The sequence below is a fragment of the Carcharodon carcharias genome, unplaced genomic scaffold (genome assembly GCF_017639515.1).
Source record: "Carcharodon carcharias isolate sCarCar2 unplaced genomic scaffold, sCarCar2.pri scaffold_953_ctg1, whole genome shotgun sequence".
Classification (NCBI taxonomy): Eukaryota; Metazoa; Chordata; class Chondrichthyes; order Lamniformes; family Lamnidae; genus Carcharodon; species Carcharodon carcharias.
In genome coordinates this window covers 1-68,811 of record NW_024471175.1, presented here as the reverse complement: position 1 = coordinate 68,811, position 68,811 = coordinate 1, and the positions used below count along the sequence as shown (strand labels likewise).

General features: G+C 56.3%; 4 protein-coding genes and 1 long non-coding RNA gene across 5 annotated transcripts; 2 read left to right on the top strand and 3 right to left on the bottom strand.

Annotated features, from left to right (window-relative positions):
- Positions 1 to 4,340: 4,340 nt before the first annotated feature.
- LOC121275226 (rootletin-like) lies at positions 4,341 to 8,755 on the top strand. Its single transcript, XM_041182648.1, has 3 exons — positions 4,341 to 4,468; positions 6,017 to 6,196; positions 8,386 to 8,755. Exons 1-3 carry the CDS (start codon positions 4,358 to 4,360, stop codon positions 8,674 to 8,676), a joined length of 582 nt encoding a protein of 193 aa, XP_041038582.1. The 5' UTR covers positions 4,341 to 4,357; the 3' UTR covers positions 8,677 to 8,755.
- A 6,704-nt stretch (positions 8,756 to 15,459) lies between these two features.
- Positions 15,460 to 17,770, bottom strand: LOC121275223 (microfibrillar-associated protein 2-like; the record flags this gene model as incomplete). The annotated part of the gene is made up of 4 exons (XM_041182646.1): positions 15,460 to 15,601; positions 15,819 to 15,892; positions 16,097 to 16,184; positions 17,734 to 17,770. Coding segments are annotated over 4 exons (294 nt in total), but the record flags the coding sequence as incomplete, so codon positions are not given.
- Positions 17,771 to 35,839: 18,069 nt separating this feature from the next.
- On the bottom strand, positions 35,840 to 38,630 carry LOC121275228 (microfibrillar-associated protein 2-like; the record flags this gene model as incomplete). The annotated part of the gene is made up of 4 exons (XM_041182649.1): positions 35,840 to 36,311; positions 36,665 to 36,738; positions 36,943 to 37,030; positions 38,594 to 38,630. Coding segments are annotated over 4 exons (294 nt in total), but the record flags the coding sequence as incomplete, so codon positions are not given.
- Positions 38,631 to 40,625: 1,995 nt separating this feature from the next.
- LOC121275225 lies at positions 40,626 to 50,465 on the top strand. The gene is made up of 3 exons (XR_005942372.1): positions 40,626 to 40,763; positions 48,349 to 48,480; positions 50,353 to 50,465. It is a non-coding gene; the product is annotated as an uncharacterized LOC121275225 (long non-coding RNA).
- An 8,196-nt stretch (positions 50,466 to 58,661) lies between these two features.
- Positions 58,662 to 59,644, bottom strand: LOC121275224 (microfibrillar-associated protein 2-like). Its single transcript, XM_041182647.1, has 3 exons — positions 59,454 to 59,644; positions 59,176 to 59,249; positions 58,662 to 58,819 (listed from the first exon to the last, which is right to left on the bottom strand). The coding sequence occupies exons 1-3, from the start codon at positions 59,642 to 59,644 to the stop codon at positions 58,725 to 58,727; spliced, it is 360 nt and encodes a 119-aa protein (XP_041038581.1). The 3' UTR covers positions 58,662 to 58,724.
- Positions 59,645 to 68,811: the final 9,167 nt, after the last annotated feature.

Below are 68,811 nucleotides of genomic sequence, written 5' to 3'. Positions count from 1 at the left end.
TTAGGCCTCACTGGGAGTGAGGATGCTTTGACGATGCTAGCCCTCACTGAGAGAAAGGATGAATTGGCTGATTAATATCTCACTGGGAGTGAGGATGAGTCGGTGGTACTAGACCGCACTGGGAGTAGGGATGAGTTGACGATGCAAAGCCTCACTGAGAGTAAGGATGAGTTGGCACTGCCAGGCTGCACTGGGAGTAGGGATGAGTTGGTGATAGTAGGCCTCACTGGGAGTGAGGAAGTTTGGCAATACTAGGCCCCACCTGGAATAAGGATGAGTTGGCAATACTCTGCCTCACTGGTAGTAAGGATGAGTTGGTGATGGTAGGCTTCACTGGGAGTGAGGATGATTGACGATGGTAGGCCTCACTGGTAGTAGGGATGAGTTGGTGATAGTGGGCTTCACTGGGAAGTGAGGATGATTGACAATGCTAGGCCTCACTGGGAGTAAGGATGAGTTGGTGATGCTAGGCCTCACTGGGAGTAGGGATGAGTTGGTGATAGAACACCTCATTGGGAGTTAGGATGATTAGCAATGCTAGGCCTCACTGGGTGTAAGGATGAGTTGGTGATAGTGGGCCTCACTGGGAGTGAGGATGATTGTCAACACTAGGCCGCACTGGGAGAAGGGATGAGTTAGCAATTACTGGGCCTCACCGGAAGTAACGATGAGTTGGCAATACTAGGCCTCACTGGAGTAGGGATCAGTTGGCAATACTAGGCCAAACGGGGAGTAGGGATGAGTTGACGGTGCCAGGCTTCATTGCGGGAGTAGGATCGAGTTGGCGATGCGAGGCCTCACCGGGAGTAAGGATGATTTGGTGATAGTAGGCCTCACTGGGATTAAGGATGATTGGCGATGCGAGGCCTCACTGGGAGTTAGGATGAGTTGGTGATAGTAGGGCTTTACTGGGAGTGAGGATGAGTTGGTGATAGTAGGCTTTACTGGGAGTGAGGATGAGATGGTGATAGTAGGCCTCACTGGGAGTGAGGATGATTGGCGACGCTAAGCCTCACTGGGAGTAAGGATGATTTGGTGATAGTAGGCCTCATTGGGAGTGAGGATGATTGGCAAACCTCGGTACACTGGGAGTAAGGATCGGTTGGCCAATTTAGGCCTCACCGGAAGTGAGGATGCTTTGACAATGCTAGGCCTCACTGAGAGAAAGGATGAATTGGCTGATTATCGTCTCACCGGGAGTGAGGAGGATTGGCAATGCTAGGCCTCACTGGGAGTAAGGATCAGTTGGCAATACTAGGCCTCACTGGGAGTAGAGATGAGTTGGCAATACTAGGCCTCACGGGGAGTAGGGATGAGTTGACGATGCAAGGCCTCATTGCGAGAGTAGGCTCAAGTTGGTGATGCGAGGCCTCACCGGGAGTAAGGATGAGTTGGTGATAGTAGGCCTCACTGGGAGTAAGGATGATTGGCGATGCTAGGCCTCACTGGGAGTAAGGATGAGTTGGTGATAGTAGGCCACACTGGGATTGAGGATGATTGGCGATGCTAGGCCTCACTGGGAGTAAGTATGAGTTGGTCATAGTAGGCCTCACTGGGATTGAGGCTGATTGGCAAATCTCAGTACAGTGGGAGTAAGGATCAGTTGGCCTATTTAGGCCACAGCGGGAGTGAGGATGCTTTGACAATGCTAGGCCTCACTGGGGGAAAGGTTGAATTGGGCTGATTAATGTCTCACTGGTAGTGAGGATGATTGACTATGCTAAGCCTCACTGAGAGTAAGGATGTGTTGGTGGTGCTAGACTGCACTGGGAGTAGGGATGAGTTGCTGATAGTAGACCTCACTGGGAGTGAGGATGATTGGCGATGCGAGGCCTCACCGGGAGTAAGGCTGAGTTGGCAATACTAGGCCTCAGTGGGAATGAGGATGATTGGCGATGCAAGGCCTCACTGGGAGTAAGGATGAGTTGGTGATAGTAGGTCTCACTGGGAATGAGGATGCTTTGGCGATGCCAGGTCCGACAGGGAGTTAGGATGAGTTGGTGATAGTAGGCTTCACTGGGAGTTAGGATGATTAGCGATGCGAGGCCTCACTGGGAGTAAGGATGAGTTGGCAATACTAGGCCTCACCAGAAGTAAGGATGAGTTGGAAACACTAGGCCTCACTGGGAGTAAGGATGAGTTGGCAGTGCTAGACTGCACTGGGCGTAGGGATGAGTTGGTGATAGTAGGCCTCACTGGGAGTGAGAATGAGTGGTGATAGTAGGTCTCACTGGGAGTAAGAATGAGTTGGCGGTGCTAGGCCACACTGGGAGTAGGGATGAGTTGGCAATACTAGGCCTCACGGGGAGTAGGGATGAGTTGATGTGCCAGGCTGCACCAGGAGTAGGGACGAGTTGATCATGCAAGGCCTCATTGCGGGAGTAGGGTCGAGTTGGTGATACAAGGCCTCACCGGGAGTAAAGATGAGTTGGCAATACTAGGCCTCATTGGGAGTGAGGATGATTGGCGATGCTAGGCCTCACTGGGAGTAAGGATGAGTTGGTCATAGTAGGCCTCATTGGGATTGAGGCTGATTGGCAAATCTCTGTACACTGGGAGTAAGGATCAGTTGGCCAATTTAGGCCACAGCGGGAGTGAGGATGCTTTGACAATGCTAGGCCTCACTGGGGGAAAGGATGAGTTGGCTGATTAATGTCTCACTGGGAGTGAGGATGATTGACTATGCTAAGCCTCACTGAGAGTAAGGATGTGTTGGTGGTGCTAGACTGCACTGGGAGTAGGGATGAGTTGGTGATAGTAGACCTCACTGGGAGTGAGGATGATTGGCGATGCAAGGCCTCACTGGGAGTAAGGATGAGTTGGTGATAGTAGGTCTCACTGGGAATGAGGAAGATTGGCGATACGAGGCCTCACTGGGAGTAAGGATGAGTTGGTGATAGTAGTCATCAATGGAGTGAGGATGCTTTGACGATGCCAGGTCCGACTGGGAGTTAGGATGAGTTGGTGATAGTAGGCCTCACTGGGAGTTAGGATGATTAGCGATGCGAGGCCTCACTGGCAGTAAGGATGAGTTGGCAATACTAGGCCTCACCAGAAGTAAGGATGAGTTGGAAACACTAGGCCTCACTGGGAGTAATGATGAGTTGGCGGTTCTAGGCCACACTGCGAGTAGGGATGAGTTGGCAATACTAGGCATCACGGGGAGTAGGGATGAGTTGATGTGCCAGGCTGCACCGGGAGTAGGGACAAGTTGACAATGCAAGGCCTCATTGCGGGAGTAGGGTCGAGTTGGTGATACAAGGCCTCAACGGGAGTGAGGATGAGTTGGCAATACTAGGCCTCATTGGGAGTGAGGATGATTGGCGATGCTAGGCCTCACTGGGAGTAAGGATGACTTAGTGATAGTAGGCCTCACTGGGACTGAAGATGATTGGCGACACTCGATAACACTGTGAGTAAGGATGAGTTGGTGATAGTAGCCCTCATTGGGAGTGAGGATGATTGGCAAATCTCTGTACACTGGGAGTAAGGATCTGTTGGCCAATTTAGGCCTCACTGGGAGTGAGGATGCTTTGACGATGCTAGCCCTCACTGAGAGAAAGGATGAATTGGCTGATTAATGTCTCACTGGGAGTGAGGATGATTGTCTATGCTAAGCCTCACTGAGAGTAAGGATGAGATGTTGATGGAATGTCTCACTGGGAGTAAGGATGAGATGTTGATAGTCGGCCTCACTGGGAGTAAGGAAAAATTGACAATACTAGGCCTCATTGGCGCCAAGGATGAGTGAGCAATACTAGGCACTGAGACTGGGGATGAGTCGACGATGCAAGGCCTCACTGAGAGTAAGGATGAGTTGCTGGTGCTAGGCCACACTGGGAGTAGGGATAAGTTGACGATGCTAGGCCTAACTGGGAGTAAGGATGAGCTGGCAATACTAGGCCTCACTGGGAGTAGGGATGAGTTGGCAGTGCTAGGATGCACCGGGAGTAAGGACAAGTTGGCAATACTAGGCTTAACTGGGACTGCGGATGAGTTGATGATGCAAGGCCTCACTGGGAGTAGGGATGAGTTGACGATGCAAGGCCTCACTGGGAGTAGGGATGAGTTGGCAGTGCTAGGCCTCACTGGGAGTAGGGATGTGTTGGCACTACTAGGCCTCATTGCGAGAGTAGAGGCCTGAATGAGGAGAAGGGACAGAGGGACAGAGGGAATGAGGGACGCGGGGAGGTGGGGGGGTGGGGGTGAGGTTTGCGGGGAGGGGATGGGGGGGTCGGGCATGACTGCGGAGGGCAAGACGGCACCCCAGGGATCCCCAGTTAACTGTTTATCCACCTACCCTCCTCCCCACCCCGCCCCCTGTGTCCCTTGGCAGGCCGAGAGCGAGAAGCTGCGGATGGAGGGAGAGACGCGCCACCTCTCCATCGAGCAGCAGCGTCTCAATGAGACTGTGTCAGCCACCGAGAAGGAGCTGGGTTCCACCAAGCACAAACTCCAGGAGCTGCAGGTGAGAAGAGGGTTGGACAGGACATCGAGCCTCCAACTCAATTTCATTTTCAAATTCACTCCCGGGATGTGGGGGTCACTCGCCGGGCCCAGCATTTATTGCCCGTCCCTAAGTGCCCCCTTGAGAAGGGGGTGGGGGTAGAGCCACATTTTTGAGCTGCTGCAGTCCCGGTGTGGTGTAGGTACACCCACGGCGCTGTTAGGGAGGGAGTTCCAGGATTTTGTCCGTGTGGCGTAGGTACACACACGGCGCTGTTAGGGAGGGAGTTCCAGGATTTTGACCCGTGTGGTGTAGGTACACCCACGGCGCTGTTAGGGAGGGAGTTCCAGGATTTTGACCCAGCGACAGAGAAGGAGCGGCCGATATATTCCCAAGTCGGGATGGTGAGGGGCTCGGAGGGGAACTTCCAGGTGGTGGGCGTTCCCCATGTGTCTGCTGCCCTCGTCCTTCTAGAAGGGAGTGGGTCGTGGGTTTGGGCGGCGCTGTCGAAGGAGCCTTGGCGAGTTGCTGCAGTGCATCTTGTAGATGGTACACACGCTGCTGCCCCTGTGCGTCGGTGGGTGGAGGGAGTGAATGTTTGTGGATGGGGTGCCGATCGAACTGTGGGGAGGGGGTGCTGCTTTGTCCTGGACGGTGTCGAGCTTCTCGAGGGTTGTGGGAGCTGCAACTCATCCAGGTAAGTGGGGAGTGTCCCATCCACACTCCTGACTTGTGCCTTGTAGATGGTGGACAGGATTTTGGGCGGGGGGGGAGTCAGGAGGTGAGTTACTCTCCGCAGGATTCCCAGCCTCTGACCTGCTCTTGTAGCCACAGTATTTATCTGTCTGGGTACCAGTTCAGTTTCTGGTCAATGGTAACCCCCAGGATGTTGGTAAATACATCAACACGATTCTCCCTCAGCCTCCACTCCCTGTGGGATCGAGTTCCACATTCTCCCCACTCTCTGGATGAAGCAGTTTCTCCTGAATTCCCCATCGGATACATTTCTGACGATCGTATATTGACCCGAGCTCTGGTCTCTCCGGCGAGTGGGAACATCTCTTCGTCGATGTTATCAAGACCCCTTTCATCATCGAGCAGAGCTTGATCTGGTCACCCTTCAGCCTTTTCTTATTGAGAGAAAAGAGTCCCAGCCTGTTCAGTCTGTCCCAGTAGTTCAAACCCTCCCAAACCAAAACTGTGCACGGTGCTCCGAGTGTGGTCTAACCGAGGTGGGGAGATACGGAGACCGGAACTGTGCACGGTGCTCCCAGTGTGGTCTAACCGAGGTGGGGGGTACAGTGGCCGGAACTGTGCATGGTGCTCCAAGTGTGGTCTAACCGAGAGGGGGATACGGAGACCGGAACTATGCACGGTGCTCCCAGTATGGTCTAACCGAGGGGGTGATATGGAGACCAGATCTGTGCACGGTGCTCCGAGTGTGGTCTAACCGAGGGGGGGATACGGAGAGCGGAACTGTGCACGGTGCTCCGAGTGTGGTCGAACCGAGGGGACATGTTGACTTAAAGAACCTTTTGTCCAGTGTATCTCTCTGCCACCTCTCTCCAGACTCAACTGGCTGAGATAAAGAGCTGCCACAATCGCGAGATTGCTAAAGTCACATCCAGAGGACAAACTGAACTGAAGGGGGAAGTCGACCACTTACGCCTTTCCAACAGACAGCTTGAGACGACACTGGAGTCGAGAGAGAGAGCCCACCGACAAAGAGTGAAGGGGCTGGAGGAGCAGGTGAGTCAGCACGAGCAAGGGTCAGTGCTGAGGGAGTGCCGCACTGTCAGAGGGTCAGTGCTGAGGGAGTGCCGCACTGTCGGAGGGTCAGTACTGAGGGAGAGCCGCACTGTCAGAGTGTCAGTGGTGAGGGAGTGCTGCACTGTCGGAGGGTCAGTGCTAAGGGAGAGCCGCACTGTCGGAGGATCAGTACTGAGTGAGAGCCGCACTGTCGGAGGGTCAGTGCTGAGGGAGTGCTGCACTGTCGGAGGGTCTGTGCCGAGGGAGAGCCGCACTGTCGGAGGGTCAGTACTGAGGGAGAGCCGCATTGTGGGAGGGTCAGTGCTGAGGGAGAGCCGCACTGTTGGAGGGTCAGTACTGAGGGAGAGCCGCACTGTCGGAGGGTCAGGACTGAGGGAGTGCCGCACTGTCGGAGGGTCAGTGCTGAGGGAGAGCCTCACTGTTGGAGGGTCAGTACTGAGGGAGAGCCGCACTGTCGGAGGGTCAGTGCAGAGGGAGAGCCGCACTGTCGGAGGGTCAGTACTGAGGGAGAGCCGCACTGTCGGAGGGTCAGTGCTGAGGTAGAGCCGCACTGTCGGTGGGTCAGTACTGAGGGAGAGCCGCACTGTCAGAGGGTCAGTGCTGAGGGAGAGCTGCACTGTCGGAGGGTCAGTATTGAGGGAGAGCCGCACTGTCGGAGGGTCAGTACTGAGGGAGAGCCTCACTGTCGGAGGGTCAGGACTGAGGTAGAGCCTCACTGTCGGAGGGTCAGTGCTGAGGGAGAGCCTCACTGTCAGAGGGTCAGTGCTGAGGGAGAGCCGCACTGTCGGAGGGTCAGTACTGAGGGAGAGCCGCACTGTCGACGGGGTCAGTACTGAGGGAGTGCCGCACTGTTGGAGGGTCAGTACTGAGGGAGTGCCACACTGTCAGAGGGTCAGTGCTGAGGGAGAGCCGCACTGTCGGAGGGTCAGTACTGAGGGAGAGCCGCACTGTCGGAGGGTCAGTGCTGAGGGAGAGCCGCACTCTCGGAGGGTCAGGGCAGAGGGAGAGCCGCACGGTCAGAGGGTCAGTACTGATGGAGGGTCAGTGCTGAGGGAGAGCCGCACTGTCGGAGGGTCAGTGCTGAGGGAGAGCCGCACTGTCGGAGGGTCAGTGCTGAGGGAGAGCCGCACTGTCGGAGGGTCAGTACTGAGGGAGAGCCGCACTGTCGGAGGGTCAGTACTGAGGGAGAGCCGCACTGTTGGAGGGTCAGTGCTGAGGGAGAGCCGCACTGTTGGAGGGTCAGTGCTGAGGGAGAGCCGCACTGTCGGAGGGTCAGTACTGAGGGAGAGCCGCACTGTCGGAGGGTCAGTACTGAGGGAGTGCTGCACTGTGGGAGGGTCAGTACTGAGGGAGAGCCACACTGTCGGAGGGTCAGTACTGAGGGCGAGCCGCACTGTCGGAGGGTCAGTGCTGAGGGAGAGCCGCACTGTGGGAGGGTCAGTGCTGAGGGAGTGCCGCACTGTCGGAGGGTCAGTGCTGAGGGAGAGCCGCACTGTCGGAGGGTCAGTGCTGAGGGAGAGCCGCACTGTCGGAGGGTCAGTACTGAGGGAGAGCCGCACTGTCGGAGGGTCAGTACTGAGGGAGAGCCGCACTGTCGGAGGGTCAGTACTGAGGGAGAGCCGCACTGTCGGAGGGTCAGTACTGAGGGAGAGCCGCAGTCGGAGGGTCAGTGCTGAGGGAGAGCCGCACTGTGGGAGGGTCAGTACTGAGGGAGAGCCGCACTGTCGGAGGGTCAGTACTGAGGGAGAGCCGCACTGTCGGAGGGTCAGTGCTGAGGGAGAGCCGCACTGTCGGAGGGTCAGTGTTGAGGGAGAGCCGCACTGTCGGAGGGTCAGTACTGAGGGAGAGCCGCACTGTCGGAGGGTCAGTGCTGAGGGAGAGCCGCACTGTCGGAGGGTCAGTGTTGAGGGAGAGCCGCACTGTCGGAGGGTCAGTACTGAGGGAGAGCCGCACTGTCGGAGGGTCAGTGCTGAGGGAGTGCCGCACTGTCGGAGGGTCAGTGCTGAGGGAGAGCCGCACTGTCGGAGGGTCAGTGCTGAGGGAGAGCCGCACTGTCGGAGGGTCAGTGCTGAGGGAGAGCCGCACTGTCGGAGGGTCAGTACTGAGGGAGTGCCGCACTGTCTGTTGCCTTCACTGTCTCTCTCTCTCTCTCTCTCTCTCTGGCCCAGGTCTCTCTCCTGAAGACCCAGCTCAGCGTCGAGCTCCAGCACAAGCAGCAGTACATCCGCCTGTCGTCCCGGACTAACCACCAGCTCTCCGGCCTGCGCCGGAACCTGACCGACTCCCTCAACGCCGTGTCCCGTGACCCCGAGCTGTCCGTCCTGGCCTCGGAGACCCGGCGTCTGGACCGCTCGCTCACCCGCAGCCTGCGCTCCTCCCCGGCCTGTCCCTCTGCTCCCTCGCCCGTCCGCAGTCCGTCTCTCAGCCCACACCGTCCCCCGCCGGGAGCTGAACTCTGACCCCCCACCTCCCACCTCCCACCGGCTCGGGGAGGGTCTGGACACTCCGGCCGCCTTTTCCCGGGGGTTTGGGTGGCGTGGGGGGGGCTGGACCCTGAAGTCGGGTTTACTGTAGCTGGCGGAGGGCGAATAGGATTCGTCTGTTCACCGATGAAGGATTGAAGCCTCTACACGTCTGTCTGTGTCTCTCTCTCCGTCTGTGTCTGTGTCTCTCTCTCTGTCTGTGTCTGTGTCTCTCTCCCAGTCTGTGTCTCTCTCTGTGTCTGTGTCTCTCTCTCTCCGTCTGTGTCTGTGTGTCTCTCTCTCCGTCTGTGTCTCTCCCTCCGTCTGTGTCTCTCTCTCTGTCTGTGTCTCTCTCTCCGTCTGTGTCTGTGTCTCTCTCTCCGTCTGTGTCTGTGTTTCTCTCTCCGTCTGTGTCTCACTCTGTGTCTGTGTCTCTCTCTGTGTCTGTTTCTCTCTCCCAGTCTGTGTCTCTCTCTTTGTCTGTGTCTCTCTCTCTCCGTCTGTGTCTGTGTCTCTCTCTCCGTCTGTGTCTCTCTCTCTGTCTGTGTCTCTCTCTCTCCGTCTGTGTCTGTGTCTGTCTCTCCGTCTGTGTCTGTGTCTCTCTCTCCATCTGTGTCTGTCTCTCCGTCTTTGTCTGTGTCTCTCTCTCTGTCTGTGTTTCTCTCCGTCTGTGTCTGTGTCTCTCTCTCCGTCTGTGTCTGTGTCTCTCTCTCCGTCTGTGTCTGTGTCTCTCTCTCCATCTGTGTCTCTCTCTCCGTCTGTCTGTGTCTCTCTCTCTGTCTGTGTCTCTCTCTCTCCGTCTGTGTCTGTGTCTCTCTCTCCGTCTGTGTCTCTCTCTCCGTCTGTGTCTCTGTCTGTGTCTTTCTCTGTGTCTCTCTCTCTGTCTGTGTCTCTCTGTCTGTGTCTCTCTCTGTCTGTGTTTGTGTCTCTCTCTCCGTCTGTGTCTGTGTCTGTGTCTCTCTCTCTGTCTCTCTCTCTCTGTGTCTCTCTGTGTCTCTCTGTCTCTCTCTGTGTCTCTGACACTCTCTCTCTCTCTGTCTCTGTTTCTCTCTCTGTGTGTCTCTCTCTGTCTGTGTCTCTCTCTCTCTCCGTCTCTCTCTGTCTCTGTCTGTCTGTCTCCCTCTATCTCTCTCCCTCTGTCTCTCTCCCTCCGTCTCTGTCCCTCCATCTCTGTCCCTCCATCTCTGTCCCTCCATCTCTGTCCCTCCATCTCTGTCCCTCCATCTCTGTCCCCTCCATCTCTCTCTCTCTGTCTTTCTCTCTCTGTCTTTCTCTCTCTGTCTCTCTGTCTCTCCCTCTCTCTGTCTCTCTCTCTGTCTCTCTTTCTCTGTCTCTCTCTCTCTGTCTATCTCTCTGTCTCTCTCTCTCTGTCTCTCCCTCTCTCTGTCTCTCACTCTCTCTGTCTCTCCCTCTCTGTCTCTCCCTCTCTGTCTCTCTCTACCTCTCTCTCTGTCTATATCTCTCTCTCCCTCTCTCCCCCTCTCGCCCTCTCCGTCTCCCACTCTCTATATACCTGTCTCTTCCTGTGTGTCTCTCTCCCTCCATCTCTCTCTCTCTCCGTCTCTCTCTCTCCCTCCGTCTGTCTGTCTCTCTCTCCCTCTGTCTGTCTCTCTCTCTCTCTCCCTCCGTCTCTCTCTCTCTCTCTCCCTCTGCCCGTCTCCCTCTCTCCACCTCTCTCTCCCTCTGTCTCTCCCTCTGTCTCTCTCTCTGTCTCTCTCTCTGTCTCTCTCTCTGTCTCTCTCTCTGTCTCTCTCTCTGCCTCTCTCTCTGCCTCTCTCTCTGCCTCTCTCTCTGCCTCTCTCTGCCTCTCTCTCTGCCTCTCTCTCTGTCTCTCTCTCTGCCTCTCTCTCTGCCTCTCTCTCTCTGTCTCTCTCTCTCTGTCTCTCTCTGTCTCTCTCTCTCTCTGTGTCTCTGACTCTCTGTGTCTCTGACTCTCTCTCTCTGTCTCTCTCTCTCTCTGTCTCTCTCTCTCTCTGTCTCTCTCTCTCTCTGTCTCTCTCTCTCTCTGTCTCTCTCTCTCTGTCTCTCTCTCTCTCTGTCTCTCTCTCTCTGTCTCTCTGCCTCCATCTCTCTGTGTCTCTCTCCCTCTGTCTCTCTCCCTCTCTCTCTCTCCCTCCGTCTCTCTCACTCTCTCTCCGTTATGAAGGTGTTTATCCGCGGTAAAGTCTATTTTTTTTGCGATTATGTACAAAGATGTTCTCGGTTCGAGAGTCCTGCACATTAACCGATCTCCGGCCTGTGCAAGGCCTGGGGGGGGTGCTGGTGGTGGGGTGGGTGGGGTGGATACAGGGGGTGCAGCTGAAGGCGGCCGGCGACACTGGCTCCATCCCTCCGTCAGGGGAAGGGGGGTTGAGGGTGGGATCCTGGTCTCCCATTGCCCACGCTACTCCACCACCCCTCCCCAATTGAAGAGTGCCATTGGTGAGGCGGAACGAGGTGGGGTGGGGTGTGGGGGGGGGAGTGAAAGGGGGTAGTATTCCATTCCCGGGAAGCGGGGTGCGAGTCGCCCTCCAATCTCGGGGAGAGCCGGCGAGTCCCCCTCGCACCCGCCCTCCCCTCGCCCCAAATCGGGTCTCACTTCCGCTCTTTGTGCTCTCATGTTGTAAGGAAAGCCCTCCAATGTCACTAACCTTGTGTTTTTTTTTACAATTATATATATATATATATAAACACTCGATATTTTTTCACGCACGCGTCACCCGATTAAAATGTATTGACCGAAGGGAGAAAGTTCCGGCTAATTTCTTTTTTTTTTTGCTTCGAAGGTCTTTGGCTGCAGAAACTCCGGCAAGTTTGGTGGTGGAGTTGGTGGGGGGTTGGGGGGGGGAGATGCGGTTCCCGGACTCGGAAGCAAGGGCTGGTTCCCGGCCGGGACGTTCCGGATCGCCGGGGGGGGTGGGGAAGAGGATGAGGAGGGGGTGGAAAGGGTCAGCGTCTGACTCCCCCCAACCCCCACCAACACACCCCCTCCCCCTCCCCCCCAACACCCCCTCCCCCCCTCCGCACACACCTCACCCGTCGGCCCCCGCCGGAGGGCGGGAGAGAGAGAAAGAGAGAAAGAAAAGGGGAGGAGAGAGTCTCAAGCCAGAACGTCGTGTGTTTATTTTTTTATTGTTCAGTAAAACGTGGTCCCCGCAGATGAGGGGGGGGGAGGGGAGGAGGGGGAGGTGGGGGGAGGGGGAGAGGGAGGTGGGGGGAGGGGCAGGAGGGGGGAGGTGGGGGGAGGGGAGGAGGGGGGAGGGGGAGATGGGGTGAGGGGGAGTGGGAGGCGGGGGAGGGGCAGGAGGGGGAGGGGCAGGAGGGGGGAGAGGCAGGAGGGGGAGGGGCAGGAGGGGGGAGAGGCAGGAGGGGGGAGAGGGAGGTGGGGGAGGGGCAGGAGGGGGGAGAGGGAGGTGGGGGGAGGGGGAGAGGGAGGTGGGGGGAGGGGGAGAGGGAGATGGTGGGAGGGGGAGAGGGAGGTGGGGGGAGGGGGAGAGGGAGGTGGGGGGAGGGGGAGAGGGAGGTGGGGGGAGGGGGAGAGGGAGGTGGGGGGAGGGGGAGAGGGAGGTGGGGGGAGGGGCAGGAGGGGGGAGATTGAGGTGGGGGGAGGGGGAGAGGGAGGTGGGGAGAGGGGGTGTTGGGTGGGGGAGGGGCAGGAGGGGGGAGATTGAGGTGGGGGGAGGGGGTGTTGGGTTGGGGGGAGGGGCGGGAGGGGGGAGAGGGAGGTTGGGGGGGAGGGGGTGTTGGGTTGGGGGGAGGGGGTGTTGGGTTGGGGGGGAGGGGGTGTTGGGTTGGGGGGAGTGGGTGTTGGGTTGGGGGGAGGGGTGGGAGGGGGGAGAGGGAGGTTGGGGGGGAGGGGGTGTTGGGTTGGGGGGGAGGGGGTGTTGGGTTGGGGGGGAGGGGGTGTTGGGTTGGGGGGGAGGGGGTGATGGGTTGGGGGTAGGGGCGGGAGGGGGGAGAGGGAGGTTGGGGGGGAGGGGGTGTTGGGTGGGGGTGGTGAGGGGGGGACACAGTGCGGCGGCTATGCGAGGGGATTAACAGCGCGGGTTAAATGTCAACACCAGCGAGCGTGAGCGAGGGAGAACGGGGGGATGGGCGGGGGTCGGGGGGTGGGGGAGGGAGGGAGGGACGGAGGGAGGATGTTGGTACAACAGGAGGGAGGGGGGTGGTGGGGGGCCGGTGGAACACCCTCCCCGTCCCTCCGAGGGTCGTCTCTCCCTCTCTCTCTCTCCCTCTCTCCCTCCCGCCTCTGCCCGAGCGGGAAGGGAATGTGGGGTGGGGGGGGAATCGAATCCGTTGCCTCTTCCTCTGCTGCTGGGGCCTCGATGGGTTGTTTTTGAGGGGAGGGGGGTCCAAGCAGTGGGGGATGCGTGGGTTTTGGGGGGTGGGGGATGTGGGACTGTTCCTGTGGATTTGGCGTTGGGGGGTACGTGTGTGGGGGGGCAGGGGAGTGGTCTGCGGGACCCGTGGCACCCACTTCCTGTCACGCGTACGCCCTGTCGCGCCCACTTCCTGTCACATGTACACCCTGTCGCGCCCACTTCCTGTCACATGCACTTCCTGTCAAGCCCAGTTCCTGTCACATGCACTTCCTGTCACGCCCACTTCCGGCAGCGTGCACACGTCACACCCACTTCCTGTCGCGCATAGGCCCTGTCACGCCCACTTCCTGTCACATGCACTTCCTGTCACGCCCAGTTCCTGTCACGTGCACTTCCTGTCATGCCTAGTTCCTTTCACTTGCACTTCCTGTCGCACCCACTTCCTGTCATGCCCAGTTCCTGTCACTTGCACTTCCTGTCGCGCCCACTTCCTGTCACATGCACTTCCTGTCAAGCCCAGTTCCTGTCACATGCACTTCCTGTCACGCCCACTTTGTGTAGCGTGCACACATGTCACACCCACTTCCTCTCGCGCATACGCCCTGTCAAGCCCACTTCCTGTCACATGCACTTCCTGTCACGCCCAGTTCCTGTCACGTGCACTTCCTGTCATGCCTAGTTCCTTTCACTTGCACTTCCTGTCGCACCCACTTCCTGTCATGCCCAGTTCCTGTCACTTGCACTTCCTGTCGCGCCCAGTTCCTGTCACATGCACTTCCTGTCATTCCCAATTCCTGTCACATGCACTTCCTGTCGCGCCCACTTCCTGTCACAAGCACTTCCTGTCACGCCCAGTTCCTGTCACATGCACATCCTGTCGCGCCCACTTCCTGTCACAAGCACTTCCTGTCACGCCCACTTCCTGTCGTGTGTAACCCCTGTCACGCCCACTTCCTGTCACGCGTCTCCGATTCGCTTCCCCGGCCCCTCCCCCACAGGCCCAAACCCCCCACCCCCGCACGTGATGGGCGGCTCCAAAATGCCGTCACCTCCCCCTTCACCCCCACCACGTGTCCCCTGACTGGACCCGGGCGGTGCCAATGAGCGGGTCTGCCAGGTCCCACAATTAACAAAATCTCCCCCCAAAAACGCCCCCCTCCCCTCCCCCCCACCCCCCGCTTTACAGTGTCCAGTGGGGTCAGGGGTCGGGTTAAGACGGCCAAGCTGACTAAACCGCGTTCAACCCCATCGATCAGTCCACAGTGGTTCGCCAAACAAAGACTCAGACGCCAATGTTGAGGCCACAATTCTACAGGCAGGGAGATAGACGCCAATGTTGAGGCCACAATTCTACAGGCAGGGAGATAGACGCCAATGTTGAGGCCACAATTCTACAGGCAGGGAGATAGACGCCAATGTTGAGACCTAATTCTACAGGCAGGGAGATAGACGCCAATGTTGAGACCCAATTCTACAGGCAGGGAGATAGACGCCAATGTTGAAGCCCCAATTCTAAAAGCAGGGAAACAGACACCAATTTTAAGGCCCAATTCAATGGGCAGGGAGATAGGTGCCAATGTCGAGGCCCCAATTCTACAGGCAGGGAGATAGACGCCAATGTTGAGCCCCAATTCTACGGGCAGGGAGATAGACGTCAATTTTAAGGCCCCAATTCAATGGGCAGGGAGATAGATGCCAATGTTCAGGTCCAATTCTATGGGCAAGGAGATAGACGCCAATGTTAAGGCCAAATTCTACGGGCAGGGAGATAGACGCCAATGTTGAGGCCCCAATTCTACAGGCAGGGAGACAGACACCAATTTTAAAGACCCAATTCTATGGGCAAGGAGATAGACGCCAATATTGAGGTCAAGTTGGGGGTCCAATTCTGGTCAGACCTGTCGGTCGGGGACCTATCGGAGCGGGCGGGGGTTTGTTGGGGGGGGGGTGTAGTGGGGGTGTTGGGTTAGGGGAGGTTGGGTTGGGTGGAGGGGGGGAGGGGGAGAAGGGGGAAGTCCCTGCCTCGTCTGCCAACCCCACCCACAGCCTTGACCGGACGTGGGTCTCTGGGTCTTTCCAACCTTGTGTGGGGGGTGGGGGGTGGGGGGAGCTAAACAGAGTGAGGCGGGCGGGGGTAGGGGGTAGGTGGGGGGGAAGGGGTAGCACCATGTCTTGGCCTCGTCCCCGGAGCAGGGAGAGGTGGATGGGGGGGAGGGGAAGGGGGAGTGGCGCCGGGAGTGGGAGATGGGGAGACGGGGGGTGGGGGGGGGAGTCAGTGATGTCAGTGGGGGTTGGGGAGTGGAGGAAAGAGTCGGGAGGTACAGAGATTCCCCCCCTCCAACAACAAATCGGCCCCGTTACTGCAGCTCCCGGACCAACACTGTCACATCCACCCCCGCACCACTCCCCAGCCCTCCCACTCCCCCCATCCCACACACCCACCCAGCCGTGCCACACCCACTACCCCAGCCTCCACCTCCCTCCCCCACATCACAGCCTGTCCACCCCCCCAGGCGTCGTCAGCGCTCAAGGAACAAGATCCTTGCAACGAATTCGCTGTCGGACCCCATTGTTCCTGCGATAGCGCCGAGGCCATCCAAACTGAGTCCGACAGAGGTCCGCTGTGGGGGCAGAGAGAAAGAGTAAGACACGGTTAGATACGGAGTAAATACCCCCCCCTCTACACCCTCCCCCATCAAACACTCCCAGGACAGGTACAGCACGGGGTTAGATACAGAGTAAATTTCCCTCTACACCATCCCCATCAAACACTCCCAGGACAGGTACAGCATGGGGTTAGATACAGAGTAAAGTGACAGATGGGGCGAGCAGTCTTACCTTTAATCTTCTCTTCCTCCTGGCAGACCGTCCGCATGCAGATCTCCTTGTTGACCACGTACATCCTCCGCAGACTGAGGAGGGTAACAGGGGTGACAGGTTGACAAACATCCGTTCTTACGGAGCCCAGCCAGGGAGGGAGGGGTGGGTAGGAGGGGGCAAGGCTGCCTCGGTAGAGCAGAGAGCTCCCCCCTCCCTCCGGCCCCTCTCCCACTCCCGGCGTCGCCCGTTAACCACGCTACCCCACCACCCCCTGCCCCGAGCACCACCTCCCTTACCTGTAGAAACACAGACTGTGGACGCACTGCTTCAGTGGATGGTAGACCGAATACAGGCGGGTACACGGGTACCGTTCCTCCCGGCACTCTGTAACAGGGAGGGGCGAGAGGGTCACACAATCCTTCCCACTCAGCAACAGGCCACTCAGCCCCATTCCCGTGTCTACCAGCGGCCCCCCACCCGGTGAGGCATTCTCCTCATGCCATTTACCCCCCCCAACAAACCCCACCCCCCCACCGACCGACCTTCTCACCCACTCCACACACATTCCTCCTTCTCCGATAACAATCTAGTTCCCCCTCGATTGAACCTGCCCCACACCCTCGGGCAGCTCATTCCAGACTCCGAGTGCATCTTCTGGATGGGAGGGGGTCGTGGGTTTGGGCGGCGCTGTCGAAGGAGCCTTGGCGAGTTGCTGCAGTGCATCTTGTAGATGGTACACACGCTGCTGCCCCTGTGCGTCGGTGGGTGGAGGGAGTGAATGTTTGTGGATGGGGTGCCAATTGAGCGGGGGGAGGGGGCTGCTTTGTCCTGGACGGTGTCGAGCTTCTCGAGTGTTGTGGGAGCTGCAACTCATCCAGGCAAGTGGGGAGTGTCCCATCCACACTCCTGACTTGTGCCTTGTAGATGGTGGACAGGGTTTGGGGGGGGGAGTCAGGAGGTGAGTTACTCTCCGCAGGATTCCCAGCCTCTGACCTGCTCTTGTAGCCACAGTATTTATCTGTCTGGGTCCCAGTTCAGTTTCTGGTCAATGGTAACCTCCAGGATGTTGATAGTCGTGGGGATTCAGTGATGGTGATGCCATTGAACATCAAGGGGGCGATGGTTGGATTCTCTCTTGTTGGAGATGGTCATTGCCTGGTACTTGTGTGGTGTGAATGTTACTCTCCACTTGTCAGCCCTGAGCCTGGATATTGTCCAGGTCTTGCTGCATTTGGACCCGGGGCTGCTTCAGTATCTGAGGAGTCGGGAATGGAGCTGAACATTGTGCGACCATCAGCGAACACCCCCCACTCCTGACCTTACGATGGAAGGAAGGTCATTGAGGAAGCAGCTGAAGATGGTTGGACCGAGGACACTAACCCTGAGGGATTCCTGCAGTGATGTCCTGGAGCTGAGATGACTGACCATCGACAACCACAACCATCTCCCTTTGTGCTAGGAATGACCCCCCTTTTAGAATTGTACCCTTTATTTTCTATTGCCCCCTCTGTATTCCTCTGACCAAAACCAATCACTTCCCACTCCCCTGCGTTAAACTTTATCTCGCGCTGTGATATCTTTGCGAGGGGGGGGCGCATCACAGACAGTGCGCCGGCACATCACGAGGCAAGCACCAAATGAAACTGGTTTATCCAGGTTTGGCAATATCTACACACACACACACACACACACAAGGGGCCGCACAAAGTGGGGGGAGATCAGGCTCCCCCCAACGTTCACATCCCAGCTCCACCCACAACTTGGGGAGAGATGAGGTCATTTCTCGTTCGGTTTGCGTCTCCGCTTGAACTGCTGCCTGCCAATGCCGAATAGTCGCCCCCCCCCCTGCACCCCCCCCACCACCCCGAACGTGCTGGGAATGTCACCGGGGGGCGAGGATGGGCACGCGTCTGGACTCGAGAGGAGGGCTCACCTGCGGGGAAGTTGAAGAAGTCGGTTGGCTGGGGCACTGAGGGAGAGAGAGAGAAGAATTAGAATACGTGACGGACAGATCCCACCACGCGGCTCCCCATTCGCCGGTGCATCCCCACCCCCCCCCACCCCCACAGCCCTCGGCCCCCTTTCCTCCAACAGCGAGCAGGGAAGGAGAGAGACCGTTCGGCCCCTCGGCCACCTGCCAGCGTCTGTGCTGCTGGCCATGTCCTTCCTGTTCCCTCCCCCTCTCCCATTTTCATTCAGCTCCGGCCACCAATGCCCCCCCCACACCCCCACACCCACCCGCTGACAAATGACCCGCTCGTTGGGTGTGGGAGGCGCTGGTGTGGAGTCACGTGTAGGCCGGAACCAGGGCGAGGAGGGCAGGTTTCCGTCCCTGGAGGGGGCATCGGCGACACAGATGGGGATCAGTGAACCAGATGTGAATCAGTGAACCAGATGGGGATCAGTGAACCAGATGGGGATCAGTGAACCAGATGGGGATCAGGGAACCAGATGGGGATCAGTGAACCAGATGGGATTCAGTGAACCAGATGGGCATCATTGAACCAGATGGGGATCAGTGAACCAGATGGGGATCAGTGAACCAGATGGGGTTCAGTGAACCAGATAGGGATCAGTGAACTAGATGGGGATCAGTGAACCAGATGGGATTCAGTGAACCAGATGGGCATCATTGAACCAGATGGGGATTAGGCAACCAGATAGGGCATTGGCAAACCAGATGGGGATCAGTGAACCAGATGGGCATCAGTGAACCAGATGGGGCATCAGTGAACCAGATGGAGATCAGTGAACCAGATGGGGATCAGTGTGCAGTTGGGGCATCAGTGAACCAGATGGGGATCAGTGAACCAGATAGCGATCAGTGAACCGGATGGGATTCAGTGAACCAGATGGGCATCAGTGAACCAGAAGGGAATCATCAAACCAGATGGGGATTAGTGAACCAGATGGGCATCAGCGAACCAGATGAGAATCAGTGAACCTGATGGGAATCAGGGAACCAGATGGGGGAATCAATGAACCAGATGGGGATCAGTGAACCAGATGGGAATCAGTGAACCAGATGGGAATCAGTGAACCAGATGGGGATCATTGAACCAGATTGGGATCAGCGAACCAGATGGGAATCAGTGAACCAGGCGAGCATCAGCGAACCAGATGGTGTTCAGTGAACCAGATGGGAATCAGTGAACCAGATGGGGATCATTGAACCAGATTGGGATCAGCGAACCAGATGGGAATCAGTGAACCAGGCGAGCATCAGCGAACCAGATGGGGATCAGTGAACCAGATGGAGATCAGTGAACCAGATGGGGTTCAATGAACCAGATGGGGTCCACCCTGGGTCTCTTGGTGACGGGCCCAGCGGTAATCTCACTAGGGTCATCGCCACCTCCCCCAAACGACGTGATTCCACCCCCACCCCCCCCCCCACTCAGCCCCCAATCCCGTGGGAGTGAGTCCCACATTCACCCCGCTCTCCGCGGCTGCAGACGTTTCTCCTGAATCCACCCACCGCTGGATTTATCACTGACAGTCTCACATTGACGGGACTCCCCCAACTCCTAGTTCTGGGCCCTCTACACATACCCACCCACCTCCCCAACCCCCGGACTCACCACCCCACCCCCCTGCCTACCGCACTCCCAGCCCCCCCGCACTCCCACCCCCCCTTCCAGCCAATAATTTGCCTTTCAGAATCCGATTGTCTTCCATCAAGACAGCGGCTAACTCAAAAAAGCAGGAAAGATACGGTAGACGGGGGAATCGATAATGAATCATAAAATGGCGGGCAGACTCGGTAGTGATTGTGCAGAGAGAGAGAGACAGAGACACACAGAGAGAGAGAAAGACAGAGAGAGAGACAGAGACAGAGAGAGACAGAGAGAGAGAGAGAGAGACAGAAACAGAGAGAGAGAGACAGAGATAGAGAGACAGAAACAGAGAGAGAGAGACAGAGAGAGAGAGAGAGAGAGAGAATCCGAGCAGGCGATGTCACTGGAAACTGAGAGACGTCTGGTCCAGGAGCGTCTGAGCAGTCTGCAGCGGGCTGTCACCCAGCTGGAGAGCGAGAAGCTGGAGGCTGAGCGAGCCGCGACCCGCGTGGAAAGGGACCGCACGGCGGCGAAGAGGGCCTTAGAGAAGGTAGGCACCACCTGGGAGTGAGGCTGACTTGACGCTGCTGGGCCTCACTGGGACTAAGGATGAGTTGGCCAAGTTTGCCTTCACTGGGAGTGAGGATGAGTTGGTGATAGTAGGTCTCACTGGGAATGAGGATGAGTTGGTGATAGTAGGCCTCACTGAGAGTGAGGATGAGTTAGCCAAGTTAGGACTCACTGGGAGTGAGGATGATTGGCGACGCTAAGCCTCACTGGGAGTAAGGATGATTTGGTGATAGTAGGCCTCATTGGGAGTGAGGATGATTGGCAAACCTCGGTACACTGGGAGTAAGGATCGGTTGGCCAATTTAGGCCTCACCGGAAGTGAGGATGCTTTGACAATGCTAGGCCTCACTGAGAGAAAGGATGAATTGGCTGATTATCATCTCACCGGGAGTGAGGAGGATGGCAATGCTAGGCCTCACTGGGAGTAAGGATCAGTTGGCAATTCTAGGCCTCACGGGGAGTAGGGATGAGTTGATAGTGCTAGGCTACACCGGGAGTAAGGATGAGTTGGTGATAGTAGGCCTCACTGGGATTAAGGATGAGATGGTGATAGTAGGCTTCACTGGGAGTGGGGATGAGAAGGTGATAGTAGGCCTCACTGGGAGTGAGGATGATTGGCGACGCTAAGCCTCACTGGGAGTAAGGATGATTTGGTGATAGTAGGCCTCATTGGGAGTGAGGATGATTGGCAAACCTCGGTACACTGGGAGTAAGGATCGGTTGGCAAATTTAGGCCTCACCGGGAATGAGGATGCTTTGACAATGCTAGGCCTCACTGAGAGAAAGGATGAATTGGCTGATTATCATCTCACTGGTAGTGAGGAGGATTGGCAATGATAGGCCTCACTGGGAGTAAGGATCAGTTGGCAATACTAGGCCTCACTGGGAAAAGGGATGAGTTGGCAATACTAGGCCTCACGGGGAGTAGGGATGAGTTGCCGATGCAAGGCCTCATTGCAGGAGTAGGCTCAAGTTGGCGATGCGAGGCCTCACCGGGAGTAAGGATGAGTTGGTGATAGTAGGCCTCACAGGGAGTAAGGATGATTGGCGATGCTAGGCCTCATTGCAGGAGTAGGCTCAAGTTGGCGCTGCTAGGCCTCACTGGGAGTAAGGATGATTGGCGATGCTAGGCCTCACTGGGAGTAAGGATGAGTTGGTGATAGTAGGCCTCACTGGGATTGAGGATGATTGGCGATGATAGGCCTCACTGGGAGTAAGGATGAGTTGGTCATAGTAGGCCTCACTGGGATTGAGGCTGATTGGCAAATCTCGGTACAGTGGGAGTAAGGATCAGTTGGCCAATTTAGGCCACAGCGGGAGTGAGGATGCTTTGACAATGCTAGGCCTCACTGGGGGAAAGGTTGAATTGGCTGATTAATGTCTCACTGGTAGTGAGGATGATTGACGATGCTAAGCCTCACTGAGAGTAAGGATGTGTTGGTGGTGCTAGACTGCACTGGGAGTAGGGATGTGTTGCTGATAGTAGACCTCACTGGGAGTGAGGATGATTGGCGATGCGAGGCCTCACCGGGAGTAAGGTTGAGTTGGCAATACTAGGCCTAACTAGGAATGAGGATGATTGGCGATGCAAGGCCTCACTGGGAGTAAGGTTGAGTTGGTGATAGTAGGTCTCACTGGGAATGAGGAAGATTGGTGATACGAGGCCTCACTGGGAGTAAGGATGAGTTGGTGATAGTAGGCCTCACTGGGAGTGAGGATGCTTTGGCGATGCCAGGTCTGACAGGGAGTTAGGATGAGTTGGTGATAGTAGGCCTCACTGGGAGTTAGGATGATTAGCGATGCGAGGCCTCACTGGGAGTAAGGATGAGTTGGCAATACTAGGCCTCACCGGAAGTAAGGATGAGTTGGAAACACTAGGCCTCACTGGGAGTAAGGATGAGTTGGCAGTGCTAGACTGCACTGGGCGTAGGATGTGTTGGTGATAGTAGGCCTCACTGGGAGTGAGAATGAGTTGGTGATAATAGGTCTCACTGGGAGTAAGAATGGGTTGGCGGTGCTAGGCCACACTGGGAGTAGGGATGAGTTGGCAATACTAGGCCTCACGGGGAGTAGGGATGAGTTGATGTGCCAGGCTGCACCAGGAGTAGGGACGAGTTGATGATGCAAGGCCTCATTGCGGGAGTAGGGTCGAGTTGGTGATACAAGGCCTCACCGGGAGTAAGGATGAGTTGGCAATATTAGGCCTCATTGGGAGTGAGGATGATTGGCAAATCTCTGTACACTGGGAGTAAGGATCAGTTGGCCAATTTAGGCCACAGCGGGAGTGAGGATGCTTTGACAATGCTAGGCCTCACTGGGGGAAAGGATGAATTGGCTGATTAATGTCTCTCTGGGAGTGAGGATGATTGACTATGCTAAGCCTCACTGAGAGTAAGGATGTGTTGGTGGTGCTGGACTGCACTGGGAGTAGGGATGAGTTGGTGATAGTAGACCTCACTGGGAGTGAGGATGATTGGCGATGCAAGGCCTCACTGGGAGTAAGGATGAGTTGGTGATAGTAGGTCTCACTGGGAATGAGGCAGATTGGCGATACGAGGCCTCAATGGGAGTAAGGATGAGTTGGTGAGAGTAGGCCTCACTGGGCGTGAGGATGATTAGCGATGCGAGGCCTCACTGGGAGTAAGGATGAGTTGGCAATACTAGGCCTCACCAGAAGTAAGGATGAGTTGGAAACACTAATCCTCACTGGGAGTAAGGATGAGTTGGCAGTGCTAGACTGCACTGGGCGTAGGGATGAGTTGGTGATAGTAGGCCTCATGGGAGTGAGAATGAGTTGGTGATAGTAGGTCTCACTGGGAGTAAGGATGAGTTGGCGGTGCTAGGCCACACTGGGAGTAGGGATGAGTTGGCAATACTAGGCATCACGGGGAGTAGGGATGAGTTGATGTGCCAGGCTGCACCGGGAGTAAGGACAAGTTGACAATGCAAGGCCTCATTGCGGGAGTAGGGTCGAGTTGGTGATACAAGGCCTCAACGGGAGTGAGGATGAGTTGGCAATACTAGGCATCATTGGGAGTGAGGATGATTGGCGATGCTAGGCCTCACTGGGAGTAAGGATGACTTAGTGATAGTAGGCCTCACTGGGGCTGAAGATGATTGGCGACACTCAATAACACTGTGAGTAAGGATGAGTTGGTGATAGTAGCCCTCATTGGGAGTGAGGATGATTGGCAAATCTCTGTACACTGGGAGTAAGGATCTGTTGGCCAATTTAGGCCTCACTGGGAGTGAGGATGCTTTGACGATGCTAGCCCTCACTGAGAGAAAGGATGAATTGGCTGATTAATATCTCACTGGGAGTGAGGATGAGTCGGTGGTACTAGACCGCACTGGGAGTAGGGATGAGTTGACGATGCAAAGCCTCACTGAGAGTAAGGATGAGTTGGCACTGCCAGGCTGCACTGGGAGTAGGGATGAGTTGGTGATAGTAGGCCTCACTGGGAGTGAGGAAGTTTGGCAATACTAGGCCCCACCTGGAATAAGGATGAGTTGGCAATACTCTGCCTCACTGGTAGTAAGGATGAGTTGGTGATGGTAGGCTTCACTGGGAGTGAGGATGATTGACGATGGTAGGCCTCACTGGTAGTAGGGATGAGTTGGTGATAGTGGGCTTCACTGGGAGTGAGGATGATTGGCAATGCTAGGCCTCACTGGGAGTAAGGATGAGTTGGTGATGCTAGGCCTCACTGGGAGTAGGGATGAGTTGGTGATAGAACACCTCATTGGGAGTTAGGATGATTAGCAATGCTAGGCCTCACTGGGTGTAAGGATGAGTTGGTGATAGTGGGCCTCACTGGGAGTGAGGATGATTGTCAACACTAGGCCGCACTGGGAGAAGGGATGAGTTAGCAATACTGGGCCTCACCGGAAGTAACGATGAGTTGGCAATACTAGGCCTCACTGGGAGTAGGGATCAGTTGGCAATACTAGGCCAAACGGGGAGTAGGGATGAGTTGACGGTGCCAGGCTTCATTGCGGGAGTAGGATCGAGTTGGCGATGCGAGGCCTCACCGGGAGTAAGGATGATTTGGTGATAGTAGGCCTCACTGGGATTAAGGATGATTGGCGATGCGAGGCCTCACTGGGAGTGAGGATGAGTTGGTGATAGTAGGCTTTACTGGGAGTGAGGATGAGATGGTGATAGTAGGCTTCACTGGGAGTGGGGATGAGAAGGTGATAGTGGGCCTCACTGGGAGTGAGGATGATTGGCGACGCTAAGCCTCACTGGGAGTAAGGATGATTTGGTGATAGTAGGCCTCATTGGGAGTGAGAATGATTGGCAAACCTCGGTACACTGGGATTAAGGATCGGTTGGCCAATTTAGGCCTCACTGGAAGTGAGGATGCTTTGACAATGCTAGGCCTCACTGAGAGAAAGGATGAATTGGCTGATTATCGTCTCACCGGGAGTGAGGAGGATTGGCAATGCTAGGCCTCACTGGGAGTAAGGATCAGTTGGCAATACTAGGCCTCACTGGGAGTAGGGATGAGTTGGCAATACTAGGCCTCACGGGGAGTAGGGATGAGTTGACGATGCAAGGCCTCATTGCGAGAGTAGGCTCAAGTTGGCGATGCGAGGCCTCACCGGGAGTAAGGATGAGTTGGTGATAGTAGGCCTCACTGGGAGTAAGGATGATTGGCGATGCTAGGCCTCACTGGGAGTAAGGATGAGTTGGTGATAGTAGGCCACACTGGGATTGAGGATGATTGGCGATGCTAGGCCTCACTGGGAGTAAGTATGAGTTGGTCATAGTAGGCCTCACTGGGATTGAGGCTGATTGGCAAATCTCAGTACAGTGGGAGTAAGGATCAGTTGGCCTATTTAGGCCACAGCGGGAGTGAGGATGCTTTGACAATGCTAGGCCTCACTGGGGGAAAGGTTGAATTGGCTGATTAATGTCTCACTGGTAGTGAGGATGATTGACTATGCTAAGCCTCACTGAGAGTAAGGATGTGTTGGTGGTGCTAGACTGCACTGGGAGTAGGGATGAGTTGCTGATAGTAGACCTCACTGGGAGTGAGGATGATTGGCGATGCGAGGCCTCACCGGGAGTAAGGCTGAGTTGGCAATACTAGGCCTCAGTGGGAATGAGGATGATTGGCGATGCAAGGCCTCACTGGGAGTAAGGATGAGTTGGTGATAGTAGGTCTCACTGGGAATGAGGATGCTTTGGCGATGCCAGGTCCGACAGGGAGTTAGGATGAGTTGGTGATAGTAGGCTTCACTGGGAGTTAGGATGATTAGCGATGCGAGGCCTCACTGGGAGTAAGGATGAGTTGGCAATACTAGGCCTCACCGGAAGTAAGGATGAGTTGGAAACACTAGGCCTCACTGGGAGTAAGGATGAGTTGGCAGTGCTAGACTGCACTGGGCGTAGGGATGAGTTGGTGATAGTAGGCCTCACTGGGAGTGAGAATGAGTTGGTGATAGTAGGTCTCACTGGGAGTAAGAATGAGTTGGCGGTGCTAGGCCACACTGGGAGTAGGGATGAGTTGGCAATACTAGGCCTCACGGGGAGTAGGGATGAGTTGATGTGCCAGGCTGCACCAGGAGTAGGGACGAGTTGATCATGCAAGGCCTCATTGCGGGAGTAGGGTCGAGTTGGTGATACAAGGCCTCACCGGGAGTAAAGATGAGTTGGCAATACTAGGCCTCATTGGGAGTGAGGATGATTGGCGATGCTAGGCCTCACTGGGAGTAAGGATGAGTTGGTCATAGTAGGCCTCATTGGGATTGAGGCTGATTGGCAAATCTCTGTACACTGGGAGTAAGGATCAGTTGGCCAATTTAGGCCACAGCGGGAGTGAGGATGCTTTGACAATGCTAGGCCTCACTGGGGGAAAGGATGAATTGGCTGATTAATGTCTCACTGGGAGTGAGGATGATTGACTATGCTAAGCCTCACTGAGAGTAAGGATGTGTTGGTGGTGCTAGACTGCACTGGGAGTAGGGATGAGTTGGTGATAGTAGACCTCACTGGGAGTGAGGATGATTGGCGATGCAAGGCCTCACTGGGAGTAAGGATGAGTTGGTGATAGTAGGTCTCACTGGGAATGAGGAAGATTGGCGATACGAGGCCTCACTGGGAGTAAGGATGAGTTGGTGATAGTAGTCATCAATGGAGTGAGGATGCTTTGACGATGCCAGGTCCGACTGGGAGTTAGGATGAGTTGGTGATAGTAGGCCTCACTGGGAGTTAGGATGATTAGCGATGCGAGGCCTCACTGGCAGTAAGGATGAGTTGGCAATACTAGGCCTCACCAGAAGTAAGGATGAGTTGGAAACACTAGGCCTCACTGGGAGTAATGATGAGTTGGCGGTTCTAGGCCACACTGCGAGTAGGGATGAGTTGGCAATACTAGGCATCACGGGGAGTAGGGATGAGTTGATGTGCCAGGCTGCACCGGGAGTAGGGACAAGTTGACAATGCAAGGCCTCATTGCGGGAGTAGGGTCGAGTTGGTGATACAAGGCCTCAACGGGAGTGAGGATGAGTTGGCAATACTAGGCCTCATTGGGAGTGAGGATGATTGGCGATGCTAGGCCTCACTGGGAGTAAGGATGACTTAGTGATAGTAGGCCTCACTGGGACTGAAGATGATTGGCGACACTCGATAACACTGTGAGTAAGGATGAGTTGGTGATAGTAGCCCTCATTGGGAGTGAGGATGATTGGCAAATCTCTGTACACTGGGAGTAAGGATCTGTTGGCCAATTTAGGCCTCACTGGGAGTGAGGATGCTTTGACGATGCTAGCCCTCACTGAGAGAAAGGATGAATTGGCTGATTAATGTCTCACTGGGAGTGAGGATGATTGTCTATGCTAAGCCTCACTGAGAGTAAGGATGAGATGTTGATGGAATGTCTCACTGGGAGTAAGGATGAGATGTTGATAGTCGGCCTCACTGGGAGTAAGGAAAAATTGACAATACTAGGCCTCATTGGTGCCAAGGATGAGTGAGCAATACTAGGCACTGAGACTGGGGATGAGTCGACGATGCAAGGCCTCACTGAGAGTAAGGATGAGTTGCTGGTGCTAGGCCACACTGGGAGTAGGGATAAGTTGACGATGCTAGGCCTAACTGGGAGTAAGGATGAGTTGGCAATACTAGGCCTCACTGGGAGTAGGGATGAGTTGGCAGTGCTAGGATGCACCGGGAGTAAGGACAAGTTGGCAATACTAGGCCTAACTGGGACTGCGGATGAGTTGATGATGCAAGGCCTCACTGGGAGTAGGGATGAGTTGACGATGCAAGGCCTCACTGGGAGTAGGGATGAGTTGGCAGTGCTAGGCCTCACTGGGAGTAGGGATGTGTTGGCACTACTAGGCCTCATTGCGAGAGTAGAGGCCTGAATGAGGAGAAGGGACAGAGGGACAGAGGGAATGAGGGACGCGGGGAGGTGGGGGTGAGGTTTGCGGGGAGGGGATAGGGGGGTCAAGCATGACTGCGGAGGGCAAGACGGCGCCCCAGAGAGCCCCAGTTAACTGTTTATCCACCCACCCTCCTCCCCACCCCGCCCCCTGTGTCCCTTGGCAGGCCGAGAGCGAGAAGCTGCGGATGGAGGGAGAGACGCGCCACCTCTCCATCGAGCGGCAGCATCTCAAAGAGACTGTGTCAGCCACCGAGAAGGAGCTGGGTTCCACCAAGCACAAACTCCAGGAGCTGCAGGTGAGAAGAGGGTTGGACAGGACATCGAGCCTCCAACTCAATTTCATTTTCAAATTCACTCCCGGGATGTGGGGGTCACTCGCCGGGCCCAGCATTAATTGCCCGTCCCTAAGTGCCCCCTTGAGAAGGGGGTGGGGGTAGAGCCGCCTTCTTGAGCCGCTGCAGTCCCGGTGTGGTGTAGGTACACCCATGGCGCTGTTAGGGAGGGAGTTCCAGGATTTTGACCCGTGTGGTGTAGGTACACCCACGGCGCTGTTAGGGAGGGAGTTCCAGGATTTTGACCCAGCGACAGTGAAGGAACGGCCGATATATTCCCAAGTCGGGATGGTGAGGGGCTCGGAGGGGAACTTCCAGGTGGTGGGCGTTCCCCATGTGTCTGCTGCCCTCGTCCTTCTAGATGGGAGTGGGTCGTGGGTTTGGGCGGCGCTGTCGAAGGAGCCTTGGCGAGTTGCTGCAGTGCATCTTGTAGATGGTACACACGCTGCTGCCCCTGTGCGTCGGTGGTGGAGGGAGTGAATGTTTGTGGATGGGGTGCCGATCGAGCGGGGAGGGGGCTGCTTTGTCCTGGACGGTGTCGAGCTTCTCGAGGGTTGTGGGAGCTGCAACTCATCCAGGTAAGTGGGGAGTGTCCCATCCACACTCCTGACTTGTGCCTTGTAGATGGTGGACAGGCTTTTGGTGGGGGGGGAAGCAGGAGGTGAGTTACTCTCCGCAGGATTCCCAGCCTCTGACCTGCTCTTGTAGCCACAGTATTTATCTAGCTGGGTCCCAGTTCAGTTTCTGGTCAATGGTAACCCCCAGGATGTTGGTAAATACATCAACACGATTCTCCCTCAGCCTCCACTCCCTGTGGGATCGAGTTCCACATTCTCCCCACTCTCTGGATGAAGCAGTTTCTCCTGAATTCCCCATCGGATACATTTCTGACGATCGTATATTGACCCGAGTTCTGGTCTCTCCGGCGAGTGGGAACATCTCTTCGTCGATGTTATCAAGTCCCCTTTCATCATCGAGCAGAGCTTGATCTGGTCACCCTTCAGCCTTTTCTTACTGAGAGGAAAGAGTCCCAGCCTGTTCAGTCTGTCCCAATAGTTCAAATCCTCCCAAACCGGAACTGTGCACGGTGCTCCGAGCGTGGTCTAACCGAGGGGGGGATACGGAGACCGGAACTGTGCACGGTGCTCCCAGTGTGGTCTAACCGAGGGGGGGATACGGAGACCGGAACTGTGCACGGTTCTCCGAGCGTGGTCTAACCGAGGGGGGGATACGGAGACCGGAACTGTGCACGGTGCTCCCAGTGTGGTCTAACCGAGGGGGGGAGATACGGAGACCGGAACTGTGCACGGTGCTCCCAGTATGGTCTAACCGAGGGGGGATACAGAGACCGGAACTGTGCACGGTGCTCCCAGTGTGGTCTAACCGAGGGGGGGATACAGAGACCGGAACTGTGCACGGTGCTCCCAGTGTGGTCTAACCGAGGGGGGGATACGGAGACCGGAACTGTGCACGGTTCTCCGAGTGTGGTCTAACCGAGGGGGGATACGGAGACAGGAACTGTGCACAGTGCTCTGAGTGTGGTCTAACGGAGGGGGGGATACAGAGACCGGAACTGTACACGGTGCTCAGAGTGTAATCTAAGCGAGGGGGGATACGGAGACCGGAACTGTGCACGGTGCTCCGAGTGTGGTCTAACCGAGGGGACATGTTGATTTAAAGAACCTTTTGTCCAGTGTATCTCTCTGCCACCTCTCTCCAGACTCAACTGGCTGAGATAAAGAGCTGCCACAATCGCGAGATTGCTAAAGTCACATCCAGAGGACAAACTGAACTGAAGGGGGAAGTCGACCACTTACGCCTTTCCAACAGACAGCTTGAGATGACACTGGAGTCGAGAGAGAGAGCCCACCGACAAAGAGTGAAGGGGCTGGAGGAGCAGGTGAGTCAGCACGAGCAAGGGTCAGTACTGAGGGAGTGCCGCACTGTCGGAGGGTCAGCGCTGAGGTAGAGCCGCACTGTCGGTGGGTCAGTACTGAGGGAGAGCGGCACTGTCGGAGGGTCAGTACTGAGGGAGAGCAGCGCTGTCGGAGAGTCAGTACTGAGGGAGAGCCGCACTGTCAGAGTGTCAGTGGTGAGGGAGTGCCGCACTGTCGGAGGGTCAGTGCTGAGGTAGAGCCGCACTGTCGGTGGGTCAGTACTGAGGGAGAGCCGCACTGTCAGAGGGTCAGTACTGAGGGAGAGCAGCACTGTCGGAGAGTCATTACTGAGGGAGAGCAGCACTGTCGGAGGGTCAGTGCTGAGGGAGAGCCGCACTGTCGGAGGGTCAGTGCTGAGGGAGAGCCGCACTGTGGGAGTGTCAGTGCTGAGGGAGAGCCGCACTGTCGGAGGGTCAGTGCTGAGGGAGAGCCGCACTGTCGGAGGGTCAGTGCTGAGGGAGAGCCGCACTGTGGGAGGATCAGTGCTGAGGGAGTGCCGCACTGTCGGAGGGTCAGTGCTGAGGGAGTGCCGCACTGTCGGAGGGTCAGTACTGAGGGAGAGCCGCACTGTCGGAGGGTCAGTACTGAGGGAGAGCCGCACTGTCGGAGGGTCAGTGCTGAGGGAGTGCCGCACTGTCTGTTGCCTTCACTGTCTCTCTCTCTCTCTCTCTCTCTCTCTGGCCCAGGTCTCTCTCCTGAAGACCCAGCTCAGCGTCGAGCTCCAGCACAAGCAGCAGTACATCCGCCTGTCGTCCCGGACTAACCACCAGCTCTCCGGCCTGCGCCGGAACCTGACCGACTCCCTCAACGCCGTGTCCCGTGACCCCGAGCTGTCCGTCCTGGCCTCGGAGACCCGGCGTCTGGACCGCTCGCTCACCCGCAGCCTGCGCTCCTCCCCGGCCTGTCCCTCTGCTCCCTCGCCCGTCCGCAGTCCGTCTCTCAGCCCACACCGTCCCCCGCCGGGAGCTGAACTCTGACCCCCCACCTCCCACCTCCCACCGGCTCGGGGAGGGTCTGGACACTCCGGCCGCCTTTTCCCGGGGGTTTGGGTGGCGGGGGAGGGCTGGACCCTGAAGTCGGGTTTACTGGAGCTGGCGGAGGGCGAATAGGATTCGTCTGTTCACCGATGAAGGATTGAAGCCTCTACACGTCTGTCTGTGTCTCTCTCTCCGTCTGTGTCTCTCTCTCCGTCTGTGTCTGTGTCTCTCTCTCCGTCTGTGTCTGTGTCTCTCTCCCAGTCTGTGTCTCTCTCTGTGTCTGTGTCTCTCCCTCCGTCTGTGTCTCTCTCTCCGTCTGTGTCTCTCTCTCCGTCTGTGTCTGTGTCTCTCTCTCCGTCTGTGTCTCACTCTGTGTCTGTGTCTCTCTCTGTGTCTGTGTCTCTCTCCCAGTCTGTATCTCTCTCTGTGTCTGTGTCTCTCTCTCTCCGTCTGTGTCTGTGTCTCTCTCTCCGTCTGTGTCTGTATCTCTCTCTCTGTCTGTGTCTCTCTCCATCTGTGTCTGTGTCTCTCTCTCCGTCTGTGTCTGTGTCTCTCTCTCCATCTGTGTCTGTCTCTCCGTCTGTGTCTGTGTCTCTCTGTCTGTGTCTCTCTCTCTGTCTGTGTCTCTCTCTCCGTCTGTGTCTGTGTCTCTCTCTCCATCTGTGTCTCTCGCTCCATCTGTGTCTCTCTCTCCGTCTGTGTCTGTGTCTCTCTCTCTGTCTGTGTCTCTCTCTGTCTGTGTCTGTGTCTCTCTCTCCGTCTGTGTCTCTCTCTCTGTCTGTGTCTCTGCCTGTGTCTCTCTGTGTCTCTCTCTCTGTCTGTGTCTCTCTCTCTCTCCGTCTCTCTCTGTCTCTGTCTCTCTGTCTCTGTCTCTCTGTCACTGTCTCTCTGTCTCCCTCTGTCTCTCTCCCTCCGTCTCTCTCCCTCCGTCTCTCTCTCTCTGTCTCTCTCTCTCTGTCTCTCTCTCTGTCTCTCTCCCTCTCTGTCTCCTGCTCTCTCTGTCTCTCTCTCTGTCTCTCTTTCTCTGTCTCTCTCTATCTCTCTCTCTCTGTCTATCTCTCTCTCTGTCTCTCTCTCTGTCTCTCTCTCTGTCTCTGTCTCTCCCTCTCTCTGTCTCTCTCTACCTCTCTCTCTGTCTATATCTCTCTCTCCCTCTTTCCCCCTCTCGCCCTCTCCGTCTCCCACTCTCTATATACCTGTCTCTTCCTGTGTGTCACTCTCCCTCCATCTCTCTCTCTCCGTCTCTCTCTCTCCCTCCGTCTGTCTGTCTCTCTCTCCCTCTGTCTGTCTCTCTCTCTCCCTCCCTCCGTCTCTCTCTCTCTCTCTCCCTCTGCCCGTCTCCCTCTCTCCACCTCTCTCTCTCTCTGTCTCTCTCTCTGTCTCTCTCTCTGCCTCTCTCTCTGCCTCTCTCTCTGCCTCTCTCTCTGCCTCTCTCTCTGCCTCTCTCTCTCTGTCTCTCTCTCTCTCTGTCTCTCTCTCTCTGTCTCTCTCTCTCTCTGTCTCTCTCTCTCTCTGTCTCTCTCTCTCTCTGTCTCTCTCCCTCCATCTCTCTGTGTCTCTCTCCCTCTGTCTCTCTCCCTCTCTCTCTCTCCCTCCGTCTCTCTCACTCTCTCTCCGTTATGAAGGTGTTTATCCGCGGTAAAGTCTATTTTTTTTGCGATTATGTACAAAGATGTTCTCGGTTCGAGAGTCCTGCACATTAACCGATCTCCGGCCTGTGCAAGGCCTGGGGGGTTGCTGGTGGTGGGGTGGGTGGGGTGGATACAGGGGGTGCAGCTGAAGGCGGCCGGCGACACTGGCTCCATCCCTCCGTCAGGGGAAGGGGGGTTGAGGGTGGGATCCTGGTCTCCCATTGCCCACGCTACCCCACCACCCCTCCCCAATTGAAGAGTGCCATTGGTGAGGCGGAACGAGGTGGGGTGGGGTGTGGGGGGGGGAGTGAAAGGGGGTAGTATTCCATTCCCGGGAAGCGGGGAGCGAGTCGCCCTCCAATCTCGGGGAGAGCCGGCGAGTCCCCCTCGCCCCCGCCCTCCCCTCGCCCCAAATCGGGTCTCACTTCCGCTCTTTGTGCTCTCATGTTGTAAGGAAAGCCCTCCAATGTCACTAACCTTGTGTTTTTTTTTACAATTATATATATATATATAAACACTCGATATTTTTTCACGCACGCGTCACCCGATTAAAATGTATTGACCGAAGGGAGAAAGTTCCGGCTAATTTCTTATTTTTTTTGCTTCGAAGGGCTTTGGCTGCAGAAACTCCGGCAAGTTTGGTGGTGGAGTTGGTGGGGGGTTGGGGGGGGGAGATGCGGTTCCCGGACTCGGAAGCGAGGGCTGGTTCCCGGCCGGGAAGTTCCGGATCGCCGGGGGGGGGTTGGGAAGAGGAGGAGGAGGAGGAGGAGGAGGTGGAAATGGTCAGCGTCTGACCCCCCCACCCCCACCAACACACCCCCTCCCCCTCCCCCCCAACACCCCCTCCCCCCCTCCGCACACACCTCACCCGTCGGCCCCCGCCGGAGGGCGGGAGAGAGAGAAAGAGAGAAAGAAAAGGGGAGGAGAGAGTCTCAAGCCAGAACGTCGTGTGTTTATTTTTTTATTGTTCAGTAAAACGTGGTCCCCGCAGATGAGGGGGGGGGAGGGGGGAGAGGGAGGTTGTGGGGGAGGGGGTGTTGGGTTGGGGGGAGGGGGTGTTGGGTTGGGGGTGTTGGGTTGGGGGGAGGGGGTGTTGGGTTGGGGGGAGGGGCGGGAGGGGGGAGAGGGAGGTTGGGGGGGAGGGGGTGTTGGGTTGGGGGGAGGGGATGTTGGGTTGGGGGGAGGGGCGGGAGGGGGGAGAGGGAGGTTGGGGGGGAGGGGTTGTTGGGTTGGGGGGAGGGGGTGTTGGGTTGGGGGGAGGGGCGGGAGGGGGGAGAGGGAGGTTGGGGGGGAGGGGGTGTTGGGTGGGGGTGGTGAGGGGGGGACACAGTGCGGCGGCTATGCGAGGGGATTAACAGCGCGGGTTAAATGTCAACACCAGCGAGCGTGAGCGAGGGAGAACGGGGGGATGGGCGGGGGTCGGGGGGTGGGGGAGGGAGGGAGGGACGGAGGGAGGGTGTTGGTACAACGGGAGGGAGGGGGGTGGTGGGGGGCCGGTGGAACACCCTCCCCGTCCCTCCGAGGGTCGTCTCTCCCTCTCTCTCTCTCCCTCTCTCCCTCCCGCCTCTCCCCGAGCGGGAAGGGAATGTGGGGGGGGGGGGGAATCGAATCCGTTGCCTCTTCCTCTGCTGCTGGGGCCTCGATGGGTTGTTTTTGAGGGGAGGGGGGTCCAAGCAGTGGGGGATGGGGGGGGGGTTGTTGGCGGGGGTGGGGGATGTGGAACTATTCCTGTGGATTTGGCATTGGGGGGTACGTGTGTGGGGGGGCATGGGAGTGGTCTGCGGGACCCGTGGCACCCACTTCCTGTCTCGTGTACGCCCTGTCACGCCCACGTCCTGTCACATGTACACCCTGTCGCGCCCACTTCCTGTCACATGCACTTCCTGTCGCGCCCACTTCCTGTCACATGCACTTCCTGTCACGCCCACTTCCGGCAGCGTGCACACATGTCACACCCACTTCCTGTCGCGCATACGCCCTGTCACGCCCACTTCCTGTCACATGCACTTCCTGTCACGCCCAGATCCTGTCACATGCACTTCCTGTCATGCCTAGTTCCTGTCACTTGCACTTCCTGTCGCACCCACTTCCTGTCATGCCCAGTTCCTGTCACTTGCACTTCCTGTCATTCCCAGTTCCTGTCACATGCACTTCCTGTCGCGCCCACTTCCTGTCACAAGCACTTCCTCTCACGCCCACTTCCTGTCACATGCACTTACGGTCATGCCCAGTTCCTGTCACATGCACTTCCTGTCACGCCCGCTTCCTGTCGTGTGTAACCCCTGTCACGCCCACTTCCTGTCACGCGTCTGATTCGCTTCCCCGGCCCCTCGCCCACATGCCCAAACCCCCCACCCCCGCACGTGATGGGCGGCTCCAAAATGCCGTCACCTCCCCCTTCACCCCCACCACGTGTCCCCTGACTGGACCCGGGCGGTGCCAATGAGCGGGTCTGCCAGGTCCCACAATTAACAAAATCTCCCCCCAAAAACGCCCCCCTCCCCTCCCCCCCACCCCCCGCTTTACAGTGTCCAGTGGGGTCAGGGGTCGGGTTAAGACGGCCAAGCTGACTAAACCGTGTTCAACCCCATCGATCAGTCCACAGTGGTTCGCCAAACAAAGACTCAGACGCCAATGTTGAGGCCCAATTCTACAGGCAGGGAGATAGACGCCAATGTTGAGACCCAATTCTACTGGCAGGGAGATAGACGCCAATGTTGAGACCCAATTCTACAGGCAGGGAGATAGACGCCAATGTTGAGACCCAATTCTACAGGCAGGGAGATAGACGCCAATGTTGAGACCCAATTCTACAGGCAGGGAGATAGACGCCAATGTTGAGACCCAATTCTACAGGCAGGGAGATAGACGCCAATGTTGAGGCCACAATTCTACAGGCAGGGAGATAGATGCCAATGTTGATGCCCTATTTCTACGGGAAGGGAGATAGATGCCAATGTTGAAGCCCCAATTCTAAAAGCAGGGAAACAGACACCAATTTTAAGGCCCAATTCAATGGGCAGGGAGATAGGTGCCAATGTCGAGGCCCCAATTCTATGGGCAGAGAGATAGACGCCAATGTTAAGGCCCAATTCTACAGGCAGGGAGATAGACGCCAATGTTGAGCCCCAATTCTACGGGCAGGGAGATAGACGTCAATTTTAAGGCCCCAATTCAATGGGCAGGGAGATAGATGCCAATGTTCAGGTCCAATTCTATGGGCAAGGAGATAGACGCCAATGTTAAGGCCAAATTCTACGGGCAGGGAGATAGACGCCAATGTTGAGGCCCCAATTCTACAGGCAGGGAGACAGACACCAATTTTAAAGACCCAATTCTACGGGCAAGGAGATAGACGCCAATATTGAGGTCAAGTTGGGGGTCCAATTCTGGTCAGACCTGTCGGTCGGCGACCTATCGGAGCGGGCGGGGGTTTGTTGGGGGGGAGTGGGGGTGTTGGGTTAGGGGAGGTTGGGTTGGGGGGAGGGGGGGAGGGGGAGAAGGGGGAAGTCCCTGCCTCGTCTGCCAACCCCACCCACAGCCTTGACCGGACGTGGGTCTCTGGGTCTTTCCAACCTTGTGTGGGGGGTGGGGGGTGGAGCTAAACCGAGTGAGACGGGAGGGGGTAGGGGGTAGGTGGGGGGGAAGGGGTAGCACCATGTCTTGGCCTCGTCCCCGGAGCAGGGAGAGGTGGATGGGGGGGAGGGGAAGGGGGAGTGGCGCCGGGAGTGGGAGATGGGGAGACGGGGGGTGGGGGGGGAATCGGTGATGTCAGTGGGGGTTGGGGAGTGGAGGAAAGAGTCGGGAGGTACAGAGATTCCCCCCCTCCAACAACAAATCGGCCCCGTTACTGCAGCTCCCGGACCAACACTGTCACATCCACCCCCCGCACCACTCCCCAGCCCTCCCACTCCCCCCATCCCACACACCCACCCAGCCGCGCCACACCCACTACCCCAGCCTCCACCTCCCTCCCCCACATCGCAGCCTGTCCACCCCCCCCAGGCGTCGTCAGCGCTCAAGGAACAAGATCCTTGCAACGAATTCGCTGTCGGACCCCATTGTTCCTGCGATAGCGCCGAGGCCATCCAAACTGAGTCCGACAGAGGTCCGCTGTGGGGGCAGAGAGAAAGAGTAAGACACGGTTAGATACGGAGTAAATACCCCCCCTCTACACCCTCCCCCATCAAACACTCCCAGGACAGGTACAGCACGGGGTTAGATACAGAGTAAATCTCCCTCTACACCATCCCCATCAAACACTCCCAGGACAGGTACAGCACGGGGTTAGATACAGAGTAAATCTCCCTCTACACCGTCCCCATCAAACACTCCCAGGACAGGTACAGCACGGGGTTAGATACAGAGTAAACTCCCTCTACACTGTCCCCATCAAACACTCCCAGGACAGGTACAGCACGGGGTTAGATACAGAGTAAAGTGACAGATGGGGCGAGCAGTCTTACCTTTAATCTTCTCTTCCTCCTGGCAGACCGTCCGCATGCAGATCTCCTTGTTGACCACGTACATCCTCCGCAGACTGAGGAGGGTAACAGGGGTGACAGGTTGACAAACATCCGTTCTTACGGAGCCTAGCCAGGGAGGGAGGGGTGGGTAGGAGGAGGCAAGGCTGCCTCGGTAGAGCAGAGAGCTCCCCCCTCCCTCCGGCCCCTCTCCCACTCCCGGCGTCGCCCGTTAACCACGCTACCCCGCCACCCCCTGCCCCGAGCACCACCTCCCTTACTTGTAGAAACACAGACTGTGGACGCACTGCTTCAGTGGATGGTGGACCGAATACAGGCGGGTACACGGGTACCGTTCCTCCCGGCACTCTGTAACAGGGAGGGGCGAGAGGGTCACACAATCCTTCCCGCTCAGCAACAGGCCACTCAGCCCCATTCCTGTGTCTACCAGCGGCCCCCCCCCCTGGTGAGGCATTCTCCTCATGCCATTTACCCCCCCCAACAAACCCCACCCCCCCACCGACCGACCTTCTCACCCACTCCACACACATTCCTCCTTCTCCGATAACCATCTAGTTCCCCCTCGATTGAACCTGCCCCACACCCTCGGGCAGCTCATTCCTGACTCCGAGTGCATCTTCTGGATGGGAGGGGGTCGTGGGTTTGGGCGGCGCTGTCGAAGGAGCCTTGGCGAGTTGCTGCAGTGCATCTTGTAGATGGTACACACGCTGCTGCCCCTGTGCGTCGGTGGGTGGAGGGAGTGAATGTTTGTGGATGGGGTGCCGATCGAGCTGGGGGGAGGGAGCTGCTTTGTCCTGGACGGTGTCGAGCTTCTCGAGTGTTGTGGGAGCTGCAACTCATCCAGGCAAGTGGGGAGTGTCCCATCCACACTCCTGACTTGTGCCTTGTAGATGGTGGACAGGCTTTTGGTGGGGGGGAGTCAGGAGGTGAGTTACTCTCCGCAGGATTCCCAGCCTCTGACCTGCTCTTGTAGCCACAGTATTTATCTGTCTGGGTCCCAGTTCAGTTTCTGGTCAATGGTAACCTCCAGGATGTTGATAGTCGGGGGGATTCAGTGATGGTGATGCCATTGAACATCAAGGGGGCGATGGTTGGATTCTCTCTTGTTGGAGATGGTCATTGCCTGGCACTTGTGTGGCCTGAATGTTACTCTCCACTTGTCAGCCCTGAGCCTGAATATTGTCCAGGTCTTGCTGCATTTGGACCCGGGGCTGCTTCAGTATCTGAGGAGTCGGGAGTGGAGCTGAACATTGTGCGACCATCAGCGAACACCCCCCACTCCTGACCTTACGATGGAAGGAAGGTCATTGAGGAAGCAGCTGAAGATGGTTGGACCGAGGACACTAACCCTGAGGGATTCCTGCAGTGATGTCCTGGAGCTGAGATGACTGACCATCGACAACCACAACCATCTCCCTTTGTGCTAGGAATGACCCCCCTTTTAGAATTGTACCCTTTATTTTCTATTGCCCCCTCTGTATTCCTCTGACCAAAACCAATCACTTCCCACTCCCCTGCGTTAAACTTTATCTCGCGCTGTGATATCTTTGCGAGGGGGGGGCGCATCACAGACAGTGCGCCGGCACATCACGAGGCAAGCACCAAATGAAACTGGTTTATCCAGGTTTGGCAATATCTACACACACACACACACACACACACACACACACACAAGGGGCCGCACAAAGTGGGGGGAGATCAGGCTCCCCCCAACGTTCACATCCCAGCTCCACCCACAACTTGGGGAGAGATGAGGTCATTTCTCGTTCGGTTTGCGTCTCCGCTTGAACTGCTGCCTGCCAATGCCGAATAGTCGCCCCCCCCCTGCACCCCCCCACCACCCCGAACGTGCTGGGAATGTCACCGGGGGGCGAGGATGGGCACGCGTCTGGACTCGAGAGGAGGGCTCACCTGCGGGGAAGTTGAAGAAGTCGGTTGGCTGGGGCACTGAGGGAGAGAGAGAGAAGAATTAGAATACGTGACGGACAGATCCCACCACGCGGCTCCCCATTCGCCGGTGCATCCCCACCCCCCCCCCACCCCCACAGCCCTCGGCCCCCTTTCCTCCAACAGCGAGCAGGGAAGGAGAGAGACCGTTCGGCCCCTCGGCCACCTGCCAGCGTCTGTGCTGCTGGCCATGTCCTTCCTGTTCCCTCCCCCTCTCCCATTTTCGTTCAGCTCCGGCCACCAATGCCCCCCCCACACCCCCACACCCACCCGCTGACAAATGACCCGCTCGTTGGGTGTGGGAGGCGCTGGTGTGGAGTCACGTGTAGGCCGGAACCAGGGCGAGGAGGGCAGGTTTCCGTCCCTGGAGGGGGCATCGGCGACACAGATGGGGATCAGTGAACCAGATGTGAATCAGTGAACCAGATGGGGATCAGTGAACCAGATGGGGATCAGTGAACCAGATGGGGATCAGGGAACCAGATGGGGATCAGTGAACCAGATGGGATTCAGTGAACCAGATGGGCATCATTGAACCAGATGGGGATCAGTGAACCAGATGGGGATCAGTGAACCAGATGGGGTTCAGTGAACCAGATAGGGATCAGTGAACTAGATGGGGATCAGTGAACCAGATGGGATTCAGTGAACCAGATGGGCATCATTGAACCAGATGGGGATTAGGCAACCAGATAGGGCATTGGCAAACCAGATGGGGAATCAGTGAACCAGTTGGGAATCAGTGAACCAGATGGGGATTCAGTGAACCAGATGGGGATCAGTGAACCAGATGGGGATCAGTGAACCAGATGGGGATCAGTGAACCAGATGGGGATCAGTGAACCAGATAGCGATCAGTGAACCGGATGGGATTCAGTGAACCAGATGGGCATCAGTGAACCAGAAGGGAATCATCAAACCAGATGGGGATTAGTGAACCAGATGGGCATCAGCGAACCAGATGAGAATCAGTGAACCTGATGGGAATCAGGGAACCAGATGGGGGAATCAATGAACCAGATGGGGATCAGTGAACCAGATGGGAATCAGTGAACCAGATGGGAATCAGTGAACCAGATGGGGATCATTGAACCAGATTGGGATCAGCGAACCAGATGGGAATCAGTGAACCAGGCGAGCATCAGCGAACCAGATGGTGTTCAGTGAACCAGATGGGAATCAGTGAACCAGATGGGGATCATTGAACCAGATTGGGATCAGCGAACCAGATGGGAATCAGTGAACCAGGCGAGCATCAGCGAACCAGATGGGGATCAGTGAACCAGATGGAGATCAGTGAACCAGATGGGGTTCAATGAACCAGATGGGGTCCACCCTGGGTCTCTTGGTGACGGGCCCAGCGGTAATCTCACTAGGGTCATCGCCACCTCCCCCAAACGACGTGATTCCACCCCCACCCCCCCCCACTCAGCCCCCAATCCCGTGGGAGTGAGTCCCACATTCACCCCGCTCTCCGCAGCTGCAGACGTTTCTCCTGAATCCACCCACCGCTGGATTTATCACTGACAGTCTCACATTGACGGGACTCCCCCAACTCCTAGTTCTGGGCCCTCTACACATACCCACCCACCTCCCCAACCCCCGGACTCACCACCCCACCCCCCTGCCTACCGCACTCCCAGCCCCCCCGCACTCCCACCCCCCCTTCCAGCCAATAATTTGCCTTTCAGAATCCGATTGTCTTGAATCAAGACAGCGGCTAACTCAAAAAAGCAGGAAAGATACGGTAGACGGGGGAATCGATAATGAATCATAAAATGGCGGGCAGACTCGGTAGTGATTGTGCAGAGAGAGAGAGACAGAGACACACAGAGAGAGAGAAAGACAGAGAGAGAGACAGAGACAGAGAGAGACAGAGAGAGAGAGAGACAGAAACAGAGAGAGAGAGACAGAGATAGAGAGACAGAAACAGAGAGAGAGAGACAGAGAGAGAGAGAGAGAGAGAGAATCCGAGCAGGCGATGTCACTGGAAACTGAGAGACGTCTGGTCCAGGAGCGTCTGAGCAGTCTGCAGCGGGCTGTCACCCAGCTGGAGAGCGAGAAGCTGGAGGCTGAGCGAGCCGCGACCCGCGTGGAAAGGGACCGCACGGCGGCGAAGAGGGCCTTAGAGAAGGTAGGCACCACCTGGGAGTGAGGCTGACTTGACGCTGCTGGGCCTCACTGGGACTAAGGATGAGTTGGCCAAGTTTGCCTTCACTGGGAGTGAGGATGAGTTGGTGATAGTAGGTCTCACTGGGAATGAGGATGAGTTGGTGATAGTAGGCCTCACTGAGAGTGAGGATGAGTTAGCCAAGTTAGGACTCACTGGGAGTGAGGATGATTGGCGACGCTAAGCCTCACTGGGAGTAAGGATGATTTGGTGATAGTAGGCCTCATTGGGAGTGAGGATGATTGGCAAACCTCGGTACACTGGGAGTAAGGATCGGTTGGCCAATTTAGGCCTCACCGGAAGTGAGGATGCTTTGACAATGCTAGGCCTCACTGAGAGAAAGGATGAATTGGCTGATTATCATCTCACCGGGAGTGAGGAGGATGGCAATGCTAGGCCTCACTGGGAGTAAGGATCAGTTGGCAATTCTAGGCCTCACGGGGAGTAGGGATGAGTTGATAGTGCTAGGCTACACCGGGAGTAAGGATGAGTTGGTGATAGTAGGCCTCACTGGGATTAAGGATGAGATGGTGATAGTAGGCTTCACTGGGAGTGGGGATGAGAAGGTGATAGTAGGCCTCACTGGGAGTGAGGATGATTGGCGACGCTAAGCCTCACTGGGAGTAAGGATGATTTGGTGATAGTAGGCCTCATTGGGAGTGAGGATGATTGGCAAACCTCGGTACACTGGGAGTAAGGATCGGTTGGCAAATTTAGGCCTCACCGGGAATGAGGATGCTTTGACAATGCTAGGCCTCACTGAGAGAAAGGATGAATTGGCTGATTATCATCTCACTGGTAGTGAGGAGGATTGGCAATGATAGGCCTCACTGGGAGTAAGGATCAGTTGGCAATACTAGGCCTCACTGGGAAAAGGGATGAGTTGGCAATACTAGGCCTCACGGGGAGTAGGGATGAGTTGCCGATGCAAGGCCTCATTGCAGGAGTAGGCTCAAGTTGGCGATGCGAGGCCTCACCGGGAGTAAGGATGAGTTGGTGATAGTAGGCCTCACAGGGAGTAAGGATGATTGGCGATGCTAGGCCTCATTGCAGGAGTAGGCTCAAGTTGGCGCTGCTAGGCCTCACTGGGAGTAAGGATGATTGGCGATGCTAGGCCTCACTGGGAGTAAGGATGAGTTGGTGATAGTAGGCCTCACTGGGATTGAGGATGATTGGCGATGATAGGCCTCACTGGGAGTAAGGATGAGTTGGTCATAGTAGGCCTCACTGGGATTGAGGCTGATTGGCAAATCTCGGTACAGTGGGAGTAAGGATCAGTTGGCCAATTTAGGCCACAGCGGGAGTGAGGATGCTTTGACAATGCTAGGCCTCACTGGGGGAAAGGTTGAATTGGCTGATTAATGTCTCACTGGTAGTGAGGATGATTGACGATGCTAAGCCTCACTGAGAGTAAGGATGTGTTGGTGGTGCTAGACTGCACTGGGAGTAGGGATGTGTTGCTGATAGTAGACCTCACTGGGAGTGAGGATGATTGGCGATGCGAGGCCTCACCGGGAGTAAGGTTGAGTTGGCAATACTAGGCCTAACTAGGAATGAGGATGATTGGCGATGCAAGGCCTCACTGGGAGTAAGGTTGAGTTGGTGATAGTAGGTCTCACTGGGAATGAGGAAGATTGGTGATACGAGGCCTCACTGGGAGTAAGGATGAGTTGGTGATAGTAGGCCTCACTGGGAGTGAGGATGCTTTGGCGATGCCAGGTCTGACAGGGAGTTAGGATGAGTTGGTGATAGTAGGCCTCACTGGGAGTTAGGATGATTAGCGATGCGAGGCCTCACTGGGAGTAAGGATGAGTTGGCAATACTAGGCCTCACCGGAAGTAAGGATGAGTTGGAAACACTAGGCCTCACTGGGAGTAAGGATGAGTTGGCAGTGCTAGACTGCACTGGGCGTAGGATGTGTTGGTGATAGTAGGCCTCACTGGGAGTGAGAATGAGTTGGTGATAATAGGTCTCACTGGGAGTAAGAATGAGTTGGCGGTGCTAGGCCACACTGGGAGTAGGGATGAGTTGGCAATACTAGGCCTCACGGGGAGTAGGGATGAGTTGATGTGCCAGGCTGCACCAGGAGTAGGGACGAGTTGATGATGCAAGGCCTCATTGCGGGAGTAGGGTCGAGTTGGTGATACAAGGCTACACCGGAAGTAAGGATGGGTTGGCAATATTAGGCCTCATTGGGAGTGAGGATGATTGGCAAATCTCTGTACACTGGGAGTAAGGATCAGTTGGCCAATTTAGGCCACAGCGGGAGTGAGGATGCTTTGACAATGCTAGGCCTCACTGGGGGAAAGGATGAATTGGCTGATTAATGTCTCTCTGGGAGTGAGGATGATTGACTATGCTAAGCCTCACTGAGAGTAAGGATGTGTTGGTGGTGCTAGACTGCACTGGGAGTAGGGATGAGTTGGTGATAGTAGACCTCACTGGGAGTGAGGATGATTGGCGATGCAAGGCCTCACTGGGAGTAAGGATGAGTTGGTGATAGTAGGTCTCACTGGGAATGAGGCAGATTGGCGATACGAGGCCTCAATGGGAGTAAGGATGAGTTGGTGAGAGTAGGCCTCACTGGGCGTGAGGATGATTAGCGATGCGAGGCCTCACTGGGAGTAAGGATGAGTTGGCAATACTAGGCCTCACCAGAAGTAAGGATGAGTTGGAAACACTAATCCTCACTGGGAGTAAGGATGAGTTGGCAGTGCTAGACTGCACTGGGCGTAGGGATGAGTTGGTGATAGTAGGCCTCATGGGAGTGAGAATGAGTTGGTGATAGTAGGTCTCACTGGGAGTAAGGATGAGTTGGCGGTGCTAGGCCACACTGGGAGTAGGGATGAGTTGGCAATACTAGGCATCACGGGGAGTAGGGATGAGTTGATGTGCCAGGCTGCACCGGGAGTAAGGACAAGTTGACAATGCAAGGCCTCATTGCGGGAGTAGGGTCGAGTTGGTGATACAAGGCCTCAACGGGAGTGAGGATGAGTTGGCAATACTAGGCATCATTGGGAGTGAGGATGATTGGCGATGCTAGGCCTCACTGGGAGTAAGGATGACTTAGTGATAGTAGGCCTCACTGGGGCTGAAGATGATTGGCGACACTCAATAACACTGTGAGTAAGGATGAGTTGGTGATAGTAGCCCTCATTGGGAGTGAGGATGATTGGCAAATCTCTGTACACTGGGAGTAAGGATCTGTTGGCCAATTTAGGCCTCACTGGGAGTGAGGATGCTTTGACGATGCTAGCCCTCACTGAGAGAAAGGATGAATTGGCTGATTAATATCTCACTGGGAGTGAGGATGAGTCGGTGGTACTAGACCGCACTGGGAGTAGGGATGAGTTGACGATGCAAAGCCTCACTGAGAGTAAGGATGAGTTGGCACTGCCAGGCTGCACTGGGAGTAGGGATGAGTTGGTGATAGTAGGCCTCACTGGGAGTGAGGAAGTTTGGCAATACTAGGCCCCACCTGGAATAAGGATGAGTTGGCAATACTCTGCCTCACTGGTAGTAAGGATGAGTTGGTGATGGTAGGCTTCACTGGGAGTGAGGATGATTGACGATGGTAGGCCTCACTGGTAGTAGGGATGAGTTGGTGATAGTGGGCTTCACTGGGAGTGAGGATGATTGACAATGCTAGGCCTCACTGGGAGTAAGGATGAGTTGGTGATGCTAGGCCTCACTGGGAGTAGGGATGAGTTGGTGATAGAACACCTCATTGGGAGTTAGGATGATTAGCAATGCTAGGCCTCACTGGGTGTAAGGATGAGTTGGTGATAGTGGGCCTCACTGGGAGTGAGGATGATTGTCAACACTAGGCCGCACTGGGAGAAGGGATGAGTTAGCAATACTGGGCCTCACCGGAAGTAACGATGAGTTGGCAATACTAGGCCTCACTGGGCGTAGGGATCAGTTGGCAATACTAGGCCAAACGGGGAGTAGGGATGAGTTGACGGTGCCAGGCTTCATTGCGGGAGTAGGATCGAGTTGGCGATGCGAGGCCTCACCGGGAGTAAGGATGATTTGGTGATAGTAGGCCTCACTGGGATTAAGGATGATTGGCGATGCGAGGCCTCACTGGGAGTGAGGATGAGTTGGTGATAGTAGGCTTTACTGGGAGTGAGGATGAGATGGTGATAGTAGGCTTCACTGGGAGTGGGGATGAGAAGGTGATAGTGGGCCTCACTGGGAGTGAGGATGATTGGCGACGCTAAGCCTCACTGGGAGTAAGGATGATTTGGTGATAGTAGGCCTCATTGGGAGTGAGAATGATTGGCAAACCTCGGTACACTGGGATTAAGGATCGGTTGGCCAATTTAGGCCTCACTGGAAGTGAGGATGCTTTGACAATGCTAGGCCTCACTGAGAGAAAGGATGAATTGGCTGATTATCGTCTCACCGGGAGTGAGGAGGATTGGCAATGCTAGGCCTCACTGGGAGTAAGGATCAGTTGGCAATACTAGGCCTCACTGGGAGTAGGGATGAGTTGGCAATACTAGGCCTCACGGGGAGTAGGGATGAGTTGACGATGCAAGGCCTCATTGCGAGAGTAGGCTCAAGTTGGCGATGCGAGGCCTCACCGGGAGTAAGGATGAGTTGGTGATAGTAGGCCTCACTGGGAGTAAGGATGATTGGCGATGCTAGGCCTCACTGGGAGTAAGGATGAGTTGGTGATAGTAGGCCACACTGGGATTGAGGATGATTGGCGATGCTAGGCCTCACTGGGAGTAAGTATGAGTTGGTCATAGTAGGCCTCACTGGGATTGAGGCTGATTGGCAAATCTCAGTACAGTGGGAGTAAGGATCAGTTGGCCTATTTAGGCCACAGCGGGAGTGAGGATGCTTTGACAATGCTAGGCCTCACTGGGGGAAAGGTTGAATTGGCTGATTAATGTCTCACTGGTAGTGAGGATGATTGACTATGCTAAGCCTCACTGAGAGTAAGGATGTGTTGGTGGTGCTAGACTGCACTGGGAGTAGGGATGAGTTGCTGATAGTAGACCTCACTGGGAGTGAGGATGATTGGCGATGCGAGGCCTCACCGGGAGTAAGGCTGAGTTGGCAATACTAGGCCTCAGTGGGAATGAGGATGATTGGCGATGCAAGGCCTCACTGGGAGTAAGGATGAGTTGGTGATAGTAGGTCTCACTGGGAATGAGGATGCTTTGGCGATGCCAGGTCCGACAGGGAGTTAGGATGAGTTGGTGATAGTAGGCTTCACTGGGAGTTAGGATGATTAGCGATGCGAGGCCTCACTGGGAGTAAGGATGAGTTGGCAATACTAGGCCTCACCGGAAGTAAGGATGAGTTGGAAACACTAGGCCTCACTGGGAGTAAGGATGAGTTGGCAGTGCTAGACTGCACTGGGCGTAGGGATGAGTTGGTGATAGTAGGCCTCACTGGGAGTGAGAATGAGTTGGTGATAGTAGGTCTCACTGGGAGTAAGAATGAGTTGGCGGTGCTAGGCCACACTGGGAGTAGGGATGAGTTGGCAATACTAGGCCTCACGGGGAGTAGGGATGAGTTGATGTGCCAGGCTGCACCAGGAGTAGGGACGAGTTGATCATGCAAGGCCTCATTGCGGGAGTAGGGTCGAGTTGGTGATACAAGGCCTCACCGGGAGTAAAGATGAGTTGGCAATACTAGGCCTCATTGGGAGTGAGGATGATTGGCGATGCTAGGCCTCACTGGGAGTAAGGATGAGTTGGTCATAGTAGGCCTCATTGGGATTGAGGCTGATTGGCAAATCTCTGTACACTGGGAGTAAGGATCAGTTGGCCAATTTAGGCCACAGCGGGAGTGAGGATGCTTTGACAATGCTAGGCCTCACTGGGGGAAAGGATGAATTGGCTGATTAATGTCTCACTGGGAGTGAGGATGATTGACTATGCTAAGCCTCACTGAGAGTAAGGATGTGTTGGTGGTGCTAGACTGCACTGGGAGTAGGGATGAGTTGGTGATAGTAGACCTCACTGGGAGTGAGGATGATTGGCGATGCAAGGCCTCACTGGGAGTAAGGATGAGTTGGTGATAGTAGGTCTCACTGGGAATGAGGAAGATTGGCGATACGAGGCCTCACTGGGAGTAAGGATGAGTTGGTGATAGTAGTCATCAATGGAGTGAGGATGCTTTGACGATGCCAGGTCCGACTGGGAGTTAGGATGAGTTGGTGATAGTAGGCCTCACTGGGAGTTAGGATGATTAGCGATGCGAGGCCTCACTGGCAGTAAGGATGAGTTGGCAATACTAGGCCTCACCAGAAGTAAGGATGAGTTGGAAACACTAGGCCTCACTGGGAGTAATGATGAGTTGGCGGTTCTAGGCCACACTGCGAGTAGGGATGAGTTGGCAATACTAGGCATCACGGGGAGTAGGGATGAGTTGATGTGCCAGGCTGCACCGGGAGTAGGGACAAGTTGACAATGCAAGGCCTCATTGCGGGAGTAGGGTCGAGTTGGTGATACAAGGCCTCAACGGGAGTGAGGATGAGTTGGCAATACTAGGCCTCATTGGGAGTGAGGATGATTGGCGATGCTAGGCCTCACTGGGAGTAAGGATGACTTAGTGATAGTAGGCCTCACTGGGACTGAAGATGATTGGCGACACTCGATAACACTGTGAGTAAGGATGAGTTGGTGATAGTAGCCCTCATTGGGAGTGAGGATGATTGGCAAATCTCTGTACACTGGGAGTAAGGATCTGTTGGCCAATTTAGGCCTCACTGGGAGTGAGGATGCTTTGACGATGCTAGCCCTCACTGAGAGAAAGGATGAATTGGCTGATTAATGTCTCACTGGGAGTGAGGATGATTGTCTATGCTAAGCCTCACTGAGAGTAAGGATGAGATGTTGATGGAATGTCTCACTGGGAGTAAGGATGAGATGTTGATAGTCGGCCTCACTGGGAGTAAGGAAAAATTGACAATACTAGGCCTCATTGGCGCCAAGGATGAGTGAGCAATACTAGGCACTGAGACTGGGGATGAGTCGACGATGCAAGGCCTCACTGAGAGTAAGGATGAGTTGCTGGTGCTAGGCCACACTGGGAGTAGGGATAAGTTGACGATGCTAGGCCTAACTGGGAGTAAGGATGAGTTGGCAATACTAGGCCTCACTGGGAGTAGGGATGAGTTGGCAGTGCTAGGATGCACCGGGAGTAAGGACAAGTTGGCAATACTAGGCCTAACTGGGACTGCGGATGAGTTGATGATGCAAGGCCTCACTGGGAGTAGGGATGAGTTGACGATGCAAGGCCTCACTGGGAGTAGGGATGAGTTGGCAGTGCTAGGCCTCACTGGGAGTAGGGATGAGTTGGCACTACTAGGCCTCATTGCGAGAGTAGAAGCCTGAATGAGGAGAAGGGAGAGAGGGACAGAGGGAATGAGGGACGCGGGGAGGTGGGGGGTAGGAGTGAGGTTTGCGGGGAGGGGATAGGGGGGTCAGGCATGACTGCGGAGGGCGAGACGGCACCCCAGAGAGCCCCAGTTAACTGTTTATCCACCCACCCTCCTCCCCACCCCGCCCCCTGTGTCCCTTGGCAGGCCGAGAGCGAGAAGCTGCGGATGGAGGGAGAGACGCGCCACCTCTCCATCGAGCAGCAGCGTCTCAATGAGACTGTGTCAGCCACCGAGAAGGAGCTGGGTTCCACCAAGCACAAACTCCAGGAGCTGCAGGTGAGAAGAGGGTTGGACAGGACATCGAGCCTCCAACTCAATTTCATTTTCAAATTCACTCCCGGGATGTGGGGGTCACTCGCCGGGCCCAGCATTTATTGCCCGTCCCTAAGTGCCCCCTTGAGAAGGGGGTGGGGGTAGAGCCGCCTTCTTGAGCCGCTGCAGTCCCGGTGTGGTGTAGGTACACCCACGGCGCTGTTAGGGAGGGAGTTCCAGGATTTTGTCCGTGTGGTGTAGGTACACCCACGGCGCTGTTAGGGAGGGAGTTCCAGGATTTTGTCCCGTGTGGTGTAGGTACACCCACGGCGCTGTTAGGGAGGGAGTTCCAGGATTTTGTCCCGTGTGGTGTAGGTACACCCACGGCGCTGTTAGGGAGGGAGTTCCAGGATTTTGACCCAGCGACAGTGAAGGAACGGCCGATATATTCCCAAGTCGGGATGGTGAGTGGCTTGGAGGGGAACTTCCAGGTGGTGGGTCTTCCCCGTGTGTCTGCTGCCCTCGTCCTTCTAGATGGGAGCGGGTCGTGGGTTTGGGCGGCGCTGTCGAAGGAGCCTTGGCGAGTTGCTGCAGTGCATCTTGTAGATGGTACACACGCTGCTGCCACTGTGCGTCGGTGGTGGAGGGAGTGAATGTTTGTGGATGGGGTGCCGATCGAACTGTGGGGAGGGGGTGCTGCTTTGTCCTGGACGGTGTCGAGCTTCTCGAGGGTTGTGGGAGCTGCAACTCATCCAGGTAAGTGGGGAGTGTCCCATCCACACTCCTGACTTGTGCCTTGTAGATGGTGGACAGGCGTTGGGGGGGGAGTCAGGAGGTGAGTTACTCTCCGCAGGATTCCCAGCCTCTGACCTGCTCTTGTAGCCACAGTATTTATCTGTCTGGGTCCCAGTTCAGTTTCTGGTCAATGGTAACCCCCAGGATGTTGGTAAATACATCAACACGATTCTCCCTCAGCCTCCACTCCCTGTGGGAACGAGTTCCACATTCTCCCCACTCTCGGGATGAAGCAGTTTCTCCTGAATTCCCCATCGGATACATTTCTGACGATCGTATATTGACCCGAGTTCTGGTCTCTCCGGCGAGTGGGAACATCTCTTCGTCGATGTTATCAAGTCCCCTTTCATCATCGAGCAGAGCTTGATCTGGTCACCCTTCAGCCTTTTCTTACTGAGAGGAAAGAGTCCCAGCCTGTTCAGTCTGTCCCAATAGTTCAAACCCTCCCAAACCGGAACTGTGCACGGTGCTCCGAGTGTGGTCTAACCGAGGGGGGGATACGGAGACCGGAACTGTGCACGGTGCTCCCAGTGTGGTCTAACCGAGGGGGGGGATACGGAGACCGGAACTGTGCACGGTGCTCCGAGTGTGGTCTAACCGAGGGGGGGATACGGAGACCGGAACTGTGCACGGTGCTCCGAGTGTGGTCTAACCGAGGGGGGGATACGGAGACCGGAACTGTGCACGGTGCTCCGAGTGTGGTCTAACCGAGGGGGGGATACGGAGACCGGAACTGTGCACGGTGCTCCCGAGTGTGGTCTAACCGAGGGGGGGATACGGAGACCGGAACTGTGCACGGTGCTCCGAGTGTGGTCTAACCGAGGGGGGGATACGGAGACCGGAACTGTGCACGGTGCTCCCAGTGTGGTCTAACCGAGGGGGGGATACGGAGACCGGAACTGTGCACGGTTCTCCGAGTGTGGTCTAACCGAGGGGGGATACGGAGACAGGAACTGTGCACGGTGCTCTGAGTGCGGTCTAACGGAGGGGGGGATACAGAGACCGGAACTGTGCACGGTGCTCCGAGTGTGGTCTAACCGAGGGTCCATGTTGATTTAAAGAACCTTTTGTCCAGTGTATCTCTCTGCCACCTCTCTCCAGACTCAACTGGCTGAGATAAAGAGCTGCCACAATCGCGAGATTGCTAAAGTCACATCCAGAGGACAAACTGAACTGAAGGGGGAAGTCGACCACTTACGCCTTTCCAACAGACAGCTTGAGATGACACTGGAGTCGAGAGAGAGAGCCCACCGACAAAGAGTGAAGGGGCTGGAGGAGCAGGTGAGTCAGCACGAGCAAGGGTCAGTACTGAGGGAGTGCCGCACTGTCGGAGGGTCAGCGCTGAGGTAGAGCCGCACTGTCGGTGGGTCAGTACTGAGGGAGAGCGGCACTGTCGGAGGGTCAGTACTGAGGGAGAGCAGCGCTGTCGGAGAGTCAGTACTGAGGGAGAGCCGCACTGTCAGAGTGTCAGTGGTGAGGGAGTGCCGCACTGTCGGAGGGTCAGTGCTGAGGTAGAGCCGCACTGTCGGTGGGTCAGTACTGAGGGAGAGCCGCACTGTCAGAGGGTCAGTACTGAGGGAGAGCAGCACTGTCGGAGAGTCAGTACTGAGGGAGAGCAGCACTGTCGGAGGGTCAGTGCTGAGGGAGAGCCGCACTGTCGGAGGGTCAGTGCTGAGGGAGAGCCGCACTGTGGGAGTGTCAGTGCTGAGGGAGAGCTGCAATGTCGGAGGGTCAGTGCTGAGGGAGAGCCGCACTGTCTGAGGGTCAGTACTGAGGGAGTGCCGCACTGTCGGAGGATCAGTGCTGAGGGAGAGCCGCACTGTCGGTGGGTCAGTACTGAGGGAGAGCCGCACTGTCGGAGGGTCAGCGCTGAGGGAGAGCTGCACTGTCGGAGGGTCAGTGCTGAGGGAGAGCCGCACTGTCGGAGGGTCAGTGCTGAGGGAGAGCCGCACTGTCGGAGGGTCAGTGCTGAGGGAGAGCCGCACTGTCGGAGGGTCAGTGCTGAGGGAGAGCCGCACTGTCGGAGGGTCAGTGCTGAGGGAGAGCCGCACTGTCGGAGGGTCAGTACTGAGGGAGAGCCGCACTGTCGGAGGGTCAGTACTGAGGGAGAGTCGCGCTGTCAGAGGGTCAGTACTGAGGGAGAGCCGCACTGTCGGAGGGTCAGTACTGAGGGAGAGCCGCACTGTCGGAGGGTCAGTGCTGAGGGAGAGCCGCACTGTCGGAGGGTCAGTGCTGAGGGAGAGCCGCACTGTCGGAGGGTCAGTACTGAGGCAGAGCCGCACTGTCGGAGGGTCAGTGCTGAGGGAGAGCCGCACTGTCGGAGGGTCAGTGCTGAGGGAGAGCCGCACTGTCGGAGGGTCAGTGCTGAGGGAGAGCCGCACTGTCGGAGGGTCAGTGCTGAGGGAGAGCCGCACTGTCGGAGGGTCAGTGCTGAGGGAGTGCCGCACTGTCGGAGGGTCAGTGCTGAGGGAGTGCCGCACTGTCGGAGGGTCAGTACTGAGGGAGCGCCGCACTGTCGGAGGGTCAGTACTGAGGGAGAGCCGCACTGTCGGAGGGTCAGTGCTGAGGGAGTGCCGCACTGTCTGTTGCCTTCACTGTCTCTCTCTCTCTCTCTCTCTCTCTCTGGCCCAGGTCTCTCTCCTGAAGACCCAGCTCAGCGTCGAGCTCCAGCACAAGCAGCAGTACATCCGCCTGTCGTCCCGGACTAACCACCAGCTCTCCGGCCTGCGCCGGAACCTGACCGACTCCCTCAACGCCGTGTCCCGTGACCCCGAGCTGTCCGTCCTGGCCTCGGAGACCCGGCGTCTGGACCGCTCGCTCACCCGCAGCCTGCGCTCCTCCCCGGCCTGTCCCTCTGCTCCCTCGCCCGTCCGCAGTCCGTCTCTCAGCCCACACCGTCCCCCGCCGGGAGCTGAACTCTGACCCCCCACCTCCCACCTCCCACCGGCTCGGGGAGGGTCTGGACACTCCGGCCGCCTTTTCCCGGGGGTTTGGGTGGCGGGGGAGGGCTGGACCCTGAAGTCGGGTTTACTGGAGCTGGCGGAGGGCGAATAGGATTCGTCTGTTCACCGATGAAGGATTGAAGCCTCTACACGTCTGTCTGTGTCTCTCTCTCCGTCTGTGTCTCTCTCTCCGTCTGTGTCTGTGTCTCTCTCTCCGTCTGTGTCTGTGTCTCTCTCCCAGTCTGTGTCTCTCTCTGTGTCTGTGTCTCTCCCTCCGTCTGTGTCTCTCTCTCCGTCTGTGTCTCTCTCTCCGTCTGTGTCTGTGTCTCTCTCTCCGTCTGTGTCTCACTCTGTGTCTGTGTCTCTCTCTGTGTCTGTGTCTCTCTCTGTGTCTGTGTCTCTCTCCCAGTCTGTATCTCTCTCTGTGTCTGTGTCTCTCTCTCTCCGTCTGTGTCTGTGTCTCTCTCTCCGTCTGTGTCTGTGTCTCTCTCTCTGTCTGTGTCTCTCTCCGTCTGTGTCTGTGTCTCTCTCTCCGTCTGTGTCTGTGTCTCTCTCTCCATCTGTGTCTGTCTCTCCGTCTGTGTCTGTGTCTCTCTCTCTGTCTGTGTCTCTCTCTCTGTCTGTGTCTCTCTCTCCGTCTGTGTCTGTGTCTCTCTCTCCGTCTGTGTCTGTGTCTCTCTCTCCATCTGTGTCTCTCGCTCCATCTGTGTCTCTCTCTCCGTCTGTGTCTGTGTCTCTCTCTCTGTCTGTGTCTCTCTCTGTCTGTGTCTCTCTCTCCGTCTGTGTCTCTCTCTCTGTCTGTGTCTCTGCCTGTGTCTCTCTGTGTCTCTCTGTGTCTCTCTCTCTGTCTGTGTCTCTCTCTCTCTCCGTCTCTCTCTGTCTCTGTCTCTCTGTCTCTGTCTCTCTGTCACTGTCTCTCTGTCTCCCTCTGTCTCTCTCCCTCCGTCTCTCTCCCTCCGTCTCTCTCCCTCCGTCTCTCTCCCTCCGTCTCTCTCCCTCCGTCTCTCTCCCTCTGTCTCTCTCTCTCTGTCTCTCTCTCTCTGTCTCTCTCTGTCTCTGTCTCTCTGTCTCTCTCTCTGTCTCTCTTTCTCTGTCTCTCTCTATCTCTCTCTCTCTGTCTATCTCTCTCTCTGTCTCTCTCTCTGTCTCTCTCTCTCTGTCTCTCCCTCTCTCTGTCTCTCTCTACCTCTCTCTCTGTCTATATCTCTCTCTCCCTCTTTCCCCCTCTCGCCCTCTCCGTCTCCCACTCTCTATATACCTGTCTCTTCCTGTGTCACTCTCCCTCCATCTCTCTCTCTCCGTCTCTCTCTCTCCCTCCGTCTGTCTGTCTCTCTCTCCCTCTGTCTGTCTCTCTCTCTCCCTCCCTCCGTCTCTCTCTCTCTCTCTCCCTCTGCCCGTCTCCCTCTCTCCACCTCTCTCTCTCTCTGTCTCTCTCTCTGTCTCTCTCTCTGTCTCTCTCTCTGTCTCTCTCTCTGCCTCTCTCTCTGCCTCTCTCTCTGCCTCTCTCTCTGCCTCTCTCTCTCTGTCTCTCTCTCTGTCTCTCTCTCTCTGTCTCTCTCTGTCTCTCTCTCTCTGTGTCTCTGACTCTCTCTCTCTGTCGCTCTCTCTCTCTGTCTCTCTCTCTCTGTCTCTCTCTCTCTCTGTCTCTCTCTCTCTCTGTCTCTCTCTCTCTGTCTCTCTCTCTCTCTGTCTCTCTCCCTCCATCTCTCTGTGTCTCTCTCCCTCTGTCTCTCTCCCTCTCTCTCTCTCCCTCCGTCTCTCTCACTCTCTCTCCGTTATGAAGGTGTTTATCCGCGGTAAAGTCTATTTTTTTTGCGATTATGTACAAAGATGTTCTCGGTTCGAGAGTCCTGCACATTAACCGATCTCCGGCCTGTGCAAGGCCTGGGGGGGGTGCTGGTGGTGGGGTGGGTGGGGTGGATACAGGGGGTGCAGCTGAAGGCGGCCGGCGACACTGGCTCCATCCCTCCGTCAGGGGAAGGGGGGTTGAGGGTGGGATCCTGGTCTCCCATTGCCCACGCTACCCCACCACCCCTCCCCAATTGAAGAGTGCCATTGGTGAGGCGGAACGAGGTGGGGTGGGGTGTGGGGGGGGGAGTGAAAGGGGGTAGTATTCCATTCCCGGGAAGCGGGGAGCGAGTCGCCCTCCAATCTCGGGGAGAGCCGGCGAGTCCCCCTCGCACCCGCCCTCCCCTCACCCCAAATCGGGTCTCACTTCCGCTCTTTGTGCTCTCATGTTGTAAGGAAAGCCCTCCAATGTCACTAACCTTGTGTTTTTTTTTACAATTATATATATATATAAACACTCGATATTTTTTCACGCACGCGTCACCCGATTAAAATGTATTGACCGAAGGGAGAAAGTTCCGGCTAATTTCTTTTTTTTTTTGCTTCGAAGGTCTTTGGCTGCAGAAACTCCGGCAAGTTTGGTGGTGGAGTTGGTGGGGGGTTGGGGGGGGAGATGCGGTTCCCGGACTCGGAAGCGAGGGCTGGTTCCCGGCCGGGACGTTCCGGATCGCCGGGGGGGGTGGGGAAGAGGATGAGGAGGAGGTGGAAAGGGTCAGCGTCTGACTCCCCCCACCCCCCCACGAACACACCCCCTCCCCCTCCCCCCCAACACCCCCTCCCCCCCTCCGCACACACCTCACCCGTCGGCCCCCGCCGGAGGGCGGGAGAGAGAGAAAGAGAGAAAGAAAAGGGGAGGAGAGAGTCTCAAGCCAGAACGTCGTGTGTTTATTTTTTTATTGTTCAGTAAAACGTGGTCCCCGCAGATGAGGGGGGGGGGAGGGGGGAGGGGGAGGTGGGGGGGAGGGGGAGAGGGAGGGCTGGGGGAGGGGCAAGGAGGGGGGGAGGGGGAGAGGGAGGTGGGGGGGGGGGGATGGGGTGAGGGGAGTGGGAGGCGGGGGAGGGGGCAGGAGGGGGAGGGGCAGGAGTGGGGAGAGGCGGAGGGGGGGAGGGGCCGGTGGGCGGGAGAGGGAGGAGGGGGAGAGGGAGGTGGGGAGGGGCAGGAGGGGGGAGAGGGAGGTGGGGCGGGAGGGGAGAGGGGAGGTGGGGGGAGGCGGAGAGGGAGGTGGTGAGGAGGGGGTGAGAGGGAGGTGGGGGGAGGGGAGAGAGGTGAGGTGGGGGTGAGGAGGGGAGAGGGAGGGGGGGTGAGGGGTGTTGGGATTGGGGGAGGGGCGGGAGGGGGGAGGGGAGGTTGGGGGGGAGGGGGTGTGGGTTGGGTGGGAGGGGGCGGGAGGGGGGAGAGGGAGGTTGGGGGGGGGGGGTGTTGGGGGGGGTGGGGTGTGTTGGTTGGGGGGGGGCCGGAGGGGGGAGATGGATTGACACGCCGGAGGGGAGGGGGTGTGGGTTGGGGGGAGGGGCGGAGGGGGAGAGGGAGGTGGGGGGTGAGGGGGTGTTGGGTTGGGGGGAGGGGGCAGGAGGGGGAGAGGGAGGTTGGGGGGGAGGGGGTGTTGGGTTGGGGGGAGGGGCGGGAGCGGGAGGTTGGGGGGGGGGGAGGGGTTGTTGGGTTGGGGGGAGGGGTTGTTGGGTTGGGGGAGGGGCGGGAGGGGGGAGAGGGAGGTTGGGGGGGAGGGGTAGTTGGGTTGGGGGGAGGGGGTGTTGGGTTGGGGGGAAGGGGCGGAGGGGGTGCGAGGGAGGTTGGGGGGAGGGGGTGTGGGTTGGGGGGAGGGGGTGTTGGGTTGGGGGGAGGGGCGGACGGGGGTAGAGGGAGGTTGGGGGGGAGGGGGTGTTGGGTGGGGGTGGTGAGGGGGGGACACAGTGCCGCGGCTATGCGAGGGGATTAACAGCGCGGGTTAAATGTCAACACCAGCGAGCGTGAGCGAGGGAGAACGGGGGGATGGGCGGGGGTCGGGGGTGGGGGAGGGAGGGAGGGACGGAGGGAGGGTGTTGGTACAACGGGAGGGAGGGGGGTGGTGGGGGGCGGTGGAACCCCCTCCCCGTCCCTCGAGGGTCGTCTCTCCCTCTCTCTCTCTCCCTCTCTCCCTCCCGCCTCTCCCGAGCGGGAAGGGAATGTGGGGTGGGGGGGGGAATCGAATCCGTTGCCTCTTCCTCTGCTGCTGGGGCCTCGATGGGTTGTTTTTGAGGGGAGGGGGGTCCAAGCAGTGGGGGATGCGTGGGTTTTGGGGGGTGGGGGATGTGGGACTGTTCCTGTGGATTTGGCGTTGGGGGGTACGTGTGTGGGGGGGCATGGGAGTGGTCTGCGGGACCCGTGGCACCCACTTCCTGTCTCGTGTACGCCCTGTCACGCCCACGTCCTGTCACATGTACACCCTGTCGCGCCCACTTCCTGTCACATGCACTTCCTGTCGCGCCCACTTCCTGTCACATGCACTTCCTGTCACGCCCACTTCCGGCAGCGTGCACACATGTCACACCCACTTCCTGTCGCGCATACGCCCTGTCACGCCCACTTCCTGTCACATGCACTTCCTGTCACGCCCAGATCCTGTCACGTGCACTTCCTGTCATGCCTAGTTCCTGTCACTTGCACTTCCTGTCGCACCCACTTCCTGTCATGCCCAGTTCCTGTCACTTGCACTTCCTGTCGCGCCCAGTTCCTGTCACATGCACTTCCTGTCATTCCCAGTTCCTGTCACATGCACTTCCTGTCGCGCCCACTTCCTGTCACAAGCACTTCCTCTCACGCCCACTTCCTGTCACATGCACTTACGGTCATGCCCAGTTCCTGTCACATGCACTTCCTGTCACGCCCGCTTCCTGTCCTGTGTAACCCTTGTCACGCCCACTTCCTGTCACGCGTCTCCGATTCGCTTCCCCGGCCCCTCCCCCACAGGCCCAAACCCCCCACCCCCGCACGTGATGGGCGGCTCCAAAATGCCGTCACCTCCCCCTTCACCCCCACCACGTGTCCCCTGACTGGACCCGGGCGGTGCCAATGAGCGGGTCTGCCAGGTCCCACAATTAACAAAATCTCCCCCCAAAAACGCCCCCCCTCCCCTCCCCCCCCCCCCCCCCCCCCGCTTTACAGTGTCCAGTGGGGTCAGGGGTCGGGTTAAGACGGCCAAGCTGACTAAACCGTGTTCAACCCCATCGATCAGTCCACAGTGGTTCGCCAAACAAAGACTCAGACGCCAATGTTGAGGCCCAATTCTACAGGCAGGGAGATAGACGCCAATGTTGAGACCCAATTCTACAGGCAGGGAGATAGACGCCAATGTTGAGACCCAATTCTACAGGCAGGAGATAGACGCCAATGTTGAGACCCAATTCTACAGGCAGGGAGATAGACGCCAATGTTGAGACCCAATTCTACAGGCAGGGAGATAGACGCCAATGTTGAGACCCAATTCTACAGGCAGGGAGATAGACGCCAATGTTGAGACCCAATTCTACAGGCAGGGAGATAGACGCCAATGTTGAGACCCAATTCTACAGGCAGGGAGATAGATGCCAATGTTGATGCCCTATTTCTACGGGAAGGGAGATAGATGCCAATGTTGAAGCCCCAATTCTAAAAGCAGGGAAACAGACACCAATTTTAAGGCCCAATTCAATGGGCAGGGAGATAGGTGCCAATGTCGAGGCCCCAATTCTATGGGCAGAGAGATAGACGCCAATGTTAAGGCCCAATTCTACAGGCAGGGAGATAGACGCCAATGTTGAGCCCCAATTCTACGAGCAGGGAGATAGACGTCAATTTTAAGGCCCCAATTCAATGGGCAGGGAGATAGATGCCAACGTTCAGGTCCAATTCTATGGGCAAGGAGATAGACGCCAATGTTAAGGCCAAATTCTACGGGCAGGGAGATAGACGCCAATGTTGAGGCCCCACTTCTACAGGCAGGGAGACAGACACCAATTTTAAAGACCCAATTCTACGGGCAAGGAGATAGATGCCAATATTGAGGTCAAGTTGGGGGTCCAATTCTGGTCAGACCTGTCGGTCGGGGACCTATCGGAGCGGGCGGGGGTTTGTTGGGGGGGGGGTGTAGTGGGGGTGTTGGGTTAGGGGAGGTTGGGTTGGGTGGAGGGGGGGAGGGGGGAAAAGGGGGAAGTCCCTGCCTCGTCTGCCAACCCCACCCACAGCCTTGACCGGACGTGGGTCTCTGGGTCTTTCCAACCTTGTGTGGGGGGGTGGGGGGTGGGGGGAGCCTAAACAGAGTGAGGCGGGCGGGGGTAGGGGGTAGGTGGGGGGGAAGGGGTAGCACCATGTCTTGGCCTCGTCCCCGGAGCAGGGAGAGGTGGATGGGGGGGAGGGGAAGGGGGAGTGGCGCCGGGAGTGGGAGATGGGGAGACGGGGGGTGGGGGGGGGAGTCAGTGATGTCAGTGGGGGTTGGGGAGTGGAGGAAAGAGTCGGGAGGTACAGAGATTCCCCCCCTCCAACAACAAATCGGCCCCGTTACTGCAGCTCCCGGACCAACACTGTCACATCCACCCCCGCACCACTCCCCAGCCCTCCCCCCACCCCCATCCCACACACCCACCCAGCCGCGCCACACCCACTACCCCAGCCTCCACCTCCCTCCCCCACATCGCAGCCTGTCCACCCCCCCCAGGCGTCGTCAGCGCTCAAGGAACAAGATCCTTGCAACGAATTCGCTGTCGGACCCCATTGTTCCTGCGATAGCGCCGAGGCCATCCAAACTGAGTCCGACAGAGGTCCGCTGTGGGGGCAGAGAGAAAGAGTAAGACACGGTTAGATACGGAGTAAATACCCCCCCCCTCTACACCCTCCCCCATCAAACACTCCCAGGACAGGTACAGCACGGGGTTAGATACAGAGTAAATCTCCCTCTACACCATCCCCATCAAACACTCCCAGGACAGGTACAGCACGGGGTTAGATACAGAGTAAATCTCCCTCTACACTGTCCCCATCAAACACTCCCAGGACAGGTACAGCACGGGGTTAGATACAGAGTAAAGTTCCCTCTACACCGTCCCCATCAAACACTCCCAGGACAGGTACAGCACGGGGTTAGATACAGAGTAAAGTGACAGATGGGGCGAGCAGTCTTACCTTTAATCTTCTCTTCCTCCTGGCAGACCGTCCGCATGCAGATCTCCTTGTTGACCACGTACATCCTCCGCAGACTGAGGAGGGTAACAGGGGTGACAGGTTGACAAACATCCGTTCTTACGGAGCCTAGCCAGGGAGGGAGGGGTGGGTAGGAGGGGGCAAGGCTGCCTCGGTAGAGCAGAGAGCTCCCCCCTCCCTCCGGCCCCTCTCCCACTCCCGGCGTCGCCCGTTAACCACGCTACCCCACCACCCCCTGCCCCGAGCACCACCTCCCTTACCTGTAGAAACACAGACTGTGGACGCACTGCTTCAGTGGATGGTGGACCGAATACAGGCGGGTACACGGGTACCGTTCCTCCCGGCACTCTGTAACAGGGAGGGGCGAGAGGGTCACACAATCCTTCCCGCTCAGCAACAGGCCACTCAGCCCCATTCCCGTGTCTACCAGCGGCCCCACCCGGTGAGGCATTCTCCTCATGCCATTTACCCCCCCCAACAAACCCCACCCCCCCACCGACCGACCTTCTCACCCACTCCACACACATTCCTCCTTCTCCGATAACAATCTAGTTCCCCCTCGATTGAACCTGCCCCACACCCTCGGGCAGCTCATTCCAGACTCCGAGTGCATCTTCTGGATGGGAGGGGGTCGTGGGTTTGGGCGGCGCTGTCGAAGGAGCCTTGGCGAGTTGCTGCAGTGCATCTTGTAGATGGTACACACGCTGCTGCCCCTGTGCGTCGGTGGGTGGAGGGAGTGAATGTTTGTGGATGGGGTGCCGATCGAGCTGGGGGGAGTGGGCTGCTTTGTCCTGGACGGTGTCGAGCTTCTCGAGTGTTGTGGGAGCTGCAACTCATCCAGGTAAGTGGGGAGTGTCCCATCCACACTCCTGACTTGTGCCTTGTAGATGGTGGACAGGCTTTTGGTGGGGGGGGATCAGGAGGTGAGTTACTCTCCGCAGGATTCCCAGCCTCTGACCTGCTCTTGTAGCCACAGTATTTATCTGTCTGGGTCCCAGTTCAGTTTCTGGTCAATGGTAACCTCCAGGATGTTGATAGTCGTGGGGATTCAGTGATGGTGATGCCATTGAACATCAAGGGGGCGATGGTTGGATTCTCTCTTGTTGGAGATGGTCATTGCCTGGTACTTGTGTGGTGTGAATGTTACTCTCCACTTGTCAGCCCTGAGCCTGGATATTGTCCAGGTCTTGCTGCATTTGGACCCGGGGCTGCTTCAGTATCTGAGGAGTCGGGAATGGAGCTGAACATTGTGCGACCATCAGCGAACACCCCCCACTCCTGACCTTACGATGGAAGGAAGGTCATTGAGGAAGCAGCTGAAGATGGTTGGACCGAGGACACTAACCCTGAGGGATTCCTGCAGTGATGTCCTGGAGCTGAGATGACTGACCATCGACAACCACAACCATCTCCCTTTGTGCTAGGAATGACCCCCCTTTTAGAATTGTACCCTTTATTTTCTATTGCCCCCTCTGTATTCCTCTGACCAAAACCAATCACTTCCCACTCCCCTGCGTTAAACTTTATCTCGCGCTGTGATATCTTTGCGAGGGGGGGGGCGCATCACAGACAGTGCGCCGGCACATCACGAGGCAAGCACCAAATGAAACTGGTTTATCCAGGTTTGGCAATATCTACACACACACACACACACACACACAAGGGGCCGCACAAAGTGGGGGGGAGATCTGGCTCCCCCCAACGTTCACATCCAGCTCCCCACAACTTGGGGGAGAGATGAGGTCATTTCTCGTTCGGTTTGCGTCTCCGCTTGAACTGCTGCCTGCCAATGCCGAATAGTCGCCCCCCCCCTGCACCCCCCCACCACCCGAACGTGCTGGGAATGTCACCGGGGGGCGAGGATGGGCACGCGTCTGGACTCGAGAGGAGGGTCACTGCGGGGAAGTTGAAGAAGTCGGTTGGCTGGGGCACTGAGGGAGAGAGAGAGAAGAATTAGAATACGTGACGGACAGATCCCACCACGCGGCTCCCATTCGCCGGTGCATCCCCACCCCCCCCCCCCCACAGCCCTCGGCCCCCTTTCCTCCAACAGCGAGCAGGGAAGGAGGAGAGACCGTTCGGCCCCTCGGCCACCTGCCAGCGTCTGTGCTGCTGGCCATGTCCTTCCTGTTCCTCCCCTCTCCCGTTTTCGTTCAGCTCCGGCCACCAATGCACCCCCCACCCCACACCCACCGCTCACAAATGACCCTCTTGTTGGGTGTGGGAGGCGCTGGTGTGGAGTCACGTGTAGGCCGGAACCAGGGCGAGGAGGGCAGGTTTCCGTCCCTGGAGGGGGCATCGGTGACCCAGCTGGGGTTCAGTGAACCAGATGGGGATCAGTGAACCAGATGGGGATCAGTGAACCAGATGGTGATCAGTGAACCAGATGGGATTCAGTGAACCAGATGGGGATCAGTGAACTAGATGGGGATCAGTGAACCAGATGGTGATCAGTGAACCAGATGGGGAATCAGTGAACTAGATGGGGATCAGTGAACCAGATGATAATCAGTGAACCAGATGGGGATAAGTGAACCAGATGAGGATCAGTGAAAGATGGGGCATCAGCTGAACCAGATGAGGCATCAAGTGAAACCAGATGGGGATCTGCGAACCAGTTGGGGCATTGGCAAACCAGATGGGGGATCAGTGAACCAGATGGGAATCAGTGAACCAGATGGGGCATCAGTGAACCAGATGGGGATCAGTGAACCAGATGGGGATCAGTGAACCAGATGGGGATCAGTGAACCAGATGGGGATCAGTGAACCAGATGGGGATCAGTGAAACAGATGGGATTCAGTGAACCAGATGGGGATCAGTGAACCAGAAGGGAATCATCAAACCAGATGGGGATTAGTGAACCAGATGGGCATCAGCGAACCAGATGAGAATCAGTGAACCTGATGGGAATCAGGGAACCAGATGGGGGAATCAATGAACCAGATGGGGATCAGTGAACCAGATGGGAATCAGTGAACAGATGGGAATCAGTGAACCAGATGGGGATCATTGAACCAGATTGGGATCAGCGAACCAGATGGGAATCAGTGAACCAGGCGAGCATCAGCGAACCAGATGGTGTTCAGTGAACCAGATGGGAATCAGTGTGAACCAGATGGGGATCATTGAACCAGATTGGGATCAGCGAACAGATGGGAATCAGTGAACCAGGCGAGCATCAGCGAACCAGATGGGGATCAGTGAACCAGATGGGGATCAGTGAACCAGATGGGAATCAGCAAACCATATGAGGTTGACCCTGGGTCTCTGGGTGATGGGCCTATCGATAATATCACTAGGGTCATCGCCGCCTCCCCAAATCGATGTGATTTCCCCCCACTCAGCCCTCACTCCCTGTGGGAGCGAGTTCCACATTCTCCCCGCTCTCCCCAGCTGCAGACGTTTCTCCTGAATCCACCCACCGCTGGATTTATCACTGACAGTCTCACATTGACGGGACTCCCCAACTCCTAGTTCTGGGCCCTCTACACATACCCACCCACCTCCCAACCCCGGACTCACCACCCCACCCCCTGCCTACCGCACTCCAGCCCCCCGCACTCCCCACCCCCCCTTCCAGCCAATAATTTGCCTTTCAGAATCCGATTGTCTTGAATCAAGACAGCGGCTAACTCAAAAAAGCAGGAAAGATACGGTAGACGGGGGAATCGATAATGAATCATAAATGGCGGGCAGACTCGGTAGTGATTGTGCAGAGAGAGAGAGACAGAGACACACAGAGGAGAGAGAAAGACAGAGAGAGAGACAGAGACAGAGAGAGACAGAAGAGAGAGAGGAGAGACAGAAACAGAGAGAGAGAGACAGAGATAGAGAGACAGAAACAGAGAGAGAGAGACAGAGAGAGAGAGAGAGAGAGAGAATCCGAGCAGGCGATGTCACTGGAAACTGAGAGACGTCTGGTCCAGGAGCGTCTGAGCAGTCTGCAGCGGGCTGTCACCCAGCTGGAGAGCGAGAAGCTGGAGGCTGAGCGAGCCGCGACCGCGTGGAAAGGGAGGACGCACGGCGGCGAAGAGGGGCCTTAGAGAAGGTAGGCACCACCTGGGAGTGAGGCTGACTTGACGCTGCTGGGCCTCACTGGGACTAAGGATGAGTTGGCCAAGTTTGCCTTCACTGGGAGTGAGGATGAGTTGGTGATAGTAGGTCTCACTGGGAATGAGGATGAGTTGGTGATAGTAGGCCTCACTGAGTGTGAGGATGAGTTAGCCAAGTTAGGACTCACTGGGAGTGAGGATGATTGGCGACGCTAAGCCTCACTGGGGAGTAAGGATGATTTGGTGATAGTGGCCTCATTGGAGAGTGAGGATGATTGGCAACCTCGGTACACTGGGAGTAAGGATCGGGTTGGCCAATTTAGGCCTCACGGAAGTGAGGATGCTTTTGACAATTGCTAGGCCTCACTGAGAGAAAGGATGAATTGGCTGATTATCATCTCACCGGGAGTGAGGGAGGATGGCAATGCTAGGCCTCACTGGGAGTAAGGATCAGTTGGCAATTCTAGGCCTCACGGGGAGTAGGGATGAGTTGATAGTGCTAGGCTACACCGGGAGTAAGGATGAGTTGGTGATAGTAGGCCTCACTGGGATTAAGGATGAGATGGTGATAGTAGGCTTCACTGGGAGTGGGGATGAGAAGGTGATAGTAGGCCTCACTGGGAGTGAGGATGATTGGCGACGCTAAGCCTCAGGGAGTAAGGATGATTTGGTGATAGTAGGCCTCATTGGGAGTGAGGATGATTGGCAAACCTCGGTACACTGGGAGTAAGGATCGGTTGGCAAATTTAGGCCTCACCGGGAATGAGGATGCTTTGACAATGCTAGGCCTCACTGAGAGAAAGGATGAATTGGCTGATTATCATCTCACTGGTAGTGAGGAGGATTGGCAATGATAGGCCTCATGGGAGTAAGGATCAGTTGGCAATACTAGGCCTCATGGGAAAAGGGATGAGTTGGCAATACTAGGCCTCACGGGGAGTAGGGATGAGTTGCCGATGCAGGCCTCATTGTGGAGTAGGCTCAAGTTGGCGATGCGGGCCTCACCGGAGTAAGGATGAGTTGGTGATAGTAGGCCTCACAGGGAGTAAGGATGATTGGCGATGCTAGGCCTCATTGCAGGAGTAGGCTCAGTTGGCGCTGCTAGGCTTCACTGGGAGTGAGGATGATTGGCGATGCTAGGCCTCACTGGGAGTAAGGATGAATTGTTGATAGTAGGCCTCACAGGGAATGAGGATGATTGGCGATGATAGGCCTCATGGGAGTAAGATGAGTTGGTCATAGTAGGCCTCACTGGGATTGAGGCTGATTGGCAAATCTCGGTACAGTGGGAGTAAGATCAGTTGGCCAATTTAGGCCACAGCGGGAGTGAGGATGCTTTGACAATGCTAGGCCTCACTGGGGGAAAGGTTGATTGCTGATTAATGTCTCACTGGTAGTGAGGATGATTGACGATGCTAAGCCTCATGAGAGTAAGGATGTGTTTGGTGGTGCTAGACTGCACTGGGAGTAGGGATGTGTTGCTGATAGTAGACCTCACTGGGAGTGAGGATGATTGGCGATGCGAGGCCTCACGGGAGTAAGGGTTGAGTTGCAATACTAGGCCTAACTAGGAATGAGGATGATTGGCGATGCAAGGCCTCACGGGAGTAAGGTTGAGTTGGTGATAGTAGGTCTCACTGGGAATGAGGAAGATTGGTGATACGAGGCCTCACTGGGAGTAAGGATGATTGAGTGGTGATAGTAGGCCTCACTGGGAGTGAGGATGCTTTGGCGATGCCAGGTCTGACAGGAGTTAGGATGAGTTGGTGATAGTAGGCCTCACTGGAGTTAGGATGATTAGCGATGCGAGGCCTCACTGGGAGTAAGGATGAGTTGGCAATACTAGGCCTCACCGGAAGTAAGGATGAGTTGGAAACATAGGCCTCACTGGGAGTAAGGATGGTTTGGCAGTGCTTGACTGCCACTGGGCGTAGGATGTGGTTGGTGATAGTAGGCCTCACTGGGAGTGAGAATGAGTTGGTGTTAATAGTCTCATGGGAGTAAGAATGGGTTGGCGGTGCTAGGCCACACTGGTGTAGGGATGAGTTGGCAATACTAGGCCTAGGGGAGTAGGGATGAGTTGATGTGCTGCTGCACCTGGAGTAGGGAAGAGTTGATGATGCTTGGCCTCATTGCGGGAGTAGGGTCGAGTTGTGATACAAGGCCTCACCGGGAGTAAGGATGAGTTGGCATTATTAGGCCTCATTGGGAGTGTGAGGATGATTGGCAAATCTTGTACACTGGGAGTAAGGATCAGTTGGCCAATTTAGGCCACAGCGCGGAGTGAGGATGCTTTGACATTGCTAGGCCCCTCACTGGGGGAAAGGATGAATTGGCTGATTAATGTCTTCTGGGAGTGAGGTATGATTGACTATGCTAAGCCTCACTGAGAGTAAGGATGTGTTGGTGGTGCTGGACTGCATGGGAGTAGGGATGAGTTGGTGATAGTTGAACTCACTGGGACTGCGAGGATGATTGGATGGGGGCGATGCAAGGCTCACTGGGAGTAAGGAATGAGTTGGTGATAGTAGGTCTCACTGGAATGAGGCAGATTGGCGATTCGAGGCACTCAAGGGGAGTAAGATGAGTTGGTGAGAGTAGGCCTCACTGGGCGTGAGGATGATTAGCGATGCGAGTGGCTCACTGGGAAGAGTAAGGATGAGTTGGCAATACTAGGGACTCACCAGAAGTAAGGTTGAGTGGAATAACACTAATCCTCACTGGGAGTAAGGATGAGTTGGCAGTGCTAGACTGCACTGGGCGTAGGGATGAGTTGGTGTTGTAGGCCTCATGGAGTGAGAATGAGTTGGTGATAGTTGGTCTCCACTGGGAGTAAGGATGTGTTGGCGGTGCTAGGCCACACTGGGAGTAGGGATGAGTTGGCAATACTAGGCATCACGGGGAGTAGGGATGAGTTGAGCTGTGCCAGGCTGCACGGGAGAGTAAGGACATGTGACAATGCAAGGCCTCATTGCGGGAGTGGGTCGAGTTGGTGATACAGGCCTCAACGGGGTGTGAGGTGAGTTGGCAATACTAGGCATTTGGGAGTGAGGATGATTGGCGATTGCTAGGCCTCACTGGGAAGTAAGGATGACTTAGTGATAGTAGGCCTCACTGGGGCTGATGATGATTGGCGACACTCAATAAAACACTGTGAGTAAGGATGAGGTTGGTGATAGTAGCACTCATTGGGAGTGAGGATGATTGGAAATCTTGTACACTGGGAGTAAGGATCTGTTGGCCAATTTAGGGCCTCACTGGGAGTGAGGATGCTTTGTCGATGCTAGCCTCACTGAGAGGAAAGGATGATTTGGCTGATTAATATCTCATGGGAGTGAGGATGAGTCGGGTGGTACTAGACCGCACTGGGTGTAGGGATGAGTTGACGATGCAAAGCCTCATGAGAGTAAGGATGAGTTGGCACTGCCAGGCTGCACTGGGAGTAGGATGAGTTGGTGATAGTAGGCCTCAGGAGGTGTGGAAGTTTGGCAATACTAGGCCACCTGGAATAAGGATGAGTTGGCAATACTCTGCCTCAATGGTAGTAAGGATGAGTTGGTGATGGTAGGCTTCACTGGGAGTGAGTTGATTGACGATGGTAGGCCTCACTGGTAGTAGGGATGAGTTGGTGATAGTGGGGCTTCACTGGGAGTGAGGATGATTGGCGATGCTAGGCCTCACTGGGATTTAGGATGAGTTGGTGATGCTAGGCCTCACAGGGAGTAGGGATGAGTTGGTGATAGAACACCTCATTGGGAGTTAGGATGATTAGCAATGCTAGGCCTCACTGGGTGTAAGGATGAGTTGGTGATAGTGGGCCTCACTGGGAGTGAGGATGATTGTCAACACTAGGCCGCACTGGGAGAAGGGATGAGTTAGCAATACTGGGCCCTCACGGGAAGTAACGATGAGTTGGCAATATAGGCCTCACTGGGAGTAGAGGATCAGTTGGCAATACTAGGCCAAACGGGGAGTAGTAGAGAGGATGAGTGAGGTGCCAGGCTTCATTGCGGGAGTAGGATCGAGTTGGCGATGCGAGGCCTCACCGGGATAAGGATGATTTGGTGATAGTAGGCCTCACTGGGAGTAAGGATGATTGGCGATGCTAGGCCTCACAGGGAATGAGGATGAGTTGGTGATAGTAGGCCTCACTGGGAGTAAGGATGAGATGGCAATACTAGGCTTCACTGGGAGTGAGGATGAGAAGGTGATAGTGGGCCTCACTGGAGTGAGGATGATTGGCGACGATAAAGCCTCCTGGGAGTAAGGATGATTTGGTGATAGTAGGCCTCATGGGAGTGAGAACAATGATTGGCAAACCTCGGTACACTGGGATTAAGGATCGGTTGGCCAATTTAGGCCTCACTGGAAGTAGGGATGCTTTGACGATGCTAGGCCTCACTGAGAGAAAGGATGAATTGCTGGATTAACGTCTCACCGGTGAGTGAGGAGGATTGGCAATGCTAGGCCTTCACTGGGGAGTAAGGATCAGTTGGCTATACTAGGCCTCACTGGGTAGTAGGGATGAGTTGGCAATAATAGGCCTCACAGGGAGTTAGGGGATGAGTTGACGATGCACAGGCCTCATTGCGAGAGTAGGCTCAAGTTGGCGTGCGAGGCCTCACCGGGAGTAAGGATGAGTTGGTGATAGTAGGCCTCATGGGAGTAAGGATGATTGGCGATTGCTAGGCCTCACTGGGAGTAAGGATGAGTTGGTGATAGTAGGCCACACTGGGATTGGGATGATTGGCGATGCTAGGCCTCACGGGAGTATGTATGAGTTGGTCATAGTAGGCCTCATGGGATTGAGGCTGATTGGCAAATCTCAGTACTGTGGGTGTAAGGATCAGTTGGCCTATTTAGGCCACAGCGGGAGTGAGGAATGTTTCTTTGACAATGCTAGGCCTCACTGGGGAAAGGGTTGAATTGGCTGATTAATGTCTCACTGGTTAGTGAGGATGATTGATTGCTAAGCCTCACTGAGAGTAAGGATGTGTTGGTGGTGCTCAGACTGCACTGGGAGTAGGGATGAGTTGCTTGATAGTAGACCTCATTGGGAGTGAGGATGATGGCGATGCGAGGCCTCACGGGAGTAAGGCTGAGTTGGCAATACTAGGCCTCAATGGGAGGAATGTGAGGATATTGATTGGACGATGCAAGGCCTCACTGGGAGTAAGGATGAGTTGGTGTGATAGTAGGTCTCACTGGAATGAGGATGCTTTGGCGATGCAGGTCCGACAGGGAGTTAGGATTGTGTTGGTGATAGTAGGCTTCACTGGGTGTTAGGGATGATTAGCGGATGCAGAGGGCCTCATGGGAGAAGGATGAGTTGGCAATAACTAGGCCTCACGAAGTAAGGATGGAGTGGAAACACTAGGCTCACTGGGAAGTAAGGATGAGTTGGCAGTGTAGACTGCACTGGGCGTTGGGATGAGTTGGTGATAGTAGGCCTCACTGGAGTGAGGAATGAGTTTGGTGATAGTAGGTCTCACTGGGGAAGTAAGAATGTGTGGGCGGTGCTAGGCCACACTGGGAGTAGGGATGAGTTGGCTATACTAGGCCT

What these genes read in the sequence shown, in the direction of transcription:
- LOC121275226 (XM_041182648.1), top strand. Translation starts at nt 4,358, where the DNA reads ATGGAGGGAGAGACGCGCCACCTCTCCATCGAGCAGCAGCGTCTCAAT. An exon ending in ACAAACTCCAGGAGCTGCAG is followed by an intron (nt 4,469 to 6,016) that starts GTGAGAAGAGGG and finishes ACCTCTCTCCAG; the next exon opens with ACTCAACTGGCTGAGATAAA. An exon ending in TGAAGGGGCTGGAGGAGCAG is followed by an intron (nt 6,197 to 8,385) that starts GTGAGTCAGCAC and finishes TCTCTGGCCCAG; the next exon opens with GTCTCTCTCCTGAAGACCCA.
- LOC121275224 (XM_041182647.1), bottom strand. Translation starts at nt 59,644, where the DNA reads ATGCCTCACCGGGTGGGGCCGCTGGTAGACACGGGAATGGGGCTGAGT. An exon ending in CACAGTCTGTGTTTCTACAG is followed by an intron (nt 59,250 to 59,453) that starts GTAAGGGAGGTG and finishes TACCCTCCTCAG; the next exon opens with TCTGCGGAGGATGTACGTGG. An exon ending in GGAGGAAGAGAAGATTAAAG is followed by an intron (nt 58,820 to 59,175) that starts GTAAGACTGCTC and finishes CTGCCCCCACAG; the next exon opens with CGGACCTCTGTCGGACTCAG.